This window comes from Alnus glutinosa, chromosome 5, assembly GCF_958979055.1.
Source record: "Alnus glutinosa chromosome 5, dhAlnGlut1.1, whole genome shotgun sequence".
Classification (NCBI taxonomy): Eukaryota; Viridiplantae; Streptophyta; class Magnoliopsida; order Fagales; family Betulaceae; genus Alnus; species Alnus glutinosa.
In genome coordinates, this window is record NC_084890.1 from 28010393 (window position 1) to 28071340 (window position 60948).

At 35.3% G+C, this 60948-nt stretch overlaps 5 protein-coding genes across 8 annotated transcripts in view; all 5 read right to left on the reverse strand.

The window, feature by feature from the left end:
- Nucleotides 1-2235, reverse strand: part of LOC133868415 (probable purine permease 10) — a 2402-nt gene extending 167 nt beyond the window's left edge. Inside the window, exons 1-2 of the mRNA XM_062305306.1 lie at nucleotides 2087-2235; nucleotides 1-1070 (exon numbers count right to left, since the gene is read on the reverse strand). The exon at nucleotides 1-1070 is cut by the window's left edge and continues 167 nt beyond it. Coding sequence (XP_062161290.1) covers nucleotides 1-1070; nucleotides 2087-2126 — 1110 coding nt within the window. The 5' untranslated portion in view covers nucleotides 2127-2235. The remainder of the gene's footprint in view (nucleotides 1071-2086) is intronic.
- Nucleotides 2236-7135: 4900 nt separating this feature from the next.
- Nucleotides 7136-16940, reverse strand: LOC133868686 (protein REDUCED WALL ACETYLATION 3). Its single transcript, XM_062305661.1, has 17 exons — nucleotides 16679-16940; nucleotides 16501-16559; nucleotides 14201-14292; nucleotides 12265-12402; nucleotides 12124-12180; nucleotides 11976-12048; nucleotides 10990-11148; nucleotides 10326-10475; nucleotides 9926-10181; nucleotides 9263-9378; nucleotides 9088-9174; nucleotides 8883-8971; nucleotides 8686-8748; nucleotides 8478-8534; nucleotides 7858-7954; nucleotides 7598-7756; nucleotides 7136-7453 (listed from the first exon to the last, which is right to left on the reverse strand). Exons 2-17 carry the CDS (start codon nucleotides 16531-16533, stop codon nucleotides 7448-7450), a joined length of 1632 nt encoding a protein of 543 aa, XP_062161645.1. The 5' UTR covers nucleotides 16534-16559; nucleotides 16679-16940; the 3' UTR covers nucleotides 7136-7447.
- Nucleotides 16941-27918: 10978 nt separating this feature from the next.
- On the reverse strand, nucleotides 27919-30062 carry LOC133869735 (WRKY transcription factor 71-like). Its single transcript, XM_062306815.1, has 3 exons — nucleotides 29435-30062; nucleotides 29190-29333; nucleotides 27919-28629 (listed from the first exon to the last, which is right to left on the reverse strand). Exons 1-3 carry the CDS (start codon nucleotides 29875-29877, stop codon nucleotides 28248-28250), a joined length of 969 nt encoding a protein of 322 aa, XP_062162799.1. The 5' UTR covers nucleotides 29878-30062; the 3' UTR covers nucleotides 27919-28247.
- Nucleotides 30063-43680: 13618 nt separating this feature from the next.
- LOC133869840 (two-pore potassium channel 3-like) lies at nucleotides 43681-53232 on the reverse strand. Of its 4 annotated transcripts, none has more exons than XR_009900556.1 (4): nucleotides 51756-53232; nucleotides 46807-47144; nucleotides 45405-45570; nucleotides 43681-43893 (listed from the first exon to the last, which is right to left on the reverse strand). XR_009900556.1 is itself a non-coding variant. In XM_062306925.1 (2 exons), exons 1-2 carry the CDS (start codon nucleotides 52886-52888, stop codon nucleotides 46997-46999), a joined length of 1281 nt encoding a protein of 426 aa, XP_062162909.1. In that variant the 5' UTR covers nucleotides 52889-53232; the 3' UTR covers nucleotides 46602-46996. The 4 variants fall into 4 exon arrangements, 1 of the variants encoding a protein (XP_062162909.1); XR_009900554.1 differs by having other exon boundaries at nucleotides 45405-45576; XR_009900555.1 differs by lacking the exon at nucleotides 43681-43893 and having other exon boundaries at nucleotides 44971-45576.
- A 1117-nt stretch (nucleotides 53233-54349) lies between these two features.
- On the reverse strand, nucleotides 54350-60229 carry LOC133869902 (uncharacterized). Its single transcript, XM_062306994.1, has 7 exons — nucleotides 60021-60229; nucleotides 57126-57191; nucleotides 56969-57018; nucleotides 56760-56824; nucleotides 55275-55366; nucleotides 55072-55143; nucleotides 54350-54641 (listed from the first exon to the last, which is right to left on the reverse strand). Exons 1-7 carry the CDS (start codon nucleotides 60195-60197, stop codon nucleotides 54603-54605), a joined length of 561 nt encoding a protein of 186 aa, XP_062162978.1. The 5' UTR covers nucleotides 60198-60229; the 3' UTR covers nucleotides 54350-54602.
- Between the last annotated feature and the right edge of the window lie 719 nt (nucleotides 60230-60948).

Below are 60948 nucleotides of genomic sequence, written 5' to 3' on the forward strand. Positions count from 1 at the left end.
CTTAAAATCGTCGAGATATTGCTGATAGACATACGACACAAAACCCCAAATAGCCAACACCATGGAGATCACCTTTACTCCACCAAGCTTGTCGTGGAAAACGACCACAGCAGCAACCGGAATAACAGGCAAACCCAGAACACTAATGGCATTGGAAAAGAGCGAAGACGCCTCAAAAATCAACCCTACAGAACCAACAGCGAAAACCTGCCACATTATGGCCGTCCAAATCAAAGTCATGAGATAGGAGACTTTCCCAAGTTCAAACTCCTCCATTTCTCTGTTCAAACCTTTCCACTCTCCGCTAGCAAAAAGTCCCACCACGATGGCTGCAGTTGCGACGAGTGATTGATAGACTATCATGTCCATGACCACTGTAAATGTCTCCCTTTTAAGAACCTTCCTGAAGGCTAGCTGTGTTAAGGAAAGCACCAAGCCATATCCGGCAGATGCAGCAACAGTGCAAACAAACCCAATTACATACTTTCCTTTAGAGACTCCAGAGGGGTCTTCAGAGTCTGATTGAACAACGAGGAGGATAGAGGAAATGGTGAGAAGGACTAGAGAATTCACTATGAAGGGAGTGAACTTTTGTGAATTAAGGAAGAAGGAGAAAAGGGCATTGAAGGCCAACTGTGATGAACAAATGAGTGAGTAAGTAGATACTGGAAGGTACATTAACCCAATTGAATACAATAAGCAGTCTCCTGCTACAAGTAGGCCAATGGAAACATAAATTGATGAAAGTATTAAGGTTGAAGGTGGTTTTGAATGGACAAGGACAACGACACTGTCGTCTGTGGTGGGTTTTTTGGGTGCTGAGATGATGTAGTAGGGAAGTACGAGAGGGAAGGCTACAAGCTGCACAAGGGTTGCCAGCCATTTACTCTTGCCGCCTTTCTTGTAATACAATCTTCCGAGGAGTACTGAGACTGACTGGCCGGAGATGAGAAAGATTGTATAGATGGCCATTCGGAGCCACCGCTTGTAATTCCTACGTTGAGCGCTTGTTGGTCGGCTGGTGGCATTTATATGCTCTGTCGTTGAGTTTTCTTCTTTGCCCACTTTACCTGTTAAGAACACAACGAAAGGATTAGAATGGTAGCAAAATGATATCGGATCGGAATGCTATTTTTTACTGTCACGTTATTCTAATTTTATGGCAGTAATTCAATAGTCTACTGAATCAATTTAACCATTTTTTCTTAAGAGAAATATGATTTAGTAGGCCGTTATACGACTATCGTACAATTGGAATGACATAAAAGTCAAAACTACCTATTAATTTTTCTTTTTTACAAGTTCTTGCTGATACGAAGACTGTTTTTCATTGTTACATACATCATCTCAATTACATGACAATAATATAATAGTCTACTAAATAACTTTACTCTTTTATCCGTCGGTATATTTTGGTTTTTCTTAAAAAGGTCTTTTGTCCAAGTATGCCTCTCTTGTGTATCCCAAAGCCTCTTAATTAAGAGGCTTATAAGTCTTATCCACTCTCAGGGGATCAGAGCACATAGAGTAAACAGGGAAAACTCCTATACGTCTCCACTTAGCAAATTAAAGGTAGCATCTTCGTGTCTATCTGTTACATATTCACGCAGATAGCACATATCCATGATTATGACATCTCCTGGCCGGACATATTCTATTTTTGGTAACTCCGATGATCTACCAACTACATATATAAATCAAAGAGAAAAGAACCCTACCTTGGTCTTTGAGAATATTTAAAGGAGGATTTCTTCTTGTAAAAACCAAAACCTACAAGAATATATTCTAACAGGAACACATAAAAAGGTGATGTATGTTCAACGATTCTCCTGTTTGCGTACAGTTTATAAGACTCCTATCAGTTTCTATTATAACTGAAGCAAACTTGAATTACTAGAAACAAAATCAAAATCATATGAAAAGCTGAATTCTGGAAATCAAACTAAATCTCTCTCTCTCTCTCTCTCTCTCTCTCTCTCTCTCTCTCTCTCTCTCTCTCTCCTGCTCCTGTACCTGAATTCTAAAAAAATAGGAACAAAAAACTGCTCTCTTCCTAATAAACATAGGAAAATTAAAGCTGACTTACTCATGATGTGGAGCTGTACTTGTTGAGCTTCTTCTCCCATGTCAAAGGTGAAGAAGTTCCAAAGATGTGTGTGAGAGAGATCTGTATAGAGAGAGAGAGAGAGAGAGAGAGAGAGAGAGAGAGAGACAGGGTCTAAATGCAATATTGAAAGTGAAGCATATATATGTATGCCAGTGCAATAAAGTTTTGCTGCATTATTGTTATATAGCATTAATTTCCTCTTAACACTTCGACTCTTCCCTTCTCAATGGGCTAGCTGACCCATCCAAGTGAATGTTACAATTATTATTTAAGATTTTTGTTTAGTTTTAAAAATTTAATTACCACCACTCAAACGGTATCCGGTAGTCATCAATCTCCTAGTGGTGCAAGCTAGCTCATCAAGGTGATTTTTACAATTGGGAATAATAATCAGAGTGGTGAAAGGTGATCATGACCTGATTTGATTACTTACCCTCCTTCTGTGCCATGTCTCTCAGCCAATTTTCCTGGGTTTGGAGAGAGCAATATTAAAGCAGAAAGCTACAAATATATATATATTTCGTCTTGTCTTCATCAGATAGACAGTGCCATATTGTTTGGCGGGCCGCACCAGGTGGATGATATATATATATTATATATATATATGGTATGCCGCTTAGTTGCATCGATCCAAATATCAGGGTTTGAATAATTGCTGAGAAATTGAGGTGCCCGCCTGCCCTTCATTATCATGATCATCATCCCATCATGTGTTCATCACTAAAGATATTATTTGAGTTCAATGATCTTACAAAGATGTGACTTGAGAATGGGTATGTACGTGCTTATATATATATTTGTACATTTTTTAATACAATGTGTTTTAAAACCGTGATGATCATGAACCTATTAGAACTTCATAGTTAAGCGTGCTTCTGCGAGAGTAGTACCGAGGTTAATCTCCTAAAAAATCTAGTTCAAAGAAACTAAAAGCGGATAATATTATATTATTTGGAGGTGGGTCGTTACAAAATATGTGAATTTATCTGTTGTGATTGCACTCATGAGATCGTGTCGCACGTTGGTAAAGTATAAAGGAAGTGAGTAGTTAAAATATGTAAGTGGACCAAAGCCAAAAATTGTGTCCTAACATGTATACTCACTTACTCTTGTTTGACACTTCCTAACAATTGGTATGGGCTGCTGTTACTGATACGAGTGTTTTGATTTGATCAAACACGACTGCTCTTGGAGTACTTGTAAGTGGGGATCCAAGTCTTAATATTTGACAAGATAGGAATCCCAACAATATTATTAGCAAAGAAGTACAAATAAAATGGGTCAAATATCTGATTCAAAAAAATTAATTCTTAACCCGAAAGCCAAGAAAAGGGTTGCGGATGAAACCGACAGTTTAATTAAAAGCAGTAGCTTAATAGAAGGAGTACTCCATGGGACCTTGGTAGAGATAAAAATGGGGTGTTCAAAAAAGGGAACACCGATCCACTAAAGGAAACCTAACCGAACCCAATCAAATTCGGCTGACTTTGTCCAGGGCAGTTCGGTGGTCGGCCGGCTGGAGTAGATTTTCAGTTCTGACGAGGGGTTGGGTTAAGAATTAAGAGGGTCCTCTTTCTGACCAAATCGACTCATCAGCTGACCCTTAATTTAAATACATATTAAGGTTATTTTTAGCTATTTGTTTGAACTTTGAAGTCTTGAAATTTGTAAAAAAAAAACATATTTTCGCATTTGACTTGCATGAAAAATTATCAAATAATATTTTCAATATATATAGTTTCATGTAACGTAACCATATTAATCTCTAAAGAACAACTTGCATTCACAACATAAAATATTAACATAAACTAACTAAAAAATAAGCATAAAATTATTTTAATTAGAAAAAACACATATTGACTAATGATGACAAGACAGTAAAAAAACTCATAAATTAATGTATATATAAACCTATAAATCAAGTATTTGCCCAAATGTAGTGAATCCTAAATTCGGGAGAATCAAGATCATCTATAATTATTTGTCTGAATTTGAGAGAATTCGAGCAGGTGATTTATGGGACCCACATGCCTGGATAAGTGATTGGGCAGCCCAATTTTTATTTGGTCAGGTGGATCCCATTAGTAATCTCTCACAATCACCTGCCTGAATTCAAAAGAATTCGAATATATAATTGTAGAGGATCCTAAATTTGAAAAAATTATTATATCTAAATGTATACATAATGTCGTCATATGTTAAATTTTCTACTATTTTTCTATAAATTTTTTTTTTAAAAAAAAAAAAAAAAAATTTAGTTAAATAGGTGTACGTTAATTTTGCGACCACAACTTCACATTGCATAGAGATTATAATTAGATTTGGAAATAGAGTTAGAGGATGAAAATTTAGCATGGACGCGGATATTTTCATGCAATATTGGAGGAGTGATGGTATCCAAACCCCGAAAGGTTTAGTCATTGGATTATGATCTTCTCAAATTCGAGTAGATGATTGTGAGAGATCATTTATTGGACATTTAATTTAAACCCACATGATCAAATGAAAATTAGGTTGTCCAACTACTTATTCGGTCAGGTGAGTCTTATAATTAAGTGGTTTCTCACAATAATTTATCCAAATTCAAACCAATAATTTGAAAAGATTCTAATACGAAGTTCAGTCTTATTCAACATTTATCACGTTATATATTAATTAATTGCCTCGTATTAAAGAGTTACAGGTTCCCAACAATTTGATCTGCTGTGGTTGTGGACCGCGTATATCAATTATCAATCAGCTTGTCTGCATGATGCAAGTGGCCGGCCGGCAGTCCAATTTGATCATTTATTTTTCTTGGTACGTATATTGATTTCGGCAAGGACAAGATGGCAAGGTCTGGACAAAACCTTAATAGGACTATGTCAAGCTAAATTGGGATGCTTCAATTGATATAAGCACAAAGAGGATGGGATTGAGCGGTTTGGCTCGAAACAGTAGGGGTGAGGTCATTGCAGCCTTCTCCTCTTCTATCCCTTACGTTTAGGACCCCCGATGCGGTAGAGGCAATAGCGGCATGGCGGACAATAACTTTTTGCTGTGATAGAGGCATTCAGCGGGTTATTCTGGAGGGTGATTCTCCGCATGTGGTGAAGGCTCTTCGTCAAGAAAAATCAGAAGATTGATGCTGGCAGCGGTTTGGCCAACATATTGAGGACTCCAAGATACTGCCGCAAAGTTTGCAATCTTCTGATGTTCGTCATGTACGGAGGGAAGCCAATAGAGCAGCTCATCGTTTAACTAAAAATGAGTTAATGTCTATGGAAGATACAGTCTGGATGAGGAATTATTTCTTTTTTATTCAAAGTATTGTACTTGCTGATCAAGGTTCTTCTACTTGATATGAAATATAAGATCATTTTCTCAAAAAAAATATATATATATATATATAAGATTATGACTATACGTTGTAACGTATAAAATAGTATATTATATTCATACATATTTTTTAATGGAAAATCATGAAAGTTACAACTCAGTTTTTGGTACCACATGGAAAATAAATCTACATAATATTTAATATGCACGCAGCAGGTGGCCTCCAATGTTGAAAAATAAATTTGACTACTTTCTTCTTCTTTGATTTTGGGTCAGCTTAATTTCTTGTTTTTTGTTGGTAGCTTCTTATTGGGTGTCTTGGGACTAGTCCAATAATAGAGCCGCCCTTAATAAGTTTCAGTTTTGAAAAAAAAAAATAAAAACAAATTAAAGGCTTATTTCTTAATTTATTTATTTTTTATAAGTTTTCTTAATTTATTTTTAAGTTTAATAAAAATTCATTTTAAGTCTTTAACAAGCATTGAATGATATACTTCTATGCTTGTCCCACGAGGCGACTGTAATTGAATTTTTGGCTTTCGGGGTGATGTACTATGCCGGCTACTTGTAGCCAAATATCAGGGTTTAGATTTTAGATAATTGCGGGCGTGCACTCCATTACCATCGGATGAGTCCATGACTATTAATTAGATATTTTAGACCTCTATTCTTTCAAAAAAAATGTGAATTGTTTGACTGACTTTTATGCATAATGTGATCTCTAACTTATAAAGTGTAATTGCTTTCGGATGTGGTTTGGATTTAGTTCAATTTAGTTAGGTCATTGAAATACGTGTTTTATAACAGGACATCGAGGACACCGATTTCAATTTCAACTGATATAATTTTAATCTAGTAAAATTAATAAGACATTTTAAGAATTCATTCTCCAATATAAGTAAGTAAAACTCCACCATGTTAAATTACCATTTATTATAACAGTTTAAGTTAATAATAATAAAATAAAATAAAAGTTTAACCATTTAACTTTTATTCTAATAAGGTCAACAAAGCAGCCAAATAGGGATGTCATAAAATTAGTGGTGGGGAAGGAGATGGAGCTCAAGAACCAACAAGCTGGAAAAGAGTGGCAAATTAAGCCAATTAAAAAGGACTTGCTTCTTTTTCTTCTTTTTTTAGTCTATCAAAAAACGTTAACGGAAAGAAAAATAACTTTTGTACAACAGTTGTGCAAAGTCTTAAAAACATGTGGTAGATCCTATGTAGTAAATTCCACCACATAAGTTCCACGTGAAACCCATCCCATGTTTCTAGAGTGATGCACAACAATTACACAACTGTTGTGCACCAATCACTCATCTAACATAAATGCCAATCCGGTTCTCTTTCCTTGTATAGTTTTATTTTACTTTCTATTAATCTATATTAATTGTCTGACTTTTATTCTAGTTGTATGTTCCTATTCTATCAACCTCACTCTAAAGTCTGGTCTCTGCATAGTTTTTTTAACACAAAAATATGTAGTTCACTTTCATACATTCTTTTCTTTAGATCTCTCTACATACTTCTCTCCCCACAAACAATAATTAAATAAAAAGACACCTTCCTACTTCCCAGGCCCAGGAAAGAGACAAATTGACAAAATTATATTGATAACGAATCTTTAATTTCTTTGATGCCAAACAAGTAATCTATGTCACAGGAACCTACATTCTCTTTGATGATTTTTTTTTAAAAAAAAATAAAAAATAAAAAAAAAAAAAAAAAAAGGGGGGGAGAGAAAGAATTGATACGTGGAAATCTGCAATATTACAAAAAAAATATATATATTTCCTGTCATTTCCTGCCCTCTGCCACACTTGCAATGCATATTGAACTTCTGTTACAGCTCTAATGCAACAATGAGGGCAAGTCTCTTCCGCACCTTTGGAATATTTGCTTTAAGCGGTGGTATTTGCAAGCACCATCTTCCAAAATCCCCTTATTTAACTCCCCCATCTACATATTTTTTTGCACATACAACAGGAAACATCTATGCAACTCTTTCTAGGTATTGACTTCTCAGGCCTGTAAGAGTAATTTGAATCACTAATCATCATGTGCAGATAAGAATATTAGAACCTCTGACTCGAGATTTCGACAGAAGCCCTTCAGGAATCCAAACTACGAAAAATTTCACTCAAAAACAATTAAGTGGTGCAAGGGGATTACCGCTGAATGAGGGATCTGAAGAAGAATGAGTGAGAAGAAGTACAAACACAGAAAAATGGCAGCCCCGGCAAGAAAATTATACAGCAGCCGTCGGTTGTCTTTTGTGGGTACGAAAACTGTCTTCAGTGTATTGGTTAATTCAAAAAGCCTAAGAGATACCTGCATAAGCAAGTTCAAGGGGCATAAAAAATGCAACCAAAAACAGGACATAGTACTGGTGGCTTCCATATAATTCGAAGGTCAACAGGAAATATACTTACAAGGGTATAAATGGCGCTAGTGAGCATGAAGTTAAGCATCGGATATTCTGGGATAATAGAAAGAAGCCACTTAGGCTGCCCATTAGGTGTGTTTGACCTGCAGATACATATAGGGAAGTTATAAACGCATTTAAGAGTTAACAGAGTCTTTCTTTTTGGGTGCTTTTTTGCATATTCTCTCGTATTTTGCCTCTTATTTCTATCAACGTTTTTCTCTGTGCGCTGGCATTTTATTAATCTTTAATTACTATTATTTCCTTTAAGTGTCAGATGAGGAGAGAAAGGGACTACCTATACTTAAATATCAACTTAGATGATGGAAAAAAATAATAATAATGATCTGTTGGACATCTACAAAGAAAGCCTAGATACCTCTCATCTACCAAGCAAAAATATAGAAATGCTTTTGATATCATAGTATCAATTCACTTCCAAAAAGGGTTGCATGAGATTAAAAACTTGTACAAGGCAACGTGAAAGAGTTAAAAATGACAGATACTATGGTTATTGTAAAGATGCTCTGAAAATAAATAAATAAAGATGTAATACATTGGCTATATAACACAACACTTGGCAAATTAGTGAAAGAATAAATGAAAAATATGAGTAAGTTAACACACCTCAACCAGATATGGAACTGAGAAATATAGGTCTCCAAAGTTATCTTGCCAAGAAACCTAGTAAATCCAAGTAGAACAATTAAGAACCCTCAAAATATGGCAGTGGAATATATTTAATTATACATAGAAAAAGTCATTCATTAACCCTGTAGAGGGGTAGAGTAGTTCAAGGATTGAATCGTTTCATTATTCAGGTAAGAAAACATACGCAAAGAGAGTTAAAGAGAAACTCCGAATCTGCTGACTGAAATTCCGCAAGCAAATATAAACACTGGAATCACAAAGAAGGTGATAGTAAGATGCTGGAAAATGAACAAAAAACTGTACTCGATCGAACATTCTGCATTGCAAAGTCATAATATTCCCTTAAAATAGAACCAGTAAAAAACATTAATCAATACGCACGTTATGGGAATCCATGATGTATAGGGATGGTATTTGTTGTATGTAACCTTGTCCAGCTTGTAAATATATTCATACCACAAATAGCCAACCTAGGAAAAATAATAAAAATGAAATAGATCCACTAAATGAGAAAATTCAAAATAGATCATCAAAATCTAGAAACAGATAAAAGATATACTGTGGCCACAAAATCATGGCAACTTACAAATATAGCAATCGAAGCAACGCTTGCTTTGATCGAGACTCTCCTCTTGGTTTCACATTCCTCCAATTTCTCCATCCATTTCTCAACCTAACATATCAAAATAGTTGAAAAATTTAGAAGTTGTCGCACCAAGAGAGCAAAACCTACAAGATGATCAAACATTCCAGAGAATTACAGTGGGGTGGTAATACGCATATATCATCCCAATGATCCATATATAGCGGTCAAGTCCAGATCTGAAATGCCACTCATGCAGTCGAGGGAGATCCGGTTTTGCAGGATCAGTATATCCTGTCATGCAAATGCATAAGACAGTAGGTATACACATATTTGGAAGGAAAAAAAACCCTGAAAATCTGCCACTAGAGGAAGTTCAAGGCAAGCCAAATTAATATATTGAAATCTTACATTGTGCATACCATAATAATAAAAGCACAAAGTATTACATTTTATATATATATATATATATATAAATAAAAGTCGCATTAAGAGGAGAAGGTGGGGGGAAATCAAAGTTCAAGTGAGATAAACAAACAGAAAAGCAAAGACCTAATTGAGGCCAGGAAAAAAGATAAAATAACTATAATACCATAACAAAACCAAATGAAAAAGAATGAGACCTACTGAAAAACTCCGAAACCTGAAGCACATTAAAACAACTCTAGACTTCAAGTACAAGTTGAGTGCTCTCAAATTTCTGCTTAGTTCACTTAGAGTTGAAAACATGCAAACCAAACCAGCTGAGCTATGGATTGACTAGCTAACTTTCACATTGCTATTGAATGTAGCAGTAAGTCAAAACCAAAGCACGAAAGGAAAAATAAGGTAGGTTACTAACCTAAAATGAAAGCTAGTGGACTCCAGAATACTTCAAAAACTCCAGGAATTTCCCAAATCAAGATAACCACAAGAAAGCATGAAAGAATCTTCACAGCCATCACTGAGCGAATCTCATTATACTTGCTAAAAATCCCAAGGGCTCCATACACCATTACAGTGAAAAGCGTGTGCATTGGGCAGATATAGTACAGCATATAGTCATTGTTCAGAACAATGCAGCAAAATGCCACAAAGAAATTTAGCCGCCACATCATCTGCATCATATAACAAGGATTGACAAGATCTTAGATTAACAATATATATGGGGGGGGGGGGGGGGGGGGGGGGGAAGAATGAAGAGCAAATGAGTCAAATACTTGTGTGAGAAAATGATTATACAGTCTACACTAAAAGATGACCTGTGCAAAGCGTGCAACACTAAAATCCTTTCTAATGTAATAATAGGAGAAGTTGCCAAATCCAGTCATCCAAACATATGCAGCAATAAAGACACGTATTGCATTGTATATCTCTGTTGCAGCAAAGTAATGGTACATTAGAAACAGGACCTGTCAAAAAAAAGAAGAAAAATTAGCACAGTAAGCTAATTACATAAACAAAGAGCATAGTAAGTTACTGACAAATGTAGCTTAACTGTGCACACAAGCAGTTTCAGATATTAAACTAATATATCAGCAAGGGTTTTTGCAGTCTCAAATCTTTAACATGCCAATAAATGAAAACCAACATCATATTGCATCCCATCAAATAGTTTCAAGATTTCTTGGTTGCATCTGCTATCAAAATCATAATGCATGGCCAGAATAAAACAAATGAAAAAACATGTGAGACAAATTTTACTAGACTTAACAAAATGAATAACATATAAGGTAAATTAAGCCAGTTTGTGGCCATACGAACACAAGTTGCGTATCCAAAAAGAGAGAAATCATTAAAAAAATAAAAATAAATTAGTGGGCCTAAGTTTGAAAAAAGAAAAAAGCATTACAAATTTCTATTCCCAAGTAAAAGTTGAAGCATAATTACTAATCACAAGTTATGAGCTTTAGAAGGAATACATGCCTGCATCCATCCTTTCCACTCCTCAGTTTGATGCCGATTAAGGTAAAGTATGGATTTTCCAGAGAATGATGACACATCATTATGTTTCTTCAAAGAAGTCATTGCTGAAACTATGATCAAAAGAACGTAGAGAAAGAGGAAAAGATCGCGATTGTAATTCTGCCCAAGGAAAGAAACGCCAAAAATTGATCAACTGTCAGTAACAAATTACATCCAATTGTGTGTATCAAAATGTGTATTTGAAGCATGAATCCAACACCTACATCCATTAGCTTGAAATAAATTGTTTGTTTAGGACAAAAAGAAGTCAGAAAAAGATCCATTCCATATGGCGGCATGGTTGTTATTCCAGTCTCTTATATCAATAGCATGGCACATTTGACTATAAATTAACTGCTGGATAAAGATTCTGATATCTAGCCGAGCAGAAAAAAATAAAAGATAAAAGATAAAAAATATTATAAGGCTTCCACCGGCAGTGCTGAAAAGAAAAATTGAAATTTTCTACTTTCCTAACCTGGAAGAAGATCATAGATTACACATAATCCTGTATCAATTCTATCAATCTTGGAATAGTGGTTTTAATAGAAGATGATGTTAGCATGGAAAAGTGGAAAGTATTCTTTCCAACAACGACGACAACAACAACAACAACAACAAAAAAGAAAAAAAAAAAAAAAAAAAAAAAAAAAAAAAAAAAAAGAGGAAGGGAGGGGGATCATATTCCACAATTAAGTGATTTTTTGACAAATAAAAGTTCATATCATCAAAATATAAAATTATGCATGACATGTAGATGGACAGATATGAGGCAGCACTAGAATCAGGAAGAAAAAGAATAAGCGTCCCGAATTAAATAGAAAAAGGTCCCTTGTGGAGATCAGCAAGGATCATAATATCTTGGGGTAGCATCTGAGCGCAAAACCATCATAAATGGGATTATGGACAGGATTAGAGAAACATAATCAAGAAGCAGGCAAAAGCACCTTTGTAGACTCTCCCAGTATATTTGTGCGATCACATATGTAGAAATACAGTAGAATTGCCCCAAACTCAGACCTACATGAGTGTAATATGATATAAGCAAGAAAGAGGGCTAAGTTTTGCATCCCAATCAAAAGGATAATGACTTACATTGCTCTCAAAGTTGCTCTATTTTCTAGCAAGAAAGTGTCATCCATGGTCAGAAACCTAGAAACATTTGAAGTAAAAGGTAAGACCACTTAAAGACACAATACAAATGAAACTCCATAAAGATTAATCATTGCAAGTGACCTAATTAAATTCGCTTTAATGGATGAACTATAAATCTTCATAGATGCTGATCTTGTGAGGCCTCCTTCCAGCAAAGCAGCCCGATCATCTTCTTTGACTGTCTCCTTTCCCAGTTCAACCAGATTAATGTCTGAATGACTGCAATCCAGAATACATGGCATCAGATAATATTATCAAGAAAAGTCATATATTATTCCTTCCTGTCATTTTCATAAACAACAATCTTCTCAATTTTGAAAAATATATCAAACAGATGATGGTTAGACTTACGTGCATCAGTGCTCAAAAGGAAAAAAAAAAATGAGACATTTAATTTATCATTAAATTACATATTAGGAAAGAAAATTTTCAATATAATTTAAGAATTGCAGCATCAAATGGAGATCACACATTCTTAAAAAAGACCTGTTGTATAAATGGTAAAATTAGTAGAATCAGTAGGCCATTGAAAATTTCTAGTGTTTACTAGATGTTAATGTAGTGCTAATAATAACAACCACATGCTTACTATTATTGGCTTATGCTCCATTTGTTTTAACGTAAAATGTTTTCTGCTGTTTGGTATGACTGAAAATCGTGGTCAAACAAAAAACATTTTCCATTAACCAGAAAACCTTCTTTAATTTTCGTAAAATTGTTTTCCTTTTTTAAAACCGTAAACTATTTTCCGAGTTTGAGTTTCTCCTTCTCAAACTGATGGACCACCGCCGGAGGTTGCTTGCTTTTTTTGCTTCCGTATGAGCCAAACGCTAAAAACTATTTTCAAGAAAATCATTTTTTTTTTCTGAAAAATGAATGTTGAAAATATTTTCCAACGGAAAACATTCAACGTTGAAACAAATGGAGCAAATATCAACCCACCAACCACAATATCATTCAACCTTACACACACACTGACTATATATATAGCATAAAGTACATATGATAGCTCTACAGAGCTTACATGGTGTTCTTTACCTTAACGCATCCTTTCATTTGTTTCTTCTATAATTATTTCTTCTACCTTTCTTCTTCACTTGCTAAGTCTTTGAATGACAGAACCAAAATAGAGATCTCCTCATCCCACTCTCTCAAGTTTCTTGGATGGCATCGACTCCACTTAAGCAGGTCTCAATCATAATGGGCAGGTCAGGGAGTACGCATATGGGATTTGTGTTGGCTTTGCATGTGAAGACAATCAAGAACCGACTAGGTTTAAGATAGGTTTGAGATCAAGATGTAAGGTTCCAGATCCTTCCCCAAGTCATCAGTCTAAATAAATCTCATTTCAATGGCCAGAAGATAATAGTATAATCTTGAACTGTACAATTCCCTAATTTAGACCCCACTCTTCCTCTTAATTTGGGATGGTGTTACTCTAGGGTTTCATCAAGTGTTGCCTCAGTCACCATTCCCCTAAATAAATGCCCATACCAATGGCCAAAAGATAACAACAATTCTAACATATGACCCTGCACATTTTTGTATTCCTTAAATTATCTTGAACTGCATAATGCCCCAATTTAGCCCCCACTCTTCCTCCTAATTTGGTGTTGTGCTACTCTATGGTTTCATCAAGTGTTGCCTTAGTCACCATTCCTCTCTGGGGTGCCATGTCAGTTCAATCTAAAAGAGGCCCAAGGAGCAACATACAATTAAAAGAAGAGCAAATTCTAGTTAACACTTTTTCTTTTAAAAATCAGTTTGGTCAATCATTTCTACCCTTTGAAAGGCATATTCTTATTAATATAAGCAAGATCCACACTCTTGCATACTTATATAACTAGTCTCAAATAGTAATAAGACAAATAGAGATTTATCAGCAAGTAAAAGAAAGGAAGCAGATCCATATTCAGTATTGGTTAAACAGGTACATGATACACAACCAAGTGGGTGTCAATCAAATACTGCCAAAGATTCAAAATAAGACCAATTCATGTTGACACAAGGAACTTACACTTTAGAATGGTGTGAAGATTTCTGATATTCAAGGAACTCTGAATATATCCATGCGACGAAAATTGGGATTATTCCAAGCAAAAACGACACCTGGGACATATTAAGGGAAACTCCATTAAGTAATAAATAAAATCTAGTCGAAGAAAAAAAAAAGAGCAGAGATGAACAAACAGTACAAGAAGAAATCCAGAAGATGCAGCTATAAATTGATTGCAATTTAGCTAATGTTGTATAAGAGAATATAGTTCCTCAATCAACTCCAAACAAATAATATGGAAAAAGAACAAAAAAAATACTTATTCTTTTATTATTATTATTATTGGAAAGTTACACACGTCTGGTGGGACATGAACCCACGACCTCACCCTCTACCTTGCTACAAAGGGAGGAAGTACAATTTTAGCTAAAGCTCATTAGATGTTCAATTGAGTTAACAAAAGCCAAATGCATACCTACGTAGGAAAAAGAATTCTTTTCCTTTATTTTTTTTCTTTTTTGGTATTCTTGGGAAAAGAAAAATGTCAAGTTACAAACCATTATTGGTTTCATATATTTTACAAGCATACAAATAGGTTCATTAGGTGATTCATCAAAGTAGTTTGAGAGGACAATGGAAAAAAAAAAAAAAAAAAGACAAAAAAAAAAAAAGAAAAAAGAAAAAAAGAAGGATGCAATATGACATATCGGAAGCAAATTCTTGAAAAACAAGAGAACGAAAAGGCAAGAACAAGTTAGTACATATGGATAGTACCAGAACATAGTTCATATTGATCAAGAATAAGAAAAGAACCCCTTAACAAACACCTTCCCCCCTCTGTCCCCAACCTTTTAGAAGCCATGTTGCACCATCTTGTTAAGATAGCTTTGGCTCCTCTAATCAAAATCTTCTCCCAACCAAAATTTTCTTAAGAATAATCACATAGTTTTGGAATAGTCTTGTATATATCCTTATTATCCTTTTTGTTAAAAGTGATTCTTTTCTACCCATATTAAAACAAGATAATTATGTCCTCCCCCGTATCTTAGATGCAAGCAGACAGCATGTTAGGCATTTGGATCGGTCAAATGTGTCCAGTCCAGGTAGGAAGAGAATTGTGTACTGCATGATGTCCAGTAGAAAAATAGCTCTTTTAAGAGTAGTTGGGGGGCCGAGTCCTCATATCAATGGAAAAAAAAATGAGATACTTCACACTTTAAGTTAAACATGAGAGCAAACACAAGTCACTGGGTAAATTCTAAATTATTTTAAAATCTTACTATCTTGATTGAAGAAGAGTAGTATATACTGGGACTGTACCTCGTGCGGGAAAAAAGGTTTTCAATTCGATACAGGATACACAGTCAATTAAAATGATTTAGAGCCACTCTGCAAGCCCTTATTGCAGTTTGAATGTAAGCAATTACCATTTTTTTTTTTTTTTGATAAGTATGTAAGCAATTACCATCACTGAATCTAAATGCTTCACTAGGTGAGCTGGGTGGTGACTTTGCTTCTCTCACAAAAAGAACCACAAATTTAACAAGCACTTTTTATGTGCTGAAAAAGATAAATGCCAAATACCAATGGAAAATGTGAACTGTGAATAGTTCTAATAAATTAAAAAAGATAAAACCATGAATATCAATTTGAAGTTGTTGGTGAGATTTATTCCTTAGAGAGTTCATTCAATGGTACCATAATATAACATATTAAGATACCACTCAACTCAAAAGCTTAAGCTAATGGATTTGGGCTCAATTATGTTATATTAACGACTAATTCTTATATATTTTCGATGTGGAACTTAATTGTTTCACTCACATGTGCATACTCAACAGGAGTTTGCAGCAAATGCATCGAGGAAAACAATTTGCTACATTGAACCAACAGCATGAGACTTTTGGCAGCAAAGGATGAATTTCTTTAGGAGAAGCCAATAAACGATCCCCAGAAAAATTTGGCATACCTGGATAACCCATGCATGCCAATCCTATTCATGAGCTAATAACAAAAGGCCTATCTATATATAGCATCTCCACCAGCCACATACACGCATCAACATTACATACTAAATGGAATCCTCTTCACATCAAGTGCTCACTCCCAACAAATTTCACAAAACAAAAAAAATCGACGTTCAACAAAATTCACAAGCTACTACACAGATCTTCATCCCCAATTACACCATCATCCAACAAGCCCTACGACAAACTCACTATCCAATCCAACCAAGCAAGCCAAAATTTCTGAGCACTCACTCAAAATAAGCAGACAAATCAGATTACAATACGAAACATGCATAACCGAAAACACCGTACCTGCCCCGGCGTGATCGGCTCGGAAGCCACCATTTTTGGCCCCTCGAATCGGCTCGAAACTGCGAAATCCAAATAAAACTCAACCACGTCAATGAAGAAACCAATGAGCACATCAAAATAACACAGAAAACAATATTAGAATTGCATAATTTGAAACGTGGATCGAGCGGAGAAGTACCTGTCAAGCTCTTGGCGTGAAAGGGAGAGCGATTGGCTCTCTCTAGCACATTGAAATCATATAAATGAGAAATGAGAGTGGAGAGAGACAGAGAAAACCCTAGCTAGGTATCGAATACTCAGAGAGAGATCTGAATAGAAGAAAAAGAAGAAGAAAGCCTTCGCTTAAAGAATAGAGAAAATGTCGGAGGGTACGTCCCTCTCACCCTCCTTCTCTCTCTCTCTCTCTCTTTCTCTGAGCGTGGCGGTTGATAATAGCTGTTGTGGTGGGTTGGGTTGTTGTTGCGCTTTTCTTTTCTCACTACTCTCTCTATGACCGATAATGAGTCTAAAATGTTTTTTTTTTTTTGAAAATTTCTGTTTATATTAGGCAGGCAAGATTCAGTTATTTGCTTCTAATTATTGTTTAGTTGGATTGTAATCATTTTTTTCTTTCCTTTTTAAAAAAATGAGAGAGCAGGATTTAACATCGATAACTAGCGTTTGCCTATAGCTCTGATACCATAAAAAATAAAAATAAAAATTAAAATTAAAAATTAAAGCAAAATAAAAAAAATAATAAAATAGAAACAAGAAAATTTTACTTAATTCAGTTTATGACCTATATCCACAAAATAATAAGAATTAATTTTGAATTGTTTAACTATTTAAACGGGTAATTGTTGTAGATTCATATCCGTTCATGACCGGGCATTAATGGTGGTAATATATTTTTGAAAATTTGTGTTTTTATAGTATAGGGAAGAGTTTGGTGTTTGTACTTGCTTTCTATTTTGTACTTGTAATTATTACTTAATTAAATTATTTCCGAGTATAATAAGAATTTAGTGATCGGAATAAGGTTATTAAAGATTTCAAGTTAGGTGATCAGGTATATAAAATTAGATTTGGTTTGGTCATTTTGAGCGTAATTATCACTTTTAGGCACTGTTTGTCTTTGTTTAGCTTCAGACCCAAGAAAACTAGAGGAAAAAAAAAACATTTTAATATTAAAAAAAATTAAAAAAATTTAAAAAAAAATAAAAAAAAAAAAAAAAAAAAACACTTTGGGTACTCTTATTTATCATGGATGCAATGAAAAAAAAAATCTTTTCAAAATTGAAAGGATTCATTTCATGATTAAATTTTGTTTTGTTGCAAACAGAATAGATGGCGTCACGTCATTTAAATTTTTTTTTAAATAATGTGACAATATATTAACTTGAAATTGAGAGGATCCTAATAAAAAAATGGGTATTTTAAATTTGGCATTTTTTTACCCTATATTTTGCTTTTTTATTTTTTTTTATTACAAACATAAAACTCTTATATCACAAAGTATAAAACTTTGTATTTATTTATTATAAAGGAGAAGGTTGTGAGGAATTTTTTTTTTTTTTTTTCCAATGCTTAAGTTTATATACAAAATGATGTGTAATAGGATTTAAAATTGTTAAGAGGCCTTTTTTTTTTTTTTTTTTTTACTTCTTCTTCTTTTTTTCTTTTTTTATTTATTTATTTATTTTAGTATCATGGAGAAGGTTGTGATCGTTAATGAGTAATGACCTTTTCAATATAACATTAATAATGGCCCACACCATGGACCCATAAATATTTTTGTGAGGTTGAGATTTGAGAACGTTTGTTACCTTGGTGATGTCATAGAAAGGAGAATTAAAGACTACGAAAAAACGTTAAGGACCCGCATAATGAAGGTTTATTTTTCAATATTCTTTTAGGATTAAATGGCCCCTATTAATATTTTTCTTTATAAGCACTCAACTCAAGAGTCAAGTATAATACATACGAACGTTCATAATAAATAGTTTGTTGTTGATCCATTAAGGTTAGATTTGAGAAAATTTCTAGGTTACGGAGGATAAAGTTTTTCTTTAAATTGGGGTAAAAGAATTTCTTATAATTTAGTTTATTAAATTGACATGTATTAAAAACAAAAATTGCATGTTGTTGAAGCAAATTTTTGGCCGGACGGACGGACGGACGGACGAACTAGCAACATACCACTTGCAAAACAAGAGAGAAGTCATCCGAAGCCAATGGTCCTAGAGTGAGCGGAAGAGCCTTCTATGCTTAAGTCGGTAAACATTAAAAGAATGAGATAAAGGGACAGAATATAAGTGAAGGGGACCAAAGAATGAGAATACTAATGAAGAGTGTTTCTTTCCTTTTATAGGCTTACCATTCCTAGTCTATAATTGGCAAGTGATATGTGGAGGATCAATATGGGATGAAATTAATATGGAAGGCGATGAGTAATAAATTAGGATAAGTATTACACTTACTAAATTTATTTTCTAAAAGTTGATTATTAAATAATGTGTTAATCATGAATGAGATCTACCATTTCGAAAAATGTCACATCATTCTGGCACCATGTGTTAATTATGAATGAGATTAACTATTTCGAAAAATGTCACATCATTCAGGCACCATTCTTTTTTTTAAAAAAAAAAATAATAATAATAATAATTAGGAAGTAGAGCATTTTCCATAAATTAGATTCCTTCCATGGAGTGCCTCCTACGGTACCTTTTTTGCCGAATTAATCTCAAGTTGGCCATGACTGTTTTACAACATGCGTGGGAAGGAGGAGATTCATAAGTAATGATAGGGACCATATTTTTATCCTTCTAAATTTGATATGACTTTTAAAATCATCATTGCATTAAACTTTAATAGTAATCAATCCAAATTGAACAATAATTTTAAAAGCCACATCAATTTGGAATGATAAAAAGAGGATAAAAAGACGATCCCTATCATTACTCAAGGATTCAGTGTGTTGTGCTCGTGCAATAATCGATAGGCCCGTGTTTAAAGGCGTGCCATGGGTCGAAACCGTGGGCTTTTTGTATCCGACTGATACTAGTGGGCTGAATGATTCGTCGGTAATTGGGTACTCCATTTTCCTTATAGAAGTTGTTTGAGTGGGCCTCTTTATATCCGCTCCACGTGTGATAGAGTATACGAGAATTACATACATTTTGAGTACATGTCAATTTAGTAGATTAAATTTTAAAAAATTATTCCAATTCATTTTGAAAGAAAATTTTCTCATTAATATAAAAGCATTGATTTTTGACTTCATCCCAAGTTGTATTACGTACCTGGAGTGGCATGAACAGTACTGAGGGGTATCTTGTAGCTTAAACTTGCAGAAGTGCAAATGAAGAAACCACTTAATTAATGAAATTATTTCCATAAAATAAAACTAAACACTTGCTTCATAGAGAGGACAACTATCTAATTTAAGTGTTTTTCGGTAATTACAAGAGGATGACTTGGTTATGACAGCTTGACATATTAACTAAAAGCACAAAACTACAAACTCAGCCAAGAGGATACTGAAAATGACACACACCTTTTCCAAAATTTTGCAAATTTCAGCAAATCCCTTCAGATTCATTCAAGATTTCAAACCAAAAAATTTTCCAAAGTTGAATTAGTAGCACTTGGTGCTAATAATTAGTGGGGCGAGTTTTCTCTATTCAAAAGTTGCGGCTAGCGTACCGCAAATAAGAGTAATGTTATATAGTGCTCAAGTATCTATCTTTCACCCACCAAAGCTAATGTGATGCTGTAACACGCCGATCTCATATTGAAAAAAGATAAATAGCTCACATAGAGTGAGTTGTTAATAAAGATATTCATGGGTGCTAAGTCTCACATTGCTTAGTTACTAGGTGAAACTGAGCTTTGTAAAGGATTCTAGGAAAGTTTCAAATTGACTAGTCATTTTGAGATGATAGCGCAAATGTAGCTTGCGCTTTTCCCTATGTCATTACAAATTATCTCAGAGCCACCTAGTAACACCAGGTCATGTGGTACTAGAGCATTGCATGATGTGGCCCTGACGAGGACGTCAGGGGTTTAAGAGATGAGTTTATAACACCCCAGTCTCATATTGGGAAGAGAAAAATAACTCACATAGAGTGAATGGTTTATAAAGATGTTCATGGGTGCTAAGTCTCATATTGCTTAGCTACTATGTGAAATTTGGCTTTATAATGGATTCTAGGAAATCTCCAAATTGACTAGTTCTTTTGGGATGATAGCGCAGATATGGCTACCGTTTTTCCTTGGGTCGTTACAGATGCGGTCCTTTTTGTTGCATTTGGTGGACGGAAATTAGTTTTTTGATTGGAAATATCACGTCACATCAACTTTTGTGGATGAAATATGGATACTTGGACAATATATATCATTTCTCTTGATCAAATGGCCTATTGGCATTACCATATCAACATATTGAGATAATGATAAGATAAAAGTATAATTTCTAACATTATTCTCGCAAATAATTGTTATATTTTACTTTCATGCTAGAACTATTTAACATAGGAAATGATGTTTCCTCAAAATTTCATTTAAGAAATGTGCCCTAATTTCTTCTTTTTTATGGAGCCAATATGCTATGAGTCTTTCATTTCAATAGAACAGAGATCCATTTCATAATTTATATTTTATTTTATTGTATTTAATGGTGTACAGGGCGCTTCAAGCCTCTTGTCTATAACTAAACTTTTGTCACCAACACCAAGATTGCCCTCTTGCCAGTAATGGTTGGTTTTTTTTTAAAAAAAAACATATGAATTTTGTGCAATCTCCCCAGCCAAGGGGAAAAAATGGCATTTTCTAGTTTGCATAGACCTATTTCACTCAAGTAGATAGAATTTTGATTCATAAAATTGAGAAAAAATTGCACCATTGGTCCCTATGATTTGCCTAAATTACAAATAGCTCCCTATGGTATTAAAATGAATTCAGAGATCTATGTGGTTGGCCTAATTTACAAATAGCTCCCTGGAGTCAAATTCCTTTAAAAAAATTGACATAATCTATTAGGTACCACATTAGCACTAATAAGATGGCGACATGTGTCACTCTTAATAAAAACAAAAACAAATTATATATATATATATATATATATATATATTTAAAAAATAAAATAAAAATAGAAAAAAGTAAAGGGGCGACAGCCCCCAGCCCATGGGGTGGCCACGCGCCACCTCCAAATGCGATCTAAGGGTTGACCCGAAGGACTTGCACCTCCAAACTTGCATCCTTTTGGCACTTGGGTCCGAATCCTCTCCAGTTCATTAGAACTGGAGAGCAGCCGGCCCATGGCTAAGATCTCTTTAAAGAGATCAAAGCCTTAAAAATAAGATATGTCATCAAAAAAAAAAAAAAAAAAAAAAAAAAAAAAAAAAAAAAGAAGAAGAAGAAGAAGAAAACAAAAATCAAAGTAAAACTCAGTTTTCATTTTTCTCTTCCCGAAGATCTCTCTCTTCCCCGAGGCCGGCCGGCTGTAAAAGAAAAACCTAAAATCGAATAATCAGACGCCGAAGGAACAAAGCTAAGAAAATTATTCGAATATAAATGAGAAAACAAAACCCCAAGAAATTGAATGTGAAATCAGAAGAAAACTTGAAGGATGAGATACGAAGCTTACCTTGTGTTGTCTTGCAGCAAGATAAAGCGACAAATCTAGGTAGAGAAATGGCCGGAAGAAAGGAGCGGTCTGCCGGCCATTTCTCCCTATCGCTCATTTTTCCCTGTCATTTTTCTGTACCAAATCCCAGTATGGGTCATTTTCTGTTTGCTTCAATTTTCAGTGGGTTTTCTTCTCTTTTCCATTCACTTCCTTTTTTTGCTGCATATTTCAATTTGGGTTTTCCTATTTTTCTTTCTTTCTTTCTTTCTTTTCAAAGAATTTGCATTGTCCTCTTTGTTTTTTGCCATAGAGATCTTGACCTCGAAAACAATACCATCTTCTTCTCCGACGCGGGCCTCCCCATCACACTCACCTGGGACTGTGTCGTTCGGGCCTCCAGACCTCCAGTCACAGAGATCAACGATCCCATAGCCCTATGAATCCCTGTCGTCTTCAATCACAAACTATCCATTATTAACTTTTTCTATTGTGCCTATGTGTGTTTGTTCGATCCTTCCTTCCTTTTTTGGGTTTTTATAGCACCACAACACACAATCTTTGAACTTGGGTCACAAGGTGAGTCTTCTTGTTCTTCAGGGAGATAGAGAGAGAAACACGAAGAGGAAATTTAAACTGGTCACCAACCTTCACACTCGGATCCGGCCGGGGAGAGAGAAGAATGAGAGAGAGAGAGAGAGAGAGAGAGAGAGACGACGCCAGTGGGAGAGAGGAACGGCTGGAAGAAGAAAACGGCTGGCGTTTTCAAGGAAGTGAGAAATTTCAGAGGAAGAGATTTTTAGTTTTCAAAGAAAAAAAAAAAAGCAAAAGCCACATGGCTTATTTTTGGGCTTAGATCTCTTTATCCAAGCCGTGAATCGGCTACTCTCCAGTTCTAATGAACTGGAGAGGATCCGAATCCTTGGCACTTATGCTCATTTTCCGTTGGAAGGGGTAAAGTTTCTAAGTTTAGCGGGTTTGTCTATTTAAAATCCAAAAGACTCCACATGGCTTTAAAAAAGTTCATTCATAAAGACTCCATACAAAATCCAAAACTGGGGGCATTTTGGGGAGATTTGGTTAGAAAATGTCAAGTGCAATGCACGTGACATGAGTTTCGTCTAAATTACCAAAAAAAAAAAACTAAAGGAGGGTGTTAAGTATTATATATAGTTAGGTAGTTGTTAAGGATCGATTGTCACTTTTTTTGAAGGTACAAGTATCAAGTGGTGAGACACTGAGGAGGCAAATTGCATTTGCTCCTAAAAAAACAAAAATAAAAAAAATAAAAGAGAAGGGAAGCCCCCCACCAACAGGGATCACCCCATTGCCCTGTCCCACACTGGCAAAGGATGTGGGTTGAGACTCACCCATGCCCACTATGCTAGTGAGGGTTTGGTTAGGTCACCCCACCCACCCAGGCCACCACTTGTAGAGGAGGTGTGGGTGGGTCGTAACCCACGCCTTTGCCTATGTAGGCGGGTCATCACAACTATCAACAAAGGAGGGGGTGAGGTCGCCCTGCCGCTTCGTATTCTAATTGGTAAAGGACGTGGAGTTGCGGCCCACCCATGCCTTATTCACCAACGAGGGCTTTGGTGGGTCACCCCACCTATGCACTTCACCGGCCAACAACCATTCCCATCGTTGGTGAGTGGGGCAACGCACCCACACCTTCCATGGGGTCATGGATGGCCACCCACCCACCTCCCTCCCACTCCTCCTTAATTTTTTTTTTTTTTTTTAATTTTTAATTTATGTTAAAAACTTAGGGTAATTACCTTTTCCCCCATGAATTACTGGCGATTGTCAACACGCTACCACGAACTCACACATCGACCATAAGAAAGCATTTAACTAACATTTTCATGTCTTTACCTCCTTCCGTCAGTTAAATTCGTGAGAAGACTCAAATACTCTAACTCAAAATAAAAATTTACAAAGAATATCCTTAAAATTAAACAAATAATAATAATAAAAAAAGAAACTAAGGGGGTGGCTGCCACTGTAGGGGGAGGTGGTGGCATGTGAGCTACGCCCAGAGGTCGGTCACGGCCACCCTAGGTTTTTCTGAGGTGGTCGCGCAGCCAACCCTTAGGTCGAGGGTGGCCCACGAGCCACCACGAAACCTAGGGTGGCAGCTTCGGCCACCTCTGGGGTGGCTCGCTGTCACCCCAAAACCTGGCATAGTCACACCTTTATGGGTGGCTAGCTTGCAGGCCAACCCCACCCTAAGGGGTGGCCAGAGCCACCTCTGGGGGTGGCTCGCAGGCCACCCCCCTCCCCCAAGTGGCAACCACCACCTTTCTTTTTCTTTTTTTTTTTCTTGTTTTTTTTTAATATATATATATATATATATATATATATATATATATATATATATATATTAGGTTTAATATTTCTTATTAATTTACTGTTTAAGGCATTTTTGTCTTTTAACAAAATTTAACGTCTAAAAATCGCATATTCCGTCCAATTTAACAAGATTCCCTGATGAAAGGGCGGTAAAGGTACGAAAATTGTAGTTGAATGCTCTCTTACAGTCGAAATGTCAGTTCGTGGTGGGATGTTAACAATGACCGGTAATTCTTAGGAGAAAAGGTAATTACCCCTAAAAACTTAAACTGATGAGCGATTTGATAATAAAACATACCTTAAGGAGTGATTTATAAATTTTATACTTTAGGGAAAGATTTGATAAAATGTTAGAATTCATGGACTTCTACAGTATTTTTCTTAATTTAAGAATTTAATGAATTTTTCAAAGACTCAAATATATGTTGACCTTTCTTTTCCTAATAAGTTTTGGTGACAAAAACATTAATTGACGAGTGGCCAAGTACCATTTTTCTCTAATAAAGTAAAGCTAATAGGCTACATATACAACCAACCAATCCTCTATCATATCTACATTGAGCCATTGACCCTTAAAAGAGGGGGAGGTACAATTTACTTGGAAACAATTAACAAACATACACGCACATATACCTATCATCCTATTTGCAATATTTCAACTTCTGCAAGCTTCCACTCAATCTAGTGAATCTACCATTCTTTCTAAAACCCAAAAAAATGTTTTGATAAACATAAAAATCACACAAACCCCATTTTTTAATTTAATTAACCATTACTTTATTAAAGAAAAATGGTACTAATTGGCTGCTCGTGAATGTCTTTTTGTCACTAAAACTTATAAGAAATGCTAGAGGTTCTAAATCTTTTACTAAGAGATGGGTATTAAGATGATGTCGAGCTTATTCATTGGTACCTGTAACATTTCTTTTTATTAATTGTTTTGATCATCTCCAATGAATAAGCTACACTTCATCTTAGTATTTATCTTTTAGTAAAAAACTTAGTATCTCTAACATTTCTTAAAACTTATTGGGAAAAGAAGGAAGAGCCCATTTAATAAGGATGGGCTGTAAAACTCAACTTTTGCAGCTTCAAATGAGATATTGACACATCATCTAAACACTAGACATGAAAACACCAGATTTTATACCAAAAAAACAAAACCAATGGACAAAATAACACATTTTGAGTTTTATTTCTTGTAAGTTGCAAAGACCCCACCATCCCACCGGATTTGCCCAAGAAAACTGAGGAAAAATTAGGGTTTACTGTCTAGAAATCGTCGTTATTTAATTTTTTTTTTTCTAAGGATTGTGTGTTTTCATGTTTATTGTATTTTTTTAGTTTTTAATGACTTGTTCACTTATAATTGATTATTGTAAAATGAGGGGTTTACCGCCCACCCTTATTGAATGTATTTTCAAAAGGAAGGCAAAAGAATCAAACATATATTTGAGTCTTTGAAAATGTAAATTATAAATTATATATAGGAGCACGTTTTTGCACTCTCTCTTGTTCTAGAGTACTGCTTGCCTACGCTTCTTGACCATGTGTACACGTTCTAGTGCAATCTCCTCTCCTATATATTATTAAAAGAAGCATAATTTGTTGTCAAAACATGAGCGTTTTTGGATGAGTACCTAAACAATATTAGTCAAGGGTTCGTATGATTAATTGGATCGATATAGCCAATTACTTGATGCTCCCGGCACACCCGTCGGCCCAATATCTTCATTTTTTTATAGCCTTCTTTGGAGTTCTTTTCGGTTATATATGCTCATATAATTAATTAATTAATTAATGGGTTCTTTTAACTTCTTTCATGAAGACCCAATAAGTGTGCGTGCCTTCCTTTCCCAACGTTTATCTAAATTAAGGTTGATATTTTTTACGATATTTTTTAATTAGTTTTGTTGAAATTGGATCTATTTCTGAAGATTTAAAAATGTGGGTGGACTCTATTGTTTAAAAACACACACACACACACACACACACACATATATATATATATATATATATATATATATATAAAAAAAGAATGAGCATGAGTAGTTTTTTAAGAGTATAATTGAATTTACTAGAAACTTCCTATTTATTTAAAATTAGTGGATATGCACTCTCAAAAAAAAGAAAAAAAAATTAGGTAAATTTTTATTTTATTTGTTTCGAATTTTAAAGTAATTTTATATTTTCTAGACATCGCAATCATTAATTAATGCTGCATGTGGAAGTGTCGTCTGTCTCTTCTAACCAATTCTCTTGGCTTTTTTCTTCCCCATTTTAATTAAATTAAAATGGTTAAATATTAATTAAATTCTCTAATATTCCTTATCAATTTTAAATTTTTAAATTAAATGGTAATTTAATATAGTACGTTAAAATAGAGTTCTTAAGTTTGAATTATGTTTTCGTAATTCACTTTTAATTTCAATTAATATTTTTCCTGTTGCACCCCACTTATTAATTAGAAAAATTTTAAAACCACACTTGAAGAGATTATTAAAATATTAATTAAATTTATCATTTCCTAGCTATCAACTTAAATTAATTTAATTAATTATCACGATATGTGTGTTCTAATATAATAGCAAGAATTAATATGTGACAAGAAGTGAAACAAGCCAATTCTTGAATACCTACTCACTACCTAAATTTGGTTTGCGTCAATCACCGGCCAAATTGGTAGGGTAGAGATCCTTAACTAGCATGATAAGATCGGTATTAATTGGCCAGGAACCTGCTTAAGATTTACGCTTACAAACCAGCTGCTAGCTAGCTACCAGTACTACTCTTGTTTAGGTCCCAATAAATTAAACCACCCTTTCGAGACAGACACACAGATCGATAGGGCTGATTATTAGGAGCTCTAGATCTTGACCCTTGTGGTACATATACACTTGCCCGGCCACCCTTCTTAGGTAAATAACAAGCTCTCCTTTTCTTTTTTCTTTTTTTTTTTTTTTTTTTTTTTTTTTTTTTTTTTTTCATTTGAAAAATTCAAAATTCAAACATATATAAAAGGATCGTTCGTCGTGCCGAGAGGATTAAGAGTGATAATTCATATTCGAATCGTATTAAGACATAATTAAATATAAGATTATATAAGTCAATCATAATCTTAATCTCCATTGACAGATCTATGTACATACGTTTAAGAGGTTGGGGAGCCTAGACGTACGTTAACTTCTTCACCCTTGGCCTAGATATATATAGCTAGATGATTAATTAGCTTTATACTCTACTCTTATATATATATTTATTAATTTATTTACGTAGGCTTGAACCTCACGCAAAAATTCCTGCAGCCTAATCCGCTAACAACATTCTTAATTTGAGATCGGAAGGTAATACTATGAAGTCATTAACAATTAAGATAAATTGATGTAATTAGGAAATTGGAGGAAGAAGAATTGATCGTGCTATTTGAAAATCCTCTATCATCATGCACCACACAATTAAGGATACAAGCTCGATCGATCCGATTGGACAGATCGAATAAATATATATGTAGTACAAGCACGTCTCTTTCTTCTAAAACCACTACTTAACTACACTACCAAACCTCATCTGCTTCCACACATTTCATTTCCCATCGTGGCAATTCAAGCAAACTACCTTCAATCTAAAGATTCAACTTCACTTCTAAATCGAGCATAAGTATAACAAGCTAGAAGCGAAGAAAAATGTAAGTTATTCTAGGAAAGTCAGGAAGATATATATATATATATCATATAAGAAACTAGTAAGTGTATATACAATAAGAGAGTGAGAGAGAGAGAGAGATTCATGGCTCTTGTTTTAAGAACATAGCAGGAATTATGTCTTGTAATAGTCCGTAGTCGGCAAGTTGATGATGATGATACTGCTGGTGATGAGGGTTACTAAGATTCTGCGAATAAATGGAGCCTGCAGAACTACCTTGGCTATTCATTTGAGGCGCCGCCATCTGAAGGAAGAGGTCTTGGTGAGGAAAGGCCGTCGGTCCGCCTGTCGGCGGTGTGAACATGGAAGGTGGGAACATTCCAGCCGCATTTCCTCTAAGCGTTGCGGGAACTGGGTGGTTGTGCTGACCTTCATACGTCGTAATCACAACCGTAGGATCTTGGAATGACCTCTCCACGCGTTTCTTCACTCCACACTTCTGCGTCGTGCACCGATAATAGCTCCTGGTTAATCAATTTTGAAACCAAATAAGTAGTTGTCAGATCAAATTCTTGTAGATCAAGATGATGAAAAAAAAAACCAGAATCTAAGTGTAAAATTATATTTATGGTATGTCACACATTGGTTATTTATTTAGGTGTGCATGTATTTGTATAATTGGTCCGTATATGTAGGCCATTTTCTACGGTCTTATTCTCAGCATGGTATCAAAGCCGTTGAATCTCTGGAAATCACGGAGATTGAAGAAAAAGGTGGGGGTTAGGGTTTCATTTACTGCCTTAGTTACGTGGGTGCAAAATATACCACTTGATGGGAATCTTAAGACAACACGGTCGGTCAAACATCATCTTTGTAGTATAATTTCAAGTTTCTCTTCTTTTCCCGGCCACATGTGTTTTTGTTTTTGGAAATCACAAGGAATAATTAACACAAGCGGCCAAGCAAAGCAGACCCAAGTTGTCCATATGAACACATGTATACATGTACGGGGTTTCAACAAATTAATTAAAGAAGTTTTATTTAGTGGGTGCTTTTGTTTGCGTGCAAGAAATGAGAAACCTACCTTGGATAAGGGCTATTTTTTACAGCCTTCTGTCCATATTTTCTCCATCTATATCCATCTTCCAGATGATCAACCTCACTCTTGGTCATGAAGGCGAAACGTGGCTCCTTTTGCTTTTTCTCTCCTTTCTTCTTTCCTTTGCTCCTGTTGATCCATTGAACAGTCAATATTGCACCCATTCTATCCCAAAAAAAAACAAAAAAAAAAAAAAGCAGTTAAACCATAGATCGAAGAATCAAACTTACACTTTCTTAGAGCTTTCCCCTCCATCTTCTAATTCTTTTGGCAGCCTGTCTTTCTTACTCTTGCCAGAATCTTCCTCGCCGCCAATCTCAGTCGAAGAGGAAGAGATGGAAGAGTTGGGAGTCACCGGAATATCATTTCCTCCACCACCACCACCGCTGCCACCTAAATCTCCGACTTCCGTCGGCTTATAAATCGGGTTGCTTTCAATGGAAGAAAACACTTCGGAGGATGGGGGTGACAAGCCGAAGGCGCTTGCCAATGAATTATAGTCCATGGGTGCTTGCAAACTCTCTGTGAAGCTTATGTAGGAGGGATGATCAAATCCCTCCGAATTGTAAGCCGATGAACCGGCAATATTGGAAGCAGGCTTTTGATTGTACGCTTGTTGATTGTCTTGGAACAGGTCATGGTAGTAAACATGATCTTTAGGTTCATCAGACATGGAGAGGAAGAAGATCGAGAAAGAGAATATGTAAAGATGTTGAAGCTTTGTTCTAAAGACTTGTAGCTAGTCTTTACTTATTGTCTCTGTTAATGTAATTTGATGGGTTTTATATATAGTAGAGAGAGAGAGAGAGAGAGAGAGAGAGAGAGAGAGAGAGAGAGAGAGAGGGAGAGGGAGAGAGGGAGTCTACATGTTTGAATGAGACTTTTTATCATCATCACTTTATAAAGGAGGTTGACAAAACACCTTCCAATCGGAAGACCAAAAAGTGGAAACGTTTCCCAGTCCATGCTAACTCTCATCCATATATATATATATATATATATATATATAAAATATATACTCTCGTTTAGTTAATCCATTGGCCTACAAATACAAATTAATTAAATAGATTTTGCTTTATTCTTTGAGTAATAAATAAATAAAAGAGAATAAGACAATAGATATATAGACCTCTCTAATGCATGTAATGATTAGGGTTCTTTCCTTCAATTTAAATTTCATTCTCTCATGAGACTTCCCCCTAGAGATGAAACTCATTATATAGGTATAATACACCTTCCTGGCATGATAATGTTAAAAAAATGGACCACTTAGCTATGTTACATACTTTTAGTTGATCTAGCTAGTAGAAAGATTAATAATTAATATGGCTTTCAAATTGCCTTAAAGCTAATTTTTTATTAATTTAGATCATCATCGATCTCATTATATGTTAACCCAATTGACCAGGCCGGGATCTAAGGGGGCGCGGGGCCGGGTCATGGAATATTATCAAACAACCCAAAATATAAAAATTGGTTCCTCTTTTAAACATATGGACAAATATATTCCGTATATATAATAGGATCTCTTAAAATAAAAACTGAATTTAATTTTCTTTAAAATAAAACCCATCTCTATTAATTAGCATGGTTAGAAGAGAAAAAAAGAAGAAGTATTAATTACTAATGAGTTAAAGCTGCAGACACATAGAGAAGAATATTTGTAAATGGCTGAAAAAAGGAAAGCACATAGCTTTTGAAAAAATCAAAGGCACATGGGAATGGACAAAGGGAAGAGCGTGTGAAAGACGGAGCGTGAGAAGAGCGTGAGAGATGATCGGATAAGAAAGTCAGCGAAGACTATGGGAACCGGATGCAGTCAGTCACGGGATTGGCCTTTTGTGAGCGATGATGAGTGTAAGTGGTCAATGATTCAAACTTTTTAACTATTGGATTCTAGGATATGAGCCTTACACGTGTCCATGAAGCCACCGGCATTTGACCGTAGCCGACTCATGACCCGGCACGTGGGAGACCCTCCGCTGCTTTTCCTACATGAAAAGATTGCCCGACTGATCAGGATCCGACGTCACCGCCTCTCCCATTCATTGTCATTTGTCAAGACTTACTTCTCTCCCAAATTTTCACTCTTTTTTAAACTTTTTAAATTTTACAATATACCTTATTAATTTATCACGTAATTTATAATATTTCTTTCTATTATTATTATTATTATTATTATTATTATTATGGCCAAGCGGTGGGTCACCTTTCAGATTTTTTTTTTTTCTAAAAATAAAATAAAATAATGTAAATTAAGGAATAATTATATTTTTACAAATTTCATAGAGTATAATGATTGTTAAGATAAAACTCTAATGGTGGGGAGACATTACAAATCTGAGTAATAAATATGTTGCAAAAATTAAGAGATAATTAAATATATGTTCTAGAAACTAATTAATTTTGGGTGAAACCAATTAATGACGAATTATGTGGGTATGAGATATTTCCTTGAGCCTCTTTTGTTTAATTTTTTTTTTTTTTTTTTTTTTTTTTCTTTTTCTACGTTTACAGAGATGAAGAGGAGATTTGACTGCAACATACGTGGAGTCAAGGGCACAGAGGTTGTTCAATTCGGAAAAACATAGGAAAGTGGAAGACATACGCATCTCGTGTCGACCACATTAATTAACAGCCTACAGGAGAGTACCACACAAGGTGTTCATAAGAAATGCATAATATACACGTGTTATTTGAACTTCTTTCATTTGTTGTGCTGCACGGCAGAACAAAAGAGAAGAAATATACGGCTCTACAAGTTTATTAGCATTTTTTAATAACTAATAATATTCTTATTTTCTTTTTCCTTTTTGGTTGGGGGAGGGTAAAACCAATCAAGATTAAGTTATTTGAGATTAATTTCTCCCATCACCTCAAACACCGAAGTTACCTCCGGATTCTACATTAAGATTATATTTGGCATGCGGAATGGTTATTCCAATAAAAAAATAATAGTTTTTGTTGAAAATAGAAAAATGTGGAATGAAATTGGAATATATATATATATATGCACACATGCCATGTTAAATTACTAATTAACCTAAAAATTTAAATTACTAGGAAATGGTCAATTAAAGTATTTAATTAATATTCTTACAATATTCGATGTAATTAAATGTCTTATTAGAAAATATTGTTCATGGCAGAATTTATAAGTGGTTTACACATGCCGGCACCCTCCACCTTCCTTTGCCGATGTACGTTTTGTTCCGAGTTTTTTCTAGTATTTTTCCGTAACTTTGTTTGTGTTTTGCTACTTTCTATGTGTTGTTTGAGTTTTTCGTTAACGAATCCTAATCGATTCTCTGTAATACTTTTCTTGTAGCAACCGAACTATTTTGCCTTTATTTAGCTGCTTGTGCGGCCATTAGAGAGGCCCGGATCCTTTTTTGGATCCGATGCCTACTGCTTCTTGTTTTATCTGTATTGTCTTCTTCATTTGAGTTTTGTTGGAAAATCCACCGGGTTTAATTTGTTTTTTCCACTATAACCCTTGTATATATGTATATATAGACACACACATGTATGTTTTTATACACACATATGTATGGAGTTTATCGTTGAATCTAAGTCGTAATAGTGACATTAGTTATTATCAAGGGTCCCATTAGCATTGTCTTCATTTGGTAATGACCATACTGATATTGACCACAAGCGTCCATTCATGAGCACAACGACCCCTACCACGACGGGAAGGCTGCTCTTCAAACATATGCGTGTAACATAGAATTAATTATTAACATATTTTTTAGACTAAACTTAATTTACAAAGCTTTTTTTTTTTATAGCCTAATTTCACCATCAAAATCATCAATGAACCTCTCTTCTTTGAGAATTTTTTTTTTTTTTTTTTTTTTTTTTTTTTTTTTTTTTTTTAAGATTTATAGTTCGAGATAAGAAAAATGTTTGAGGTTCTTTACAGACTAGCGTGATAGTCTACATCAAACTAACTTATAACGCCCGTCATTAAAATATAAATTACCGACACGGAACTCATTACATAGATGATTTTTGAAATTAAATTATGACGAACCAACTCAATTATGAGATTTGGTCAAAAATAGACTAGCTAAGAAGAATCAAAGGGCAAAAGGTTACTTTGTGTTGTCAACAGCCTCGTGTTTGTCTTGGAGCAGTCAAAACTCGATCTTTGGAGTTCATATGCCAAAAGCCAAGGAAGAAAAATACACTGGGAATGTTAATATAATCGCCCTCCCCTATTGATTAGTTGAATAAAAGTGATTGCTTTTTTGGTCATCACCAAGAAGCAATAGTGTAAATTGGTAAAAAGTTCCCCTTTAATATTTTACAGACTTCTGTGCCATGCCGTAATTTGTGGCTAATTATTTGCATAACATGAATCTCAAGCATCTTTTATTTCAATTATCAACTACATTTTGGGAGCTGCAGCTGCTGATTTCTGGGCTTTTTTTATGCTCTATTTTTGTTTTGGTTTCGCAGCTATGTTTGTATTTTGCTGTTTGTGTGTTGTGTGGGTTATTGTCTCTCAGATTTTATGTAGTTTTATCTTTTAGGGGAGATTTTTGTAATTAAATTTGTGTAAGTGCCTCTCTCTTCTGCAGTCCTGGATTCGAACTCTAATAGTGTTTTTACCGCTTCAGCCTCCATTCGGTAGTTGTCGTTGTTTCCAAGTGAGGGTTCAGATATGTCCGCTTTTCCCCTTTAGCTTTTATAACCTCCTTGTGCGGCTCCTTGAGAGGATCATGTCACTTGTCTGATCCATTTCTACTATTTATAATTATTTTAGCACTGTTATAGTTTGTTTTGGATCTATTATTGGGAAGCTCACCCCTTTCTCAATTATAGGATCGTCCAATCCTTCTTCCTTTTAGATCAGGAGTGAAAAAGATTCTTCTATGTAATCATTTTCTTATTAATTTAAAAAGAAAAAAAAAAAAAAAAAAAAAGATTATGGGAGCTAAAGCAACTATTTGAACAATTCAAACTGCCTTTATGTTTTTGGGTGGTTTATTTGGTACTTATTCATAAGTGCATTTTATCTACTTGTTGTTTGACATCTACCCACCTTCTTCAATTGTTAGTTGTTGAGTAACAAAATTAGGCAACCTTTTGTCCTACAGAGCTCTCCCCTATTTGAAAGTGAGGTCAGATATTCATGAAAAGACAGCCATCAAACTTTTTAGGTCTATTATGGTTTTAATTGCAACTCTTCTGGTTGAGATTATGACACGAATCTTATAACAATACACAAAGAACACGTGTACGTTCCAATCTCAATAAACACAATTTTATTCCAAGCAAAATCTAATGGAATCATACAAAAATTACATAGATGGTGCAATATCAATATATAACTTTAAAAACCGAGTAAAATAACAAATATATAATGTAAGGGTTAAATATATTTTAGCCTTTTAAACTATCACCTTTTTTTCGGATGCCCCCCAAACTACCAATGCTTAGATTCTGCTCCCCAAACTACTATTTTCTGATTTTTTGGCCCTATCCGCCTATTTATGCCGTCAACTCTAACAGAAATTAGTCAAAAACTTGAAAATACCCATTCTTTAACCGTGGGAATTTCAAAGTGTAGGAGGGGTATTTTCAGATTTCTGCTTAAAATTGACGGTATAAATGGACGGATGGGGCTAAAAAAATCAAAAAGTGGTAGTTTGGGGGGCCAGAATCTAAGCATTGGTAGTTTTAGGGATCATCCGGAGAAAGGATCATAGTTTGGGGAGTTAAAATATATTTATCCCTATAATGTAATGTTATATACTACACTTTTATCTCACAACTATTCCACAATATTAATGTAGCAGTTTTAACCACCTTTTTTATTTATTATTTTTTTTTTTTTAACAATGACTGATCCAAGTGTACTTGATTATGACTGCCACGTAAGTATCGTGAGATATTTACGAATTAAAAATGGGGGTTTTAGCATTAATTACTCATAATAATAATATATAACAACAAATTAAAGAGAGAAATTGGGCATCGTAAAAAATCATGTTTTGTAATGTAAGAACTTTATACTCGTGATCTTTGATCAATGAAATAATCAGATCTTTTGTTAAAAAAAAGAAGAAGAAAGATTAACACATCAACATTACACCTAATATAATATTAAATCCAAGACAGCAAATTAAATACATCCAAAATCAACAATTACTACATCTAACCAATGAAAAGTATGGACTTTGAAAGATGAATTTGTCGTAAAAGACTTTTGTTGGCTAAATTCCTACCACATGAAGACAGAAAATTGAAAATAAAAAAAAAAGAAGCATGACGTACAATACAGAATACTCCTACGTCATTCATAATTAACATAATAATATACATATTAGTTCATGAAATAGTTGAGATTGACGTTTAATCTAGAAGGTTAAGATCGTTTTTCCTGATTGGATGATGTCAAAAGAGTAACGCAAAAATCAACCGTGGAAAACGTATACATATATTCCAACTTGATAGAGGTGTGGGATACGGTAGCAATGGGGCGGTTGCTTAAGCGAGACAACTTCAATCGATGGGAGAGCTAGAATTAAAAAATGGAACTGTCCTCTCAATTATTAATTATTTTTTATATTTAGGCCCATCAAATTACAATTTTATTATAATTAAGTCATTTTTCCGCTATTTTTTTTTTTTAAAAAAAAATAACTCATATTTTCTTTAAAAAAATGAAAATATAAATTTCATGCGAATTTTTTCTATACTAATCGAATTTTACTCTATGTATTAAAAATTATTTTTTTAAAAAAAAATAAGGGTATTTTTGGAAGAATGACAGAGAAGTGACTTAATTGTAACAAATGGATAGTTTGATGAATCCAAGCGTCACACCTGTTAGTTCGTAGGGCAGAAAAGTGACAGAGAAGTGATTTAATTGCAACAAATTAATAGTTTGATGGACCTAAGTGTAACACATGTTAATTAATAAGGCTTTATTAAAAATAGTTATTAGTCGATAGGGTCGAAGTATATTTAACCCTTAAAAAAAAAAGAAAAAGAAATAAAAAAAGGCATGAGATTGTTGACATTCATTGGTTGTGTGTGTGCGTCCATTATATGTGACATAAAGTATGGTTTGGTATTGTTATTGGTATTGGAAGTCCCTGTCAATATAGAAGAGGGCAGGTTTTTTGTTAGGTGTGCACTCGGAAAAAGAATCTTTGAGATGTAGACGCATGAGGAGAGAGTTGCCCAATTAACCCCTGATTTAAGGCCAAATGATGCCTCCTCTTCCCCCATCACAGCCTGGCAACGTCACTGCTGTCATTTGCATAACCCATTAGACCGGCAGAGATTTCAGCAATTTTGCAATTAAGATCGGTAACCATTTAGACTGCAAACGCAAACGTGTTTGACCAGGTTTTGAACGATCCGCTCACTTTCTCGAACAGATGGTGTTAAGTATATTTTCAAATCTCATATTTTTTGCCTGAATCGCTAACAATTTAAACAGTAAAATTCATCGACTCATAGAAAAATGAACAAAGAGAAGAGCATCAACCTTTTAGGAAGGTGGTTGTTGGGTTCTCATTATCTTTTTGTGATCCCAACACCCAATACTGAGTAAGAGATTTTATGCTGCAATTTGTTTTAAGATCGTTAACCATTCAGACCGCAAACGTGTTTGACCAGGTTTTGAACGGTCCCCTCACTTTCTCGAACAAATGGTGTTAAGCATATTTTCAAATCTCATATTTTTTTTTTATGTATTACTAATAATTTGAACAGCAAAATTCTTTGACGTGTAGAAAAGGGAACAAAGAGAACAGCATCAACCTTTTAAGGAAGGTGGTTGCAGGGTTCTCATTATCTTTTTGTGATCCCAACACCCAATACTGAATAAGAGATTTTATGCTGCAACCAATGCCAGCACATTGCTTAAGAGATGCTTTGCCTTGGAATATTGGTCCATTTGGTCGTAGCTGTGGGCGCAGTTTATCTATTTGTCATTTCAACCCTCCAAAATTAGTCACAGTAATTATCCAAATTTTCTGTGTCTCCCTGACTGTTAGGATTGGCGATCTTGACAGCCATGAGCGGTGCAGGTATAGTGGCGAAGGGCGAGCACACTGGCAACGGACGGGAACCGGATCAGGACCATCCGAATGACTAGGCAAATTAAGCAATTGTTTAAGGCTCCAAATAGTGATAGTATAATTAAATTTTTTTAAAAAAAAATAAAATTATGGTAAAAAATAATATTATGACAAAAAAGTTAGTAAGTTCACTTTAATTAAAGCCTTAATTACTATGAAAGATAAATACAAAGAAATGAATTCCAATATATTAAAGACGAAAAGAAAAAAAAATGAAATGTTACATTAATGTACCTTTAAAACAGTTATTATACTCATAATTTTACATAAATTTAAAACTAAGATTAAGTTGTCCATTAAAATAATTTTTAGAATAAAGTAAATTAAATTCTACATAAAAAGAATTATATGTAGTTCAATACAAAATATGACATCCGTTGAAATTAAATGTCTCCTAACAAAGATGAATTTTGCAAGTCGTTTAGAAAAAATTAAATATTTAAATATAAAAAAGGCTCTACCTAAATTTGTCGCCTTAAGCCTCAAAATCTCTTGAGCCAGCCCTGATCGGGACAAAGCTCGGCAGCGAGCAGAACGCTGAGCATGGTGCGTGAGAGAGAGATCAGGCTGCATTTTTATAAAAAATGAATAGAAAATTATTAAACAAAATTATTTTATTAGAATAGAGAAAGATTTTAGATGAGAATATGTATGGTATTTTTGAATAAGTGAGTAGTTAAAATAAAAATTAAAAAAAATAATAATTTTTTCTTTTTAAATGTTCTTACAAGGTTTAGACTACGTTTGAGATTGCAATTTCGTAAGTAAAAAGTACGTTTTTAAATCAAATTGCGATTTGAAAACGCAGAATACTACTTTTTCAAATCGCAGGCAAGATTGTACTTTTTTTAAAACGCAGAATTTTAAAGACTAACCTGAAATTTGAAAAGCCAAACTACGATTTTGCCAATTATTTAACTTTTTTTAAAAAAATTTACTTTAAATCGCAAATTCAAACCGATATTATATAATTATTTAGCATGTGGCGTTGAACTTTCTTACAACAGTAACTTGATTAGAGGGCCTTGGATGATATCATTGACATTGATTAGTGATAACTCTATTTTATTAAGCCGAACCTCTTTTCTACTCTACGGCCTAATAAACTCGTGGAGGGGGCAAAGTAGTAATTAAGATCCTCCTAACCTTCCACTTTAATCCTATTATTGACTTAATTACGTACACTTTTTTTTTTTTTCTCAATATACTAAAAGCAACCGTATTTGAAGTTGGGTAAACATGTTTGAAACGAATACAAACACATTCATTACAAGCGTGCGCACAAATAGGAATTAATGAACTATTTTGTACCAAATGTTCAAAACAAATGGTACACGCATGCTTATCATCAACTAACATTAACGAAAATGTGAAACTATATACTTGAAGGAACAACTTTGGTATACCATATATCTACTCGGTCAATTTAGGTTGAGAATGCGAATTCGGGAGCCCACAATTTGGGCTGGGTTGATCAAGCCCAGACTACGGGCTTCGATTAGACTGCATAAACTAAAATGTTAGTATAACAGTTGCTTAAAGAACATTAGGAGAGAGGCGGTGGCAAAACTAAGGGCTTGCAGGTGCACTCTGACGGCCCCGACTTCTTTAAAAAAAAAATTAAAAAATGTTATTTTTTCTTTAAACTTATTAGAAAAAATAATTTAGGTCATTTTTGTTTTCCTTGTTTTGGCTCCTGTTTTTTGTTTTTTTTTTTGGGGGGGTTACTGTCGAACCCTCTTAGGATTAAACTTCTAGCTCCGTCCCTGAAGGGAGGCACAGAGAATAACTACTCTCGATTTCGTATTGACTACTAGGATGTGTAGAATTTGGCCCAACATCATATTACGAACATAACCTACATGCCAATAAGCCATAATTCTATACTACGTCTGGCCAATGCCTTATCCCATAAGAGGACGACACCTGGCCGCCAAGGTTGTACCCAGCTAGTAGGCGCGAGTTGGACACAACGCCTAACTAGAACCGAACCCTATCAACAAATGGCACCTAGCCAAGGTCGCATCCCATTAGTAGACGCTCCACATAAAGAGAGGGTATGCAACCATTTAAGGTACCATTACACAACTATTCTCTCCACAAATTCGCTAACTCTCTTCGTTAGGATACTAAATTATTTATCCTTATTAACTTAAGCATTAGTGAGTTCTCCAGCTAGCAATCCCAACTATCTCTTACTGTTCTTTTTATAAGAGCTAAAATCATTTATTTTAGCTTTTTGACCCTATATTGTAGGGTGAATTTCGAAAGATATAAAAAATCTCCTTGTACTCCTTATACATACGTCCATTGCCTAAATCTGACTACGCGATCAATTGCTTAATCAAATGTCAACCTAACATTAATTTTATTTTTTATTTATTATTGAAGTTTGAATTGCCAAATTAATCGGGGAGTATAGGGAATTATGTCGGTGACCACATTGGTAGTCTATATGGGGTTTGAGCACTCAGTTAGCTAGGGTCTACCAAGATAATCTGTTTGAATTATAGCAAAGATGGAGAGAGGAAAGAAAATTGCAACAATGTTAAAATGAAACTTAAATTCCACTATTTTCCTTTCATTTTCTTTGTTGTGGGTATTAATGAATAGTGTAGTTCACGTGGAAAATGGAATCGAGTAGCAATCTTTTGGCGGGAAAGAACGGGAATCTCCTGAAATTTTTTACTTGAATTTAACGAAATTCGGACAAAAAAATAAGAGAGAGAGAGAGATTGGAGGGTCAAAGGACCCGTGTTAGAATATGTTCGTAATTGACTTGTATATTTATGTGTATCTAAACTGTGTACATAAAGAACCTATTTATAATTAAATAATCTCAATTAGAATATGAAAACAATTCGACCTATATAAGGATCCGATCGGATATAAGTTAATCACAAATATATTCCAACAACTCGGATGCTCCGAGAAATGAAATTTGGACAGAAAATTGAAGGAGATCTCGATCTCGATCTCGTTAGCGAAGAAATACAAACAAAACTTTATTTCGCTCTACAATTTTGTTCTTTCCCGCTAAATCAATATCCATTAGGGGCCAAAATTGTAAAGAAAGTGTTGTTTGTACAATATTCATCTAGGCTAGCATTAGCATATCATCAATCGACATCACCGAACCAAACACTATTTATTTCTATTGACTGGAAAGCGAAAGTCAACAAGAACCAAACACTATTCACCATCCACTCCACTTGGAATGTTCCAAAAAAGTCAACATTTCCAGCTTTTAAAACGGCATATATACAATAATTGTGTCGATCATAGTTGCATATTTAATAAGCAAAACACATGTATATATATACTATATATATATATATATATATACTTTATTGTATGCCTATCTTTTCTCTAATCCATCTAGTGCATGTTTGTTAAAGCTAGCTCGATCTTGGTTCAAATTAATGTGAAAGGTCTTCTTCTGGTTTGATTCTTTCGGAGGTCAAGAATTTATTTGACTGGTTCCAACCTGTATAAATTCGACCCACTTTATTTACTAATATTGGGTTTCTTAATTTGAATTTTTCTAGTATTATTAGTGCCCCCACCATTCACCAACCAGTAAACAAGAAGATAGAGAAAGAAAAGACCTTTTTTCACCGAATCCTTTGTTTAATATTAGTCATTTTTGTTTAATATTAGTCATTATTCAAGGAGTCACCAAATGTCACAAATCCACAACAGGATGAGTTGACTCAGCCATGCCAAAGCATATGATGTAACTTTCTTTTTCTTTCTTTTTTCCTCCTTTGGGGTAAAATAAAAAATGCTTTATAATAAAGCAGACAAATAGTCTTTGCTGATCACCCAGTCAAGGCCACTGGAGATTACTGGAAACGTACAGTCAACTTCATTAGAATTCAAAAGTTCCTTTATGATTCTTCAGAGCTAGAGAGAGAGAGAGAGAGTTGGTATGCACTAGACTCGTGGAATGGTTGTAATCCCATGATGGGTTTGTTGATTACGAGCTGAAAGAAACAAAGTCTATAACACATGCTTCTTAATTTTCATCCAAAATCAATTCAAGAAAGAGATTGCTTTTATACAGAGCTTTGAATAAGCTTTTGCAGCTAAACTTTCAAGCAAAACACTGATATTAAGATGACCCATAATTTACTTTGACATTAAAGTTTGCTGAAATCTTCTGATGAATAGAAGGAATTGCTTAATTGGTCAAAAAACTGTATGACTGCCTAAGAGTTTGTGTGTGTGAGAGTGAGAGAGCTTGACTTGGAAAGTGCAACTTGCTGGATTTGTTGCCTATCAAAGATGTGGTTCGTATGGATTTTATTGCTTTTCTAGAAATGATCATGGGTATTTGAAAAAAAAAAAGAAGGAAAAATCAAAAGTCACAAAAAAATCAATCTTCAGTGAAAATTGCCTCATTTGGAAGGCAGAATAGGTATTTTATTAGGAAAACAAATAGTTATTAATAGGAATGAATGAGTAAAATGTAATAGTTATTGTTTTTCTTTTTCTTTTTCTTTTTTGACATGTCCACACAAGAGGGGGGAATGAGAGATTCGAACTAGCTTCATGAGGCGTGGTCCCCAGTCGATTGAGCTATCCCTTAGGGACAGTAATTCTTATTTTTTAGTTTGGTGACAAAAAATATACCCCAATTTGATTGAATCAAAATTAATATAATATTAAAAAAAAAAAAAAACTAAAATGATTTTTTTTCTTTCTAAAACTTCAATTTTTTATTTTTTTAAAATAAAATTTAATTGTTGTGGATAACCGACTATCGACATAAGAACCAGGGGTGGCCACGACCACCCTAATGTGAATCGAAGGAGGACAAGACACCCCAAAATTCATTGGGGGTGGTGCAGACCACGAGGTACTCGCACTACCCTCAGAGAACCTCGTGGTCCGCACCACGCCTGAGTTTTACTGTGTGACCTGCCTCCCACAGCAATTCAACATTTTCCTTTCTTTTTTTAAGGGTTAAAATAAAATATGGTTTTTTTTTTCTAGTCTATTCCTCTTTGTAAGAGAATAATTGTTCCAAAAAAAAAAAATGACTATTCCTAGGATTAGGTCCCTACCAAATAAAAAATGCATATTCTACAGGAATAGTCATTTCATTTCAAAGGTCTATTCCACGAACCAAACAGACACTAAGAAGAATGCTACACACTCTCACTCTCACAATCACACTCCCTGATATGACTTTTAAAATTACCATTAAATCAAAAATTTAATAGTGATCCAATAGTATTTTAAAAGCCACATCAGGGAGTATGAGAGTAGTGGACGTAATTGGTCCAAACATATTCCCTATTTTACACTCTTTTAAGTTTCACTCTTTGAATGATGCTATACATGCCTTTGAGAAGTCTTTTAATAGTCAAATAAATCTCAAACTCTTGTGCATCTTTGGGTTACCAACGTCCTTTTAGTTTCGATCATATGATTCATTGGATTTGGATTTAAGTGCAGTATATGCGCCGTAGTTTTTTCAACGATCCAAATTTAATTTTTTCAAATATTTCTATGAAAAAGAGAGTTAAGTTAAATCTGAGACATTTCCACTCATAAATGCCAAGATGAGTCTTCCATATTAGCCATGCACAACAATGGCACATATATGATCCTTCACTCCAACTATGTCTTTCTCAATTAAGAGCTTAATCATTGATCCAGAAGCTTTAATGCTCTTGAATATTGATTTTACAAAATATCAAGACATTTTAATACAGCTTATAGATCGCTTTTACGTGGCTTGAACCCATGACGTGATGCCTACTCTAATACCAACTGTTAAGGGCGTAATCATTAACCCAAAAATTATAAGAATGTTAGATATTAATTTCGGTTAAACCTTTAACCCTTAGAACATTTTTGGTTTTCAAAGACATCCTAGGACTCACTTGTCTATTTCAACTATAAGGGCTTTTTGCATAAATGCCTAATAGCCGCTTTCTTTGAAAGTCTTCCAGGTAAGAGTACAAGACATTGGATCATTGGCTAATAATGCAGCTAATCGTGGCTGTTGAAAAGGTCTTGGACTTTGCATTATTTCAATAAACTTTAACAAAAATATGAGATTTTTTAAGCAAAAACAAAATGATAAAATCCTTTGTTGACTGCTGTACTTGTTAATAAACAGTAACACTATTCTTCACGTTCATTTTATTACCGGCTAACGTACCCTTTTTTAAGTGGCTTTTTTTGAGCGGTTGATCTAAAAAGTCACTTAAAACATGCTACGTCTCTCGGTGTGAAATTTGTGTAAAGAGTCGTACATAAATTATAAACGTTATCATATCTCTTACTATTTACACCTACTTCGTACCGGCTGCCATGATGGACGTGAAAAGTTAAAAAGCGTCACGTCAGTCAGTGTGAAATTAGATTGAAAAATAGCATTACTTGTTGATCAATAGCTAAGACCGTCTAAACTCAAACCCAGCATTCCCACCAGATATATATGATGCATGCATATTAATCACATTTGCACGAAATTTTATTGAAACCCACGGGAATCTGAGATTGTCAAGTTCAAAACTATGAACGTGTGTGGTGATCACGTTTTCTTTCTTGAAACGTGGAAAGCATGAAACCTGCAAGAACATGAGATTGTTAAGTTGAAAACTATGAACCAATCATGAAATCCTGACAAATTCTTGAAAAACAATTGGAAACCTATCAGGATTCCATGAACAAAACGACACCATCTCTTCAACCTCCCCTTAAAATGCACCGGGCTTGCATTTTAAGGGGAGGTTGACACTAAGTTATGAGTAATGCTACTATTCACACTCATTTATCACATCTATTTCACACCCGCTGATATTGCTTGTTTTAAGTGGCTTATCATATTTGCCACTTTAAAAAAAGAAAAGGAAAAGTCACTTAAAACAACGTCATATCAATCGGTGTAAAATGAAAGTGATAAATGAGTGTAAAGAGTAGCATTACTCGTGAGTTATAATCAACCAGATTGAAACCGACAGTTGGAGCGACTAGTCCAAAACACGATTAACAATATTGCAACTTGAAGCTCGGTGCTCCAGAGCAGAACCTATGGGGTAGCGACTGGTCCAAAACACGATTAACAATACTGTAACTTAAAGCTCGGTGCTCCAGAGCAGAACCTATGGGGTAGTGGTATCACTCTTAACAACCAAGTGCTAGAATTATGTTTTTTTTTTTTTCAGCTGCATGCATTTATAAGGCGTAGAGACATTCTCTAAAGGGGGGGCTTGAGAGACAATGTAACCATAAGCAAAAATGATTCTCTAGAAACTGAGATGTTGTAATTCATGAAAATGAGAAGTGATACGATAAAGTAGAATGGGAGTAAAATAAAATTCTGCAGAGAAAAATTAATACATGATCTAAATCATATTTCCATATATACTTTCTAATTCAACGAAATGTACTAACAAATTATTCTATATTCAAAACCTGTTACAAAGAAGGGAAGGGGCAGTATACGGGAGATCAAATCATACATTAATGCTTCCCCCTCCCCCCCATTTGAATAGGATAAAATATCATGCATTAATGATGGAAGCCTCAAATGCCGGGAAAATGATATGAGGTGTTCGAAAATGATTGAAGTAGGAGGTGGATAACCTCTTCCCACCCCCCCCCCCCCCCCCCCCCCCCCCCCCCCCACTCCCGCCAAAAAAAAAAGAAAAAAAAAAAACTCTCTTTAGAGCATTAACATTGGGCTACAAAAGGTTATTTTGGCCAGTTCTATAGCAAAAAAACCTTGACATCTGGCAAGCCACTTTGGCTAAGGAATTAGCTAGCTACTACAGTGCTCAGCAAATTTGTTGAGCAACGTAGCTTAACAATGCATGAAAAAAAAAAAAAATAGAAAAATCAATTTGTTTCTCTCTTCCTCTTTTGGAAAAGTGAAAATAGACAAAGAAAAAATATTTCAAATGGAATAGTGAAAGTGAATAGTTAAAATGCTGAGTCGGATGTAGATGCTTTGAAAAAGTGGGTACCTAAAATAGAAAAAGTTGTTCTTTAACTAAATCTTAGCTAAACATTTGCTGAGACAAATGTGAATGCTTATTGAGAGAGAGGGAGGGGAAAAAAGAGAGGTGCTTGTACTTACAAGTATCACAAGCAGAATGATTACTAGCTTTCAAGTGCTCTGAAAAGAGAACATGAATCAACTCCGGTCGTATCTTTGTCAGCAGTCAAACCATTTTCAGTTTGTGTCACCACTAATAAACACTAAGATTCGCTCCCACCCTACCACAATGACCCCTTCTCTCCATCTGAACCTAACACATACATGCACAGAGAAAAGAGTGCTCTAAGAACCAAGACAAATTTGAGTTACACATCCACATACCTTCCACTAAATGCAGCAAAAATCTTTGAAATCCCAAAAGAAAACCCTAACTCTGTTATGGTCAATGACAATGCAATGCTTCAATTTTATGTATCATAGCATATAATGACAAAAAAGTTTTACCATGAAGAATGCTCTAACCCCTGGAGACAAGCTGTTGCGATGGGATTATCAAGGGGACACAAATTGCATTTTCTGCAGAAATGGAGTAGACTTTGGAGGAATCTTACGAACTTGTGTGATCTGGAGGATACTCATACTTGCTGGGATGAGATTGTTGATGTAGGGGTGCAGAATTGGAGGAAAAAAGTGATAAAGTATTTTGTTTGTAAGCTGGTTTTTGGAGCTGCAGTGTATTATATCTGGCGTAATAGGAATGACTTGAGACAAGGCAATACTCCTTTACCTGAGGAACAAATTCGGCAGAAGATCAAATGGGAAGTGAGAGTTCGTTTAATGGGAAAAGGCAGCTTTAGGAGGACTAAGGGGAATGAAAAAATTTGCTGTAATTGGGGTATTGATCAGAAGATACTGGCATAGGTTTTGTTTCTTTAGATTAGTATGTTGAGGGTCTTTGAAGTTTGTTTCATAGTCAGTTTTCTACTGTTTCTGCAGAAATTGTAAATAGGTATAGTTTGCTGTTATAAAATGGTTACTAATTCATCCAAAAAAGAAAATGACAAAAAGTTTACAACTGAACATGCAATGATAAACTATGGGTGCAATGGAACTCAATCAGTTGGTGCACAGAAACAGAGGGGAAGAGATTTTATATGCTGTATAATCACAACAAAACAATGTCATTTCCAAGTGATGTAGATTTGTGCCTTTATTATAAACCTCATTGATGAGCTAAAAAAATAAGCATTCACAATATGGTCCACGAAGAGAGAGAGAGAGAGAGAGAGAGAGAGAGAGAGAGAGAGAGAGAGAGAGAGAGAGAGAGAGAGCCTCACTTTAATTTAAGCAGTTTACAAACATTTACACTGGAGCCCAAAAAAGAAAAAAGAAAAAAAAGCTCACAAGCAAAAGATAAAGGCCATAATAAATTTTATAATTTTTAAGCTTGCTCTTTTATAGTCAGGTTTCCACAAAAGAATTAATCCAACCATTTGTACAAAATACTCCCTAACAAAACTTAGTACAAAAGAAAAAATACCTTCCAGCAGTAAATTGTTCCGCGTATTGAAACTCCTGATCTACCACACATATCATGATGGGTAAGAGCAAGTTGGAACATTCAGTGACCTTCATCGTCTAAACTGGTCGGTACAATCAAGTGGGCAACAAAACCACGGGAGTTTTTCACGCACTTGTATCAATCATGCTTCATCTGCTGTTCTTGTGTATCAATGATAATTCTCCATGAGATCAGCAAGAGTTATCTTTCCACAGTTTCCAGTGTCTAGTCTATCAAATTTGTTGCAGATCTGCATAATATCTTTCTCTGATACCTTTCCCATCTCCTTGAGCTTGTATATTACGTATTCTGATTTACTGCATACATAAAAGTAGCATAAATACTCAATCTAACTGCTTGGATTGGCTTCAACTCAAGGTAAATGAAGATAACATAAATCATTGAAAATAAAAAAGAATGAAAATTGATGTTAACATCACAAAGCAAATTGAGAGTAAAGTAGGAAGTATGAGACATTAAAGCAAGTAATGTAGCTCGCATCTACAAGAAAAAGAAAAAAAATCAATCAAAACGAATATGATAAATCTGGGCCTTTTACCACTACTGTTGCATTGCTAAAGGCATCTGCATTAAAGTCAAAATAGGTGCAGATAGATAACAAGCAGCCCCAAACATGGAAAGCAGGGAATTGGATTCTTTATCATCAGCAACATGCCACATTACAGCCTGCCTTCCTTTCAGTAATATTTCAGAAGTTACATTAATTATTGTCACAAATATAACTTACCACGTTATTCCTCGGCACAGAAATTAATTGTATCAAATAGTCACTACATTTCATGAGAGATCCTACACAGAAGAAATATAAACTGGAAGCAAAATCATAGGCCACAAAAGCAAAAAAAAATCAACAGCCATTTCCCTTTCTTTTGGTGCATAGATCTAGGCAGAAAATCATCCACATCCATGGCTGTGATGCACCACTAGAAGATTTCATTTTCTGTACAGCAACTCACAACACCACAACTACAAAATACTAAAACCCTGGCATTCACAATAATTGCATTCATAATCACCACGTAATCTTAAACTTTTTGTGTAGCCTTTTCTTCTTTTATGAAAAGATGAAAACATAGTTAGCCACATTTATTGAGTCAAGGGCATATTTCTACTTTAAATAGTCGGAAGTTGGCAGTAGGAGAACATTCTCTTACTTTATCAGCTTGTTTATGTAAAAGTCCATAGGCCTTACTCACTCTCAAAAGACACCTTGAGAAATGAGGGGTGTCCATAGATTATAAAGTCTACAAGACAATGATCTCTTAGCAATGTGGGACACTTTAACACGCCCCCTCACGTGTGGCATCTTTTGGCCAAACACGTGTTCAACAACGAGAGGGAAAGGCCCATCATTGTCAAAGGAACCTGTTCTGATACCATGTAAAAGTTCATTGAGCCTTACTCTTCCAGAAAAGGCACTTTGAGAGAGGAGGGGTGTTCATAGCTTATTAAGTCTACAAAACAAGGATCTCTTAGAAATGTGGGACACTTTAACAGTTTATTGGTCAAAGATTTTAAATGAGGAAGTCCTATACCTACTAGAATAAGGAAGGGTTGCAAACCTATAAATATCGAGTATCCTTCAAAGAATATTTACAGTTTAGTCAATGATATTTTAAGTATTTTGGATACTTGGAAGGCACGCTCATCTAGCTACTTTTTCTCCCTCTTCTTTCTTTTCCTCCTCTTACCTGTGATTTCTGCACTTTCATCACCCATTTAAACCTGGAACCAGACCCTGCCATGACTCGTTTGTTCTCGATATATCATAATTTGATAACCAAAACCTTTCCACCATCAAAGGTTAGTCCTGATAACCACAAACCATTTTTTTTTTATAAGTAAATAACCACAAACCATAAAGGAACACATTTCCTGTTCTCAGATTACTGCTCACAGCCTCAGATCAGGCCCAAGCTTTACCCTTTTCTTGCCTCTTTACAACCCCAAACCAAACCTTTCTGTCACACCCTTCCAAGCCCTAAAATCCTGAAGTTCTCCCTGAGCTTTTATCATTAATTATTCCATCAAAAGCAACCTGAAAATCTAAGTAATCGCTGCTGTCCAGAAGACTCTGCAACTGGTTTTCTCATTATTTTTCAACATTTGCCTCCAAAACCCATTACACACTAACTCTGTTCAAGCTAAAAGCCTTAACTCCTTTCACTTTAGCATTTCCGAATCCTAAGAACCACATGTAATAGAAGAATTATGAAAGTACATGGCATGAGTAACCAATTTTAGTTATCAGCAAAGCCAGTCAATTGAATACAGTACCTTAACATTTGATGGAGGCATTTAAGAAGTCCAATATAGTTTCAAGGTATCTGACATATAGCTCATATGCAGTTTTGGGCCAAATAAAAAAAGGAGAAGCTCCGTATTCTGCCAAAAAGCCAAGAAAGAAATAAACAGGGAGCATAAGGCTCCAATTCAATTTAGATCAGTAAAGCAAATAAATGCCTATCACTGAGTCTCATGCCCAGATGCGTCCAAATGCATTACATGATTTACATCGTACTGTTTCACAGTCGGTCGGAGTGATCAATTAGCTTCAAACACAACGGACTAGTATAGGCAACTTCTTCTACTTTTCCTACACAATGTAAGTAAAACAAATGTATAAGAGGGTTAATCCTATAAGACTTTCACAATTGAAGACACAGCATCCTTGGGGCAAAGCTGTCAGATTTGAAGTTTCATTTCATTTCTGCCAAATCATTCACCAATTATACACCAAAGTATAACTGGCATTGTACACCAAAAACTTCCCGGATCAATTGATGCCTAGGAGATATTTGATCAAGTATTTTACAACTTTTTGCAGTTCATTAGAATCCCCAAAACAAGAGAAGTTCACCTAAACCTTCATTACTAACCCTATGAGGGTCAAAACATTTCCAAACTCAAACCATCTTTGTTATAAGAAATATATATATATATATATATATATTTTCCAAATAAGTGAAGTAGTTCAATAAAAGAGCGCAGGGGGCGCAACCCAAGTACACACAGAATATACAAAAGAAAATGCCCAGTAAAGTCAAGAACAAGAAAGGAGAGCACAAAAGTGTACAAAGTTAGAGATGTTGAGAAAGGCGTTTGCATAGATCCATTCAAACAAGGATTTAAGAAAACAAAGTTGTAGGTTCGAACGCATCTTCAAGCAATCTTCAAAACTTCAAGCATTCTTTTCTCTCCAAATGCACCATATTAAACATGAAGGGATTAAATTCCAAACAATTTCAAGGTCTCTCCGATTGACCCTTCCTTTCCAACAAGCCAAGAGTGCACTACCCCGTCTAGGCATAACCCACCCTACTCCAAACATTTGAAAGACCAAGTTCCACAAGTCTCTCACAATTCACAATGAAGAAGGAGATGATCGGGAGTTTCCCCACTTTTTTTACACACCCAACACCACTCCATAACTATAATGTGACGTTTGCGAAGATTATCCAGAGTGAAGATTTGTTGTCCAAGTGAAGAAGGCCACCCTCAAAGGAGCCTCCAAGGTAAGGAGGACTCGATGTTGGAAATGAGGACTTGGTAAAAAGTTTTAACTTCAAAGAAAGGCAAGGCCCAAATGATGTAGGGTTGTATGCCTTGGTGGTTTTTGTGGGTTGTATCTCGGGTCCTTGGTTGTTTTTCCTTTTGTTCTTGTTTGGGTTCTTTGGTGGGTGCTTTTGTTTGGGTTCTTTTGTGGTTTGTTTTTGGGTTGTAGGGTTTTTTTGTGGTTTTTGTTGAGGTTTCCTCAGGTTAGCTTTGGTTTCTCCTAAGTACGTAAGGGCGCCTTACGCTTTTTTAATAATATTTTTGCTTACTTATCAAAAAAATAAATAACTTCAAAGAATCATCCTTTCGAAGGAATCCAACAAAACTTATCTTCACCTCCTTGACCCACCCTACAAGAATAGAAAGTATTGAAGAAAGAAGTAACGGACTCCACCTCTCAGTCATGCGCCAATTTGATAAAATTTTAAGTTCCAATGCACCTCATTGTTGTGGATTCCCATATGGTTAAACACCAGGGCATCCCTATCCCTTGCGGTGCGAAATAGCCCCAGAAAAAGAAAAGAAAAAAAAAAATCTTACAAGATAAAGTTCAGGCATCTTGATCTTCACAAAGAGAATCAACCCAATATTTTAAAACTGAAGAATATAGGAATTCACTCAGTCACTCAGAGAAGTTTTTTAAACATTCAAACTGTAAGTGAAGCAAGGGTTATTTCAGATCACTTAACTGATATCAAAAGGATTAGCTAAAATTTCAGAACATACTAAATTGAACATAATCAAAATTTCTTCCAAAAAAGTTTGAAGGAAGCAGACAATTGCCTTTAGACATAAAATTTTTAGAATTTAAAATACAGTACTTGAAATTAAAAACTTGACATAACAAATACAAGAATATTATTGTAATTGTGCAATCAAATAGCTTTTCTAATCAACCTCTAAAACGGTTCACAACTTTATAAATTATAGTCATGTCGCATTTCTAAATTAAAAATCTAGTACTCACACTTCATAACGATACTTAAGCAATTCCTAAATTTCTTAAAAAGGATTAATGATTCTCTGACATTTAAGTTTCCTAGAAAATGAAGTTCACTTGTTATTTATTTCATTCTTGAAGTAGTAAACATAGGTTGAAAATATTACATTACTTTCAAATGATATCTACATTTGAGCTTATCTAACAGTAAATTATACAATAAATGCCGATATATAAACCACAAAATCCATAATAAAAAATAATAATAATAAAAATTGCAAGCATCTAGTTAATGGATACTAGATAACTTCTCAAAGCCTCAGGCCAATCCCAAACAAGCTTAGAGCAGGTACGAGGCACAAAAATTTAATTAAGCTAAAGAGGTTCGAAAGTTAATCAAGACCAAATGTACCTGACAAAGCCATTGTTGTCAATGTCAGCAGCAAGAAACTCGGAGACAGTCATATTATGACCAAGAATCCACTTCGCCATCCTCCTATGCCGCTTATCCACTCTCGCCTCGGCCAAATACAGAAACGCTCGAGCAACCGCGAGTGTTGATACAAGCAACCAAATGGAAGCAAAAATCCTTCCCGGCAAGGACTGAAAGGCCCGGTCACCATACCCAACTGTCGTAACTGACATAACCGAAAGATAAAACGAATCCAACCACCCAAGCCTCTCCACAAAATGCATTACACAAACACCAACCCCAATACAAAGAACCACAACCCCCAATGCCAATCCCACTTTCATCCTAATCCTCATCCTACCCTTCTTCACATCTACTATATACGACCTCGCCGTATCCTGCTCAACCTTCCCCTTCACAGTCCTCAACAAATAACTCTCCTGCAAATCAAGCACATAGCTCACCATCCCAGTGAGCAGAATATCAATAAAACCAAACCCCACCAACACAAACATTATGGAAAACAACTTGGTTGCTGTGCTAGCCGGCGTAATATCACCATAACCAATCGTGCACATTGTCACAATGCAAAAATACAGAGCATCCACAACTGGGTGCGTCTCATTCGCCGAGAAATTGTCCTTGTTAAACCAATATATAACCACTCCCAAGGATAAATACAATATAAGAAGAATACACGCTTGGCCCACAATCGAATGAGACCCGACTGGTGGTCTAGGCAAAGAAGGGTTGTTAATTTCGTTGATAACAGCCATAGCCGGCGCTGTTTTGGAACGGTGGAGATTGGTCCTGTTCCATGAAGGATAATTGGGGTCGATGAGCCAAGCCTGTGAAGATTGTGATTGAGAGTCTTGTGGGGTAGTGGGGTCTAAAGAAGATGAAGAAGAAGAAGGAGAGGGTCTTGGGGAGCTGAGAGAAAGGGTCAAGGCATCGACTATAGGGGAGGATTCTTGTGGGGAAGATGAAGGGCCAAAAATGAGGCGGTCTTTGAGCTCAGAAGGGGTTAGAGGGAGAGAGATCTCGTTTTCTTCAGGGAGTGGCGCTAGCACCGATGGTGGTGGTGTTGGTTTTCTTCTTGGGCTTAGATACGGTAGCAGAGGCTCTTTGTCCATCTGGGGCTCCAGCAATACCACTTTGGGAGCTGCCGGGAAACCAGGAACCAAGTTTCGTAACAGATATTAAGGATGTTTTCGCAGAAGTGGTTTTGCAAGAAAAGGGTGTTATAATCAAACAAACGAAACAATGACAGAACACACACTTTAGAGAGAGAGAGATTCAGTTTTGTTTTGTTTTGTTTTGTGGAGCCTAGGAAAGCGGCAAGGCAAAGGGCAGTTGAGACTCAGAGGGAGAGAGAGCGAGCGAGAAGTTGCTAGATTCGGTATGTGCAGAGGAATATGCTGGGGGAACGCGCTTGTGGGGCGCGTGGTAGGAGTGGGAGAGCCCTTACTTAAAGGATAGGGTACTTTAAAGATTTGGGTCACTTGCAGGAGGTTTGCTGGAGTTGGAAAATGGGCTTCGTTTTTCTTTAAAAAGGCTTTGGGTGGCTTTTCAACTTTCCAAGGAAATGGACATATATGGGCCACAGTGCTTAGTGGTGGGCTGTCCTGTCACTATCTCCCTAGCTCAGGACAAACTTCTTTTTCCTACTTTTGTATACAATCAATATATGCGTATGCAACTATGCAAGGTCCTTTTTTTATCTCAATGAATGAAGCAGTTCTGTTTGTTCATATATATATATATATATATATAGCGTATGCACTTAAAAAAAAAAAAAGAAAAAAAAAGTATACTTTATAAATAAAATGTTGTTTCAAAATGAATTCTAACCAAAAATTATGTTGATGGATTAGGGGTGTCAATTTTTTACTTATTTGCAAATCTGACATGAATTCAACACAAAATAAGTGGATTAAGATTAAGAGGTCTATCAAGTTTAATGAAGTGGATTAAGTTAAAGTTAACCTATATAGTCGTATACCCATATATCTCTACACGACCCAAACCTGACACGCGACATAAAGACTAATAATTTTATACGCAATCCACAAACCCAACTCGAAATTAGCATTTAAAATGGAGATGTCTAACATATTTAATTAAATGAGTTAGATACTCGTGTCTCATACCTCAACACAACCCGACATGTGAACACGAATCGACACTCCTAATTTGAGATCTTGTTATTATCCATGCCCCTAAGGACCCACCTACCCTAACAACTCCCCTACAGTATTTCCTGCCTGGCTCTTAGGGCAGAAGATTGTAGGAAATCAAAATCCCCAGTTTTGAGGCCTACAAGTTGATGTAGCACAACATGGGTTCAAGATGAATTTAGTACGACTTCATATGATTACTACAAGTAATTTAAAAAAGGTACTGAAGCACAAAAATGATTGGGTGACTTGAATTTCAAATCTCTAACTGCACAAAGGAAAGATGCCAGCAGAATTGTTGTTAAAAGAATAATTAGCCATGGGATAATTTTCAATATGCATCAACGGTAGGGTTTAATGAGTAAGATGGCCATCTAATTATGCTCCATAAGTGGGACCATCTAATTATGCATCCCATTAAAAAATAAAAAATAAAAACTGTTCATTGAATAAGCAAGCACAAAAGATACAGCAATAAATCATAACCCCCAAAAGACATAATATCAAAACCGCAACTCCAAGAACTTTTTCAGCAGGACACTCTGCGTGAAGGAAAATACAGTTGAGAACTTCATTAATATACAACCAACAAAGCATGGTATTCATTAATCATCTTGTCACACTAAAAAAAGCACAATATTAATAATTCCGCTCTCGTTCCAGATAAGAACTAATCATCATCTTCAAGAACACTCCGACGCCTCTGGATCTGGAAAATAAAGCAGGACAAGACAACAATTGACAAAAGATTTTGCAAGTTATGATGGATTAAAAGTAATGCTATTTAATAAACTGTTATACGACTGTCATACAACTGAGATGATGTGACATTGAAAATCAGCCTTTAATTTTTTTTTTTTTTTTTTACAAGTACTAGTCAAATGGCTGATTTTCACAGTCACATCATTAGGTTATATGGCAATCGTATAACAGTCTACTAAATAGCATTACCCAATGCATAAAGGACATTCGTTATATAATAATGGAACATGTTATACATCCATCTCCATGTAATCAAGTTTCAAATCCACTATTGGAGTTGTATGACTCACCGTGAGTCCTACAAATCTAATGATAAATTTGAAAATGAGATAGGTAGGACATAAATTTATATCATTTTCCTATAAGAATACACTTACCGTGACCTTGGTTTGTTTAGTCGTTTGGGTATTAATTTGTTCCAGTAATGATATGAGCCTCTCTTCGGAAACCTACATATAAAATGTGAAGCGTCTAATTGTCAGAGACTTGACTTTTTGTAATTGATATTTAGACAGACATCCAACTAACATTAAGTGGCATGCAAAATATTGCACCCAGACACCTCTTGATACCCATGTACCTTCTCAGCTATCTGACCCCTTTGAGCAGCATTTAGTATAACATCTTCAACACCTCTTGCTTTCTCAGGTTTCACCAAAGCAATTCGAGCAACTGCACATACAGCATAGCGGCAGACGTTAGACATGTGCTGCAAATCATATTACACTGAATGCAATGGGCCTAACAAAACAAAAGTACAGAATGCTTCAGACTTTTTTATTTTTATAAGTATAATATCATCAAATGCGCAACCAAGTACACAGAGAGTATACAAGAAAAGCGTTGAAGAAAGAAAAGAAAAAACAAGAAGAAAATCATTAAAGATAATCACTAAGGGAGCTAAAAACACAGCAGTCCAAAAAAAAAGAGAATAAAAGAAGATTTTGAGCTCCTCTATCGTCCTTTCTTGGTCCTCAAAGTTTCTATCATTTCATTCCCTCCACAAGAACCACAAAAGGCAAGAAGGAACCATCTTCCACACAACAGCACTACGAGAGTGGCCGCCCGTTCACTAGCAAGCAAATAAATCAACCACCCGAAGAGGCATAACCCAAGACAACCCAAAGCGGCTAAAAATAGCATTCCATAAGGCACAGTCAACCTCACAATGGAAAAGAAGATGGTCCACAGACTCTCTATTCCTTTTGCACATGCAACATCCATCAATTACAATGACACGCCTATTTCTAAGATTATGACACGGAGCAGAACTAAGATTGTTTTGACAGCATATGATAGTAGCAGAAACTATGAATTGAAGATAGAAAATGAAATTCAGGAAGAGAAAAAATAACAAAATCTAACCACGAGTCCACTTATAGAACGTAAACCAACTCTCCTAATGATAACCCTAAAACCAAAGTTTGAAACCCACAGACATTGTATGGCCCAATGGAAGAAGAGGAAAAAAGAGTAGCGATGGTCAATGGCCCTACACACACATTTTCCCTAGCTCCATTTATAAACCAACATTCTTAATGACAGTCCTAAAATAAAAGCCTTGAGCCATAGTCCACCCCAAAAAGAAAAGAAAAAAGGAAATGAAAGAAACAACAAACTAATATTGATGATAGACACCTCTACATCACTTGAATATTACCTTTACAGTCAAGAAGGTAAAAATATCATTCATAAGCTCAAAAGATAGTACTAGTACACCTCCTTGACTTTTGTAAACTAATCATGACCAAGTGACCACTCCAAACCTCTTAAACTTGTCTACATTAATTGATACACTGCTAGGCCTATATGATAAGATAGAGTCATATCATAAACATTGAATGCACAATCAACTTGCACTGTTTACCTACAGAGAGTAGAACATCAAACATAAAACTAAACCAATGAATAGAATAAGTTGCCTTTTAGACAAGCAGTAACCAAGACTAAACGCCTCATGTAAATGAAAAAGATGATAAGCATATGAAGGTATGATTATATACCAAGGGGCCACAAATAATGGTCTTAATATATGCCTCAACTGCAAATTCAGATTTGAACTTACGTCTTTCTCGTGCTTCAGCTGACAAAATCTGACTAAGCATCATTTGCCTCCGTTCCTCAGCCTCACTAAATTAATTGCTCATTCAGATCAATAATTTACTTCACAAAAAAAGAAAAACTACCTTTATAGTAAAAACCCTACAACTGACAGAACATTTGTGGCATAATGGTACAACTGTACAAGTCCATAACTAGATTGAAAAAACAAACCTCTTGGCATCATCCTGAGCCTTCTGCTGTTCAGGATTTTGTTGATTTCCCTATATATCAATAAATTTGATAAGATATCAACATCAAAGCGCAAGAAGCAAGCTGCAATTCTGTAATACAAAGGAATTCATATGAACTCAAAGAGGTGATTTTTTACCATGCTATGTTGACCCATAAGCTCCTGCATTCTTCTTCGTCTAATTGCTTCTAACTCAGGATCAGCCTAAATAAAAACAAATCCAAATAATTATTCCAGGAAGTAATAACAATAACAAAGGGCAGTGGAAAGGGAAAAAAATAATAATTGAAACTTAGATAACCTTGCTCTAGGGTTGGGCTGTAATCAAGCTGAGTCGAGCCAAACATTGGTTGTTTAAACTTGGCTTAGAAAAAAATATATATGTAGGCTTGAGCTCGAATCAAACTTTACGAACATTTTTGAACTTGGCTCAATAGAAATCAATCAAGTTCAAGCTTGAGCTCGAACTTGAACTGAGAGCTTGAGCTCGAGTGAAATTCAAATTTTTTTTATTGACCAAATTACATTGATTCTACGCCATAAAATTGTTAAGCCAAACACTATAAAAATTACATTAATTACTATATATATTACTCTGCAACTAACATATATACATACAAATGTGGTAACATTGTTAACATATTAACATTCATTAACATATACGTTAGTCTGTGTATATACACATATTGATATAATTTTTTTTTATAAGTAAGTTCAATAAATGAGCACAATGGATGCAACCCTAGTACACAGAGAGTATACAAAATAAAACATCCAACCAAATCAAGAACGACAAAACAGAGCACAAAAACCTACAAAGTAAAAGATATTGAGAAAGGCTTTTGCAAAGATCCACTCAAATAATCTAAAAAAGCTTCCTTGAGAACCTAATCCTCACACCACAGGTCAGGCCAAAATCTAATCTTGGAGCCGTCTCCCACCTCAAATTTGGTATGACTAGAGAACTTCCCCCAACCCCTCCTAATATTTTTCCGCAACCCCACTCTCATGAACCTCATTAGAACATCACCCACCTCAGGAGTTGCCATATTTAGACTCCACTACAATTCTTGACAAAGCCTCTCTCTCAAGCATATAGTGCCAAAGACATTTCCTCAAAAGAGCATGGTTGAACAAAAGCAAGTTTCGGACCCCCAACTCTCCCTTAGAGATCAGAGAACATATGTATGTGAAAATGTACAAATGTTATTATGTTATTAAGTTAATATTTTAGTGTATATATATGTAAATGTGTGTGTGTGTGTGTGTGTGTGTGTGTGTGTGTGTGTGTGTGTGTGTGTGTGTAAACGAACTTAACGAACCAAGTCAAGTTTATACAAGCATTGCTCACGAACTTAAACTGAGCCAAACCGAGTTTATCCGAGTTCAACTCGTTTAATACTCGAGCAATAATTATTGTTTGGGTTCAACTCATTTATTAAATGAATTGAACTCGAGCTGAGCTCAAGCTACAATTCATTTACAAGCCTACCCAAGGGCACCATATTTTAAGAATCCAAAATATGTGATTACCAAATCATAACAGTCGAAGCGGTGCTAAAGTTTGGAATTTATTAGGTATATTGCACTAAGAAATCTGTAACATCCATCAATGACATCATAGTCAAATAGTGCTGAAGAATACAGACCGTAGGAAAATGAGTAGCATCGTGGGAGCTTGATTGCACAAAAGAGATAAAAAGAGACAAGTGACCGCAGTAGAACTCCCACCATATGTATGTACAAGTTTTTTTTGATAAGTAACCATATGTATGTACAAGTCAAATACAAAAACATCATAAACCTTACTTTCCTTTTGCAGATGGATCTCAATGAAAGTTAGGAAACCGTGCATGAAAAAGTTTATGGCTTGCACGACCTCATCAAATTTAAATGCTCCCATCTATAGTTTCAAAGTGAAATTCCATTTTAAACTACATATTGAATTCAAGTTTCTCTTCAAGGTTTCTTGCATTCATAGAAAAAGCTAACTAGCTATTTTCGTGTATAAATCATACGACCTCTCTTGCACTCAAAGTTGCTAGTAGACTATTCTCACTACTGGCGAGCACTCTTTGGGAAGCACATCTCAAGTGATTCTTGTGAGTATTACTCTTGAGAAAATTGAAGTGAACAGAATTTTTTTTTCACCCACCACCACATAATTATGTGGGATGAAGTTCCATTTGACCCAAAGACCATTGGTGGGTTGAAACTTAGCTCCATGGATTTTCCATTTTCAGGTAGGCTTTATTTGGCAGCTTATCATTGGACATTGAAATTTCTTGCATGACCATTATAGACATCGCATATCTTCTATCCTTATGCAACTAGATTTTCAGTTTGAAACCCTAAAAACAATTAATATATTACCAACTCTAAGGAATTAACCAATTTGCTTCATAAATCCTATTTCATTACTCGAGCTCAATGTCCGTTCTTCTAAACGCCATTATTGGCAGAGTTAACTTGTTGTCCTCACCCAAAAATGTAGTCCTATTTCATACGATATATAACACTCAGTGTTCTATTTGCCTCATTCCCATGTAGCAGACTTAACCATACATTTTAATTCTAGAATCATATAGTCAGAGTATCCAACAGTCACCAAGTACATAACATTAAGTATCTTCAGCGACCAAGCAAACCCACTTATGGACATAACTCAATTTTTGTCCCAGTGAGCTTCGGGAAACAAATAATGAGTTTTCACTACCTATTTCTTAGCCACTCGTACATTATCAAAATCACAATAAACATATTTCAAAGCTGTGAAGAAACACACATCAAGCAAAAGCTAATATGCACAAAATCTAGGAATTGAAACAGTGTATAGGACATTCAGTTCATAAATCAAAGCAAGAACGATGAAATATGAGTAAATTTAAGCGAATTTATCACTGACTAACGGCGACAAGAGGAATCCAAAACCTAAGCTCTGTTTGGTTGGTGAGAAAAATTAATGAAACCAAAAATGGGAAAAGGAGAATAGAGGTAAAGAAAAGAAGAGCAAGTCGAAAATTTGAAACGCACCATTGATTGATCGATATCAGTAGAAGCGGAAATGAAGTGTCGTTTTGTTGTGGAATTGGAATCTTCAACTCTTCCACCGCTTGCTCCCAGCAACAAAAAGCCCCCTACCACAGCGACAATATTTTGGATCCGGATCCTCTCCGGTTCTAATAGGAGCCAGTCAATGGCTTGGATCATTTTAGAGAAATCCAAGGCCAAAAACAAGCCACGTGGCTTAAGAAGAAAAAAAAAAACCAAACTTTAACCCACGCGCCTGTCACCCCAATGGTTTGCCCAAATCTGAAGATCTCTCCTCTGTCTTCAAACTTCAAAGCTTCAGTCCCTCACCGTCAAAGACGTCCCAACACAGAGATCGACCGAGTCTCCAAATCCTCAAGAAGCAGACATCTCTCTCTCTGGCTCTCATGTCGACTACCGCGAAAAGGGTCGAGAAGATCCGCCAAATCGTGCGGCTTAAGCAAATCGGTGGCTTTCGGATCGGGCCCATTGGGTCGGAGCAGCAACAGCTGATCCGGCACGCTCCTCCTACTCGGTCGCGCTCACGTGCCCTCCACCACCAACGCTTCCACACCTCCAATCCGAGACCGCGCGCTGCCGGACGGACATCTCCGACGATGACTCCCCGTCGTCCCCCTCCGCCGAGCTTGAAATCGAACTGAGCGGCGAAGCCTCCGGAACTCGCCGCCATTATTTACGAAAATGCCATCAGAAAAAAATCAAAACCATAAAGCAAAAACAGAAACCTCTCGTTGTAAGCTGTCGAAAGTCACTAAGAGTCTTGTTGAAGCCCAGAGAAAGAAGGAGACCTGTGTTTCCCCTTTCACTTTTTAATTTTTTTTCTTTAATATTAGAAATTTGGAAAATAAAATAATGCACCAATGGGATTAGAGGAGAGAGTTTCCGGCGAATCTCTGAATTGGGACTTTGA

Bases quoted from the DNA above. Each gene is read 5' to 3' on its own strand.
- LOC133868686 (XM_062305661.1), bottom strand. From the start codon at position 16,533: ATGGTGGCTTCCGAGCCGATCACGCCGGGGCAG. The intron at 12,049-12,123 runs GTAAGTCATTAT...ACACTCATGTAG, and splicing joins AGAGCAACTTTGAGAGCAAT to GTCTGAGTTTGGGGCAATTC. The intron at 10,476-10,989 runs GCATGTATTCCT...TTTTTTTGACAG, and splicing joins AGTGGAAAGGATGGATGCAG to GTCCTGTTTCTAATGTACCA.
- LOC133869735 (XM_062306815.1), bottom strand. From the start codon at position 29,877: ATGTCTGATGAACCTAAAGATCATGTTTACTACCATGACCTGTTCCAA. The intron at 29,334-29,434 runs GTAAGTTTGATT...ATGGATCAACAG, and splicing joins GGGGAAAGCTCTAAGAAAGT to GAGCAAAGGAAAGAAGAAAG. The intron at 28,630-29,189 runs GTAGGTTTCTCA...TTGATTAACCAG, and splicing joins AAAAATAGCCCTTATCCAAG to GAGCTATTATCGGTGCACGA.
- LOC133869840 (XM_062306925.1), bottom strand. From the start codon at position 52,888: ATGGACAAAGAGCCTCTGCTACCGTATCTAAGCCCAAGAAGAAAACCA. The intron at 47,145-51,755 runs GTACATTTGGTC...TTATGTATGCAG, and splicing joins GACAACAATGGCTTTGTCAG to TAAATCAGAATACGTAATAT.
- LOC133869902 (XM_062306994.1), bottom strand. From the start codon at position 60,197: ATGATCCAAGCCATTGACTGGCTCCTATTAGAACCGGAGAGGATCCGG. The intron at 57,019-57,125 runs GTAAAAAATCAC...ATTGATATATAG, and splicing joins TTATGGGTCAACATAGCATG to GGAAATCAACAAAATCCTGA. The intron at 55,144-55,274 runs GTACATGGGTAT...TTTTATATGTAG, and splicing joins GGGGTCAGATAGCTGAGAAG to GTTTCCGAAGAGAGGCTCAT.